General features: G+C 41.2%; 1 long non-coding RNA gene across 2 annotated transcripts; it reads right to left on the bottom strand.

Annotated features, from left to right (window-relative positions):
• Positions 1-16433: 16433 nt before the first annotated feature.
• LOC134947719 (uncharacterized) lies at positions 16434-65850 on the bottom strand. 2 transcript variants are annotated; one of them, XR_010182722.1, is made up of 4 exons: positions 65781-65850; positions 31521-31638; positions 30837-31266; positions 16434-16673 (listed from the first exon to the last, which is right to left on the bottom strand). It is a non-coding gene; the product is annotated as an uncharacterized LOC134947719 (long non-coding RNA). The 2 variants fall into 2 exon arrangements; XR_010182721.1 differs by lacking the exon at positions 16434-16673 and having other exon boundaries at positions 28799-31266.
• Positions 65851-72089: the final 6239 nt, after the last annotated feature.

Genomic DNA, 72089 nt, shown 5'->3' with positions numbered 1-72089 from the left:
GAAATATTTTGCAGTTAATGGTAATTTTTGGGCTGACAGTACCAACACCAGAATGCAAGTGCTGCCCCCAAGCAAGAGCCGCCCCTAGGCATGTGTCTCACATGCCTAATGGAAAATTCACCACTGGTTATATTCTTACACAAACAGGCATCATCTAGACTATGTGTTCTCTACATGTGAATACAAACTAAAGACACTGTCTGCCCAGGAAGGATCAATTTCTTCAGAGGTTCCCTGTTGCAGAGAAACCACCATATAGGAAAGGTGGTTTTTTTTAAGTACACAAAAAGCTATGTATTTTATTAGTGGAATTACTTTAGTAGATTGGAATATCTAGCCCTCCATGCCCCAGTTTGGTACTGCCCCTAATATTTATTTTTGTTCCCCTTTAATTTAACCCCACATACACACTTTGCCATAGCATGCACGTGAGCCGGGCGCATGGCTAAACGCTACACCTCTGACTTCATCCGTACGTTCATATGCCCTGCTCCAGTTTTTTGGCATTTGTGCATCTTTTCTTGCCAGACTTAGGGGGACATTTACTAAGCAGTGAGAAGAGCGGAGAAGTGAGCCAGTGGAGAAGTTGCCCCATCAACCAATCAGCAGCTCTGTATAATTTTATAGTATGCAAATTATAGATGTTACTTCAGTGCTGATTGGTTGCCATGGGCATTTCTCCACTGTCTCTTTTCTCCGCTCTTATCACTGCTTAGTAAATTTACCCCATAGCCTTTATTATAATTTTCTGTACACTATCTATGATTCAGTTAGTGGAAGCATCAGATTTACCCTCATCCCATTTAAAAGTAAGACAGTTCTTGTTATTATTAAAATATATTATTAAAATACTTTCCTATTAGTTAGTGGGTATTTGTGACTAATATGCATCCATCTGTAAGATATATGGAAATATATGGTTAAATGTAGAGCTTCAGAAAAAAAAGGATCCATTCTTTATACAGTATATTTACGGTAATTATCTAATTGACAACCTTCCATGTATTTATACTTGTAAAATTGGATTACAGAGGCTGTATTTGTAAATCAGCTTTAGAAAAGCAAGTACAAAAAAGCTAACAATGTGAAGAAAATTCCTACTGTTTCATTTAATATCTCTAGGATCAGTCCCCTACAGTGATCTGCTTGTCTACTTCGTGTAGGATATTTAATTAGCATATGACAGGAAATTATCCCTTCATTAGCTCTCTTTCTTTTATCTCAAGATGAATTTAGTACAAAAGGGCCTGCACAAATGGATTACAAACATATTTTGTCAGTGGGGTGCCTACAATCTGTTTTTTTTTTTTTTTTTTTTTAGGTAACTACTGTAATTTATCACATTGATATTTTTAACACACAGTCTGCATCCACATTTCCCGTAAGCTTATTTCATGGCTTGTAGCCAGGTGGATAACTAGTAAAACTGAAATGAGACACTAATTCTGACAATAAATTATGTTCTAAAGCTTCTGAGAACTAAAACATAAGATTGTTAATTCCTGCCTAACATGGGCCAATCTAGCCTTTTTGTTCATGTGACAAGCAAATGGTCATTGGTGGCCAAATTGGATGAGACGAGCACAGACTAAGCAGCCACTTGCATCACAAGTGAAAGTGCAGGTGATGGACACTATTGTTATGTGTGTGCAATTGTCTTCTCAATTCAATAGCAAGCATTTCTCACAAGATCATAAGATCATTTTCAATTAGATTTTTATGGAAATCAGGCTTCATTTTTTATCTTTTATATAATTTTCCAATAACCCAGCCCATTGCAGTAAACATAGATTTTTATTATATATAAAGTAAGAGTGTCAATTTCAGCACCAATCCTGGATAACAGTGCACAAACTCCTTTTTACCATGTCTTACTGTACTGAGCAACAGTGACTTAAGGCCCGTATTCACGGGCCGATGTGGGAGAGATGTGTGCTGAGCGTACCGCTCAGCACACATCTCTCCCACCGCTCAGTACAACGCGATGTGTGCAGAGCGTGCGGGGGGAGACGGGGGGGGGGGCTCATTTCACCCAGCCGGTGAAATGAGCGACCTGCTAGATTGGCATGCATGGCAGGCCAATCTAGCACCAGCGATAGCTATGCGTGGGGCTGCGCATCGCTATCACTGTGGGGAGTACACACGGAGCGATCATGCTTAAAATCTAAGCAATCTAGTCAGATTGCTTAGATTATCGCTCCGTGAGTACCCCCCTTTACAGTATGTGTTTTTATCATTCCATCTTGCCAATTACATGATTTAAATATTTAACATGAGACTGCTGCATATTGTAGCATGTGTTTTTTTTAGATTTTAGCTTATAATAATGTACCATATTCAAACTATATCTTCCAAATGCAAGCCCTGGTTTTGTGATTCACATTAATCGGTCAACATAACATCCAAATACAAATAGTACACTGTGATTTTCTCATTCATAGTCTTTTAAAGGGGGGTACTCACGGAGCAATATTCTAAGCAATCTTACTAGATTGCTTAGAATATCAGCATGATCGCTCCGTGTGTAGCCCCCTCAGCGATAGCGATGCGCGGCCCCGCACATCGCTATCGCTGCTGGTAGATTGGCCTGCATGCAGGCCAATCTAGCGGGTCGCTCACTTCACCCGCTGGGTGAAGTGAGCGGCCCCCCCGTCTCCCCCTGCACGCTCAGCACAGATCGCGCTGTGCTGAGCGGCAGGAGAGATGTGTGCTGAGCGGTTCGCTCAGCACACATCTCTCCTTAATCGGCCCGTGGGTACTGGGCTTTAGTTTCCATTCCAACTTGAAAATCTTGTAAACATTAACCTGTGATCACTACATTGTAATAACTTATTGATACTATCTTCAGACTGTATCATCAAATTACAATTCTATATTTCATGGATAAGAAATGTAAGTTTTGGCCTTATAATTCACATTTGTAAACTTTAAAAACATATGTTAGTTCCAAGTCTTTTGAAACCAATATGTTAAACAAAGTTGTGAATGATATAAATAACTGTTTTTCAAAAAGGCCTCCTGGATATTACAAATGCACCACCTGTTACTTGCTGGACGAAACCACTAAATGCATGCTTTGAGTAAGAGAAAGAAAATCTATGAGATAAGTTTCATAACTTGTGACTTGGAATAAGTAACCTATGTTTTACAATGTGGATTCCAGAACAATTACGTATGTAAAACCACGAAATCTTTAAAACTACAAATTATGTAGCATTATACTGTAGAAATATTTTACTTGGAATTCAAGCCCACATTGCATCCAAACACTTTTTAGTCTTGTCAGTAAGATGACCCAAAAGTCTCTGTGTAGTGGAAGTTGCATGCTGGTATATAAACTTGAAACATCAACCATTGTGTAGCATCTAGTATTGCTGAGACATTCAGTGGGCTCATAACACGCAATGACCAAATCTGGAAGACATAACAATGGATATTTCTCCTCGTCCCCAGCTTGCCAGGACCCTTATTAAATGTGAGGCCCTGGAAATTAAGTCTTGGTAGAATCAGGTCAGTCTTAGTCATGGTACCTTTATGGTACCTTCAGGTTACATAGGCAAGTTTTTTTCTTTTTATCTAGTATTCCATCCTACTAACCATCACCTATTATCACTACTCTGATATTAATATTAATTAGTAGGACAAACAAGTACCATAGAACATATTGCATTAAATGGGAATAAGAGTTTCTATAAGCGAAGAACCTTTCAAAATTGTTTGCCTTCTTATGCTACCATGTTATTGCTATGTATTTATTTAAAAATATTTATTACACAGGTCCGCAATGTAAAACTTTTTTTCCCATGGATTTGTGTCTTCTTATTTTAGTAAAAATCCCCCAAAATTCCATCATGTACCCTTTTCCATGAATTTGAATCCCATTTATTACCTTTTCTTAAGTTTCAACTTATTATTTTAATTCAGGCCCCTTTGGATAATACAGATGGTGTAATTGTTAGCATTACTGCCTCACAGCACTGATACCATGAGTCCGATTCCCACCATTGCCCTAACTGCTTGGAGTTTGTATATTCTCCCCATGCTTGTGTGGGTTTCCTCTGGGTACTCTGATTTTACTCCCATAATCCAAAATATTTTTATACAGATGTAGCCATGCTTATATTATTACAATGCAACATGCTGCATGGCGTACCTGGCTGTGATTACTCACATTTGGAATTAATGGAGTGGTCACCAGCTGCGAATAGTTGCAGCTCGGCATACCACTCAGCAAGCTATGTTGCTGCATACTGCATCGCAGTAAAGATGAGCATAGATACATCTGTAGGTTCATTGGCTTCCCAACTACAATAAAATTGCTCTACTGTGTAAGTTTTCACATGCACCAGTGACGTGATGTCCGGGTAGGCAGGGGATGCTCTCATACTCCAGTATACGCCAGAGATTTAATAATAAAAATCATTAGAATAATAGAAAGAAGATATTTATAACTTATAAATATCATCTTTGTATTATTCATATAATTTTTGTATTATAATTATAATAATATTAATTTTTACAGTTAAAAACTCCCCCCCAAATCATAAATGTGTGTTTAAATCTGTCTCTGATACTAGCCAATGACCTCACCGCATGTCACTGGCGGGTACATGTTTTTTAGGCCAGGCTTTATGAGTCAAGTGGTTCTTATATGCAGTCCAAGTCTATGTTTCTTTGTTTATAATATAATATTACAAATGTACTAAAAAATAATTATTTTTGGAAGATAAAGAACACATTGGACTTAAGTGACAATGGTTTGCTGTGCCATGAGGCATCATGAAGAGTACTTTTATGAAAAGTCCAGAAAAAGCTGAACCACATGGATCACAGATCAAAGATAGTATTATTTGGAAATCTCAAAGTACTTTCCATACTCCTTGGACAACAAGTAGCATGCCCCCATAGTGATAAAAACAGGGTGTGGCTTGCATTCATGACTCTTCTCATGCGGCCATACCCCCTAATTTTGGGCAGGCACACCGAGCCTGCCAAAGTTGCGAGGTATGCTACTCAAGATGAGTTCAATTTCCTCTACCCCCTCCACCCTGTCGTCCCGGTTTATCATCACCTTCCTAAAATCCACAAATCCCTGCACGCACCCCCGGGGCGACCTATTATTTCTGGTATTGGGAGTTTGACGTCTAATTTATCCCATTATGTTGATCACTTTTTGCAACCTTGCGCGACATCTCTGAGATCTCACATTAGAGATACCACTGAATTCATTAAACTTGTGGAGGGCCACAATTGGGCCCCCGATTATACTCTAATTACTTGTGATGTACAAGCGTTGTACACTAATATTCCACACTCTAAAGGTGTGCAGTCTGTGGATGATGCACTTATAAAAATTGGAATGGACTCAGAGATGAAGAGCAACTTTATCACTTCTGCTATTTACTTTATTTAAACACATAATCATTTCTTGTTTGATCACTCTCACTACTTACAGATACTCGGTACAGCGATGGGGACCAGGTTCGCACCGAGTTTTGCAAATATCTATATGGGTGACCTCGAGCAGGCCCATATATGGGAGGGCCCATACTCGGCGAACCTGTTCCTCTATTGTCGCTATATTGACGATTTGTTCTTCATTTGGAAGGGCGATAATGTCACTATCACTAATTTTGTTGAATTTTTAAACACTAATGATTATGGTTTGTCCTTCACTTGCACACACCATCCTTCACAAATTATTTTTTGGACGTTACGGTGGAGGTGGTGGAGGAAAAGCTGATGGTGTCAACTTACAAAAAAAACAGTTGATACTTGCAGCTTTATTCCTTATACGAGTAATCACAAAAAAAGCTGGCTAAATAATGTACCGAAAAGTCAATTGTTTAGAATCAGACGGAATTGTACACTAGATTGTACATTTGCCGAACAAGCTGAGGGACTCATTACCTCCTTGAGGGAGCGTGAATATCCTGTGAATATACTGGAAGAGGCCATTGACTACTCACAAACATTAGATAGGGGTATAATTCTTAAAACTAAGGAGACAGTATCAGTTATTGAGGGTGGAGATACGAATGAACATGTAGACCATACATTAATATCTAACACTCTCCCAAAAAAATCAAGCAAAAAATCTGGATATAATACTAATAAAAATAATAATAAGAAAACTTGGAAAACAAATGATTATAATCTGGCATTTAAATCTAAATTCAATGTGAAAGCAAATAAAATTTCTTGTATAATTAAACGCAATTACAAACTATTGATGACTGATCCTATTTTGAGTGCTACTCTCCCTGCAAACCCTACAATTATCTTTAAGAAGGCTAGAAATTTAAGGAATATATTGGCTCCTAGCTTTTTTAGTGGATCAGGTGAAAATATAACTCTGAGTGAACAACAAACACTAGTGGGCCCAAAAGTTTTTTTTTTTTAGATGTAATCATAACAAATGCACAACGTGTAATCATGTAGTTAATAAAATTAAACATATATCTGCACCGGGTTTAAAAACAGAGTTTAAGATCCAATCATTTATTAACTGCAGCTCACATTTTGTGATTTATCTGTTGCGCTGTTCCTGTCACTTATACTATGTGGGACGTACCACTAGGGTATGAAAACTGCGATTCATGGAACATAGGAGAAATATCCTTAAAAGTTACATGAATCACAGTGTCTCACGGCATTATACAGAAGTCCATGCCAGTAACCCTGCATGTTTGCAACTAATCGGTCTCGAACAGATTAAGGTAACCCCAAGAGGAGGGGACCGTTTTAGGACATTATGTCGCCAAGAAGCTGCTTGGATCTGGAGACTGCAATCTCTGAAGCCACATGGGTTAAATGAAACAATAGATCTTGAATTCATTTAACCAATGTTAGATACATGTAGGGTCTCTCTTGTATGTTCTGTCCTTTGCCTCCTTCCTTCCCCTTATCAACAACTTTCTGATGTATAAAAGCTCATCCTTGATCCTAATCCTGGCTCCCTCATATTTCTGTAGTCCCCCCAACTAATTACATCTTTTTAGGGGGGGTGTATTCTCTGGTAAGAAGAGAAATATTGGTTGGCCGGTGCCCACGATTGCGAACAGACCTGACATTTTCTCTATACTGCTAGCGATATGTCGATCCCATAGGTCTGCTCGCGTCCCTGGGCACGGGTCTATATGATTTTTTATACATTTCCTAACTGGGCTGTTTTAGTTGGAGACTGCTTAAACTAATATATGGGAAAGCCCAATATGTGTGCTAGTAAAGATAACGTAGCGACGGAGCTCTCTCATTTGTTTAGATATTGGTAAAGGTATATTGTGAACGCATGTGCAGAGATGTAGAGCTTCATATTCTGCACTGCATTAATATAACAAAATAAATGTAATAATAAAAATAAAAATAAAAATAATTAAATTATGAGATGTTTGTGTAATTTAGAAAGCAACATTAGATAAAGATTATATTACCATGATTTTGCCATTTATCAAATTGAGTAATTATATATTTCTACTACTAGATATTATAATAGTTTGGAGTAATGATATTTATAAACTTAGAGCCTCCAATTCTGTCCGCATCGCAATAAGCATGTAGCTCTATACGAGCAATTTGTATATGTATTAGTATAATATTATTAAGTATTTTTAAATGTTAACTACTGTTGCTATTATCTAAACAGACCACTTTTAGTGATACTCTGAGCTAAACATTGCTATATGAGAGTGCAAATGAGAATGCACCTGTTGAGATCCTACATACACCTGTTCTCACTAATTAGAAAAGACAAGGTATAAAAGAATGAGAAGCAATGTTCAGAGTAGAACACTCTACCTCTTGAAGAAGCCGCCTGGGGTGTGGAGAAACGTGTTGAGGTTACAGAGAGAAGGAGTCATCAATACCCCATTGCCCACAAGAATTAGAGCGTGTCCTCCTAGCAGCTGATTACAACATTTGCCGGCAATTGTTCATCTCCAGCGAGACTGCACCGTTTATTTTCCTGGATCACACCGGGAACACCTTACATCCTGCCCTGGTGAGCACTATTCCACCGGTGCTGGGGGTAGAGAATGGTATACTGGTGCATCCACACTTTGTCGGAGTGGAGAACAGCTTCCCGCTTGCGCCGCAGACGGACTACGCCGCTGACGAGTCCCGCTGCTGACGGATGTCTCACCCGTGCACAGGGTGATAAAGAGTGGCTACAAACAAATTACTGTGGTGCAGCGAGGAAAAGCCGTCCTAGACTGTGAGTAACAGTTATTATACAACTCCCATTTTTTGCACCGCTCATACATCTAGTGGATCTGGAAATTGATGAACATTTTCCAATTGGAATCGAACTTACATTAATTTGAGGACACCCATATGCACGACCGTGCTAAAATTCTTGTGCTTTTACTTTTGGGCGAGTAATTAATTACAGATAAAAGCTATTAGAGAATTATCTCTTATTCAAGGTTATTATGACTGCCTTCCAAGTACTTACAAATAGTTCATACCATTGCTTATTCTAGAGGTCTCCGGAACCTCAGTTTTATATGATTACTGTGTTGTGGTCTTGTCTATTTTAATGTGTTATATGTTATTTGTTCATGTAATAAATTAGTTTATTTTTATATTTTTGTGTCCATCATTGGTATTGAGTGCTCACCTGGTAATTTTTCACAAATGCTACTGTTGGATGCTGTACAAGCCCGTAACCAGTGTATAGAAGAAAAAGTACCAAACAGAGCTTTGCAGGAAAAGGAAAATCTTAGTACAAGGACTTATAAATATAAGAAACACTTTAAAAGGTTTGTACATTCCTTTTTTTGGACATCATTTTTTTTTCTTTTTTGATAATAAAATTTACATTTCATCAGAACACATGTGAATAGGCTATTTTCCTATATCTTCACATCCATTTTATGAAACTTACTTAAGTCTTAGAGAAATCATAGTATTTTTTACATTAGCACACCAAATACTTTTGGAATCAGACAGAAATACACTACAGTATGTAGACAAAAGTGATTGGACACCCCGCGCAAGCAAAATGATTGCCAGGAGAATGTCTGATGCTAGAGTGTACAATACTTACAGCAGTGGTTCTCAAACTCGGTCCTCAGGACCCCACACAGTGCATGTTTTGCAGGTCACCCAGCAGGTGCACAGGTGTATTAATTACTCACTGACACATTTTAAAAGGTCTGCAGGTGGAGTTAATTATTTCACTTGTAATTCTGTGAGGAGACCTGCAAAACATGCACTGTGTGGGGTCCTGAGGACCGAGTTTGAGAACCTGTGACTTACAGTAATGGATGGTGGTAGTGCCGTTATGCTGGGGGCTGTTTCAGCTGGTTTTGCATGGATTCACTAGTTGCTATGCATGGTCACATTAACTCTGAGAAGTATAGAGATGTTCATGATATCTGCACTCCCTACAGTATGTCAGTTCTATGGAAACAACAAATGTTTTGATCAGGACAACAATTCCACATGTCATATGTCCAGGGCGATGCTGGACTGGTATACAGAGAATTTGGAACCCAAATGGACTGGCCAGCTCAGAGTCAGATCTTAATCCCACTGAGAACCTCTGGGACGAATTGGAGCGAAGGGTGCACTCTAGGCCAACTCAACCTTCTTCAGTGTCACAGTTGGTCACTGTACTTAAGACAGAATGGCAGAACATATCGCCTGCTGTTGTCCAGGAACTTGTGGACAGTTTGCCAAGAAGTGTGTCTGCAGTAATCACTTCAGGTGGTGGTCCTATAAAGTACTGACATCAATAAAATCTCATTGACCTATTTGCTGTCAGTGTCCAATCACTATTGTCAACATAGTGTAGAAGAAAATTACCACTGAATGATATTTTGCAGGCCCGTGTTATTAAAACACCATTTATGCCCTATTAATTTTCTCTCTTTGTTTTTTTTCTTTTATTTTGTTCTAATTTCATATCTTTAAAAAAAACTCATATAAATCTGTTTGCATCTGGCGTTTTATAAAAATAATGACTGTATAATAATCTTTTTCTGTGCTGCTCATTGCCATGACAGTACAGTAGTTATAAATACATATTTGTTCTTTTTCAAGTAAACCAAAATCTGTTTAAATCTCTCACATCTGTATATCAATCTCAGAACAGCTCCGAATAACAACAGAAATACCGTAAAATATTTGAGTACCGAGTTGTATTGGGATGAGCTAAAGAAAGACATAAATGACCTGCAGATATATGCTGAGTGATTTGAAGAGCTCTTGCAGGGTCAGTGCAATAACAATCTGTTCAAGATACTGCCCTGAGGATATTTGCATGTGAAGCTACTAAGAATTCTTCTGGTGCATTTTTCTTCCTACTACATAGAGAATCGTTGCATTGCCCAGGAGATCAGCTCCTGGAGTGTGCACCTCTGTTTAATTACAGTAGATCACACAAAATGAACAAGTGTCACCTTTATTGTTAGTATAAATGTTCTTCTGCATTAATAACGTTGGCATCTGCTATGTGGAATGTGTTTTGCTGAAACAGTTTTGTATTCTGTTCTCTTAAATTCTTTCTTGTATGCTACAATTCATCTGTACATCACAATTATCTGAAAAGTGTGGCCAAATTATTATTATTTTTTTCAATACATTAACAGGTATTTTACAGTATAAGAATAACTTAATAATGATGTTAAAGTGAAACCTGATTGCTCTTTGAAAAGAAAAACCTTATGTGTGAAGGTTATGCTTAAAAGCTTGCTCAGTCAAAATTATTTTTTACCATTTAAACATCAAATAATACATATAAAATATGTTGGATCACATCTTTGTATCTCTACATTATTCAAGGTATGCAAGGGCATATCTATAATGAGTGAAGGTAGTACTGTGTACTTGGATGCTGCACCACACAGCATTGTAGGCCCTGGGCAATGCGATGCTCTGCGGCACCTACACACCTACACACCAATACACAGGAATAAATAATACAAAAAAATGATAAATTATAATTCCTGTGGTCCCATTCAGTCTCTTTACAAGTTCCATACAATTAATGGTTGGTTGATAAAACCAGTCATCCACCAATCAGCATGCTGGCAGCTGTCTGGCTGCAGGCTGGGGGACTGAAAGAGATTGTTGCCTGGCTGCTCTGACTGTGTGTAATTCACAATCAGAGCAGCTGGGCAGCATTCTCTACCTGCCTCCCAAGAAGCTCTGGAAGCTCAGCCAGGCTCTGTTCAAAGGACCATAGAATCGTCGGGCCCCCTACAGGTGACCACTGTGCCCACACATTAAGATGAGCTTGCACCAAATACTTAACTTACCTTTTTATCCCTCCATCTGGTTGTGTTGTGTTTCCAGCAGTACTGTACCTTAGAAAATATAGTGCCATATTTCTGCAGAAAATCACCAGAAATATGGTGCCAGTGCCATATTTCTGAAGACCATGCACAAAAGTCCATCACAGTGTCAGGGTCTTTCTGATAGTCAATGCCTGCAACCGGTGTTGGTTTTCTTTCTAGGGTGGTGGAGTCCCACAGACAACAGCACATGGACCCCTTTGAGCCTAAAAACACCCATAAAGGGTTGCAGTTACACAATTACACAAAGTACCTACCTTATACCACTCAATATCCAGACAAAATAAATGCCCAAATGCAAAAACAGGTTTTCTTAGTAAGTACATTCTAAAATGTAGCATAATACTTTCAGATAAAACCAGTGGTCGAAGTGGAAATTTTGAAGTGGGGGTATGCAAAAGTCAAGGACAAAACTAAGTGCTCGCGCTCCAGAAAAGGGGGCGTGGTCACACAAAAGGGGGCGTGGTCACACAAAAGGGGGCATGTCCAGTGTAGTAGAACCCCTTATACTATCTAGTACTGGTGCCCCTTTCACCTTATAGCATACGGTACGAGCTGAAATTCAAATTATAGCACACGTTATGAGCTGAAATTCACATTATAGCACACGGTACAAGCCGAAATTCACATTATAGCACACTGAATGAGCCGAAATTCACATTATAGCACACTGAATGAGCCGAAGTTCACATAATAGGGGGCGCGCATTTATCCATGTTTTTCCCTAGTGGAAAAGGGTCCCCCTGCAAATTCCCGGATCAATTGATCAGGGAATCCTACCCGGGTAGCTTGCCGGGTTGAACACGGCTCCCGTTCACAGTGTATGGGAGAGCGGCGCTGGGAGATCAGTGATCTCCCAGCGCAGCCCCTGCCGCGTCACTAGCAGCGTCACCAACCCCGCAATATGCCGAGTTGTGAGCGCTGTGTGAAAGGGGGCACGGCTGCGACCCGTGCTACACAGTGGAAAAGGGGTATGAATGAGCCGAAATTCACATTGTAGCACACTGTAGTGTTAGGTACAGTATACAAATGCCCCCACAGTGCCAGATCCACAAATGCCCCTACAGTGCAAATGCACCCACAGTGCCAGATACACAAATGCCCCCACAGTGCAAGGTATACAAATGCCCCCACAGTGCCCGGTATACAAATGCCCCCACAGCACCAGGTATACAAATGCCCCCACAGCGCCAGCTCTACAAATGCCCCCACAGCGCCAGCCTGCCAGGACTACAAATGCCCCCACAGTGCCAGCCTGCCAGGAATACAAATGGGATACTTCTGATGAAGCTAGGTGACCTAACCTAGGGAAACGCGTTAAGTGTTGAAGCTGCGACGACCACCACAAGTGTTCCACTTTCAAGACGGATCCAGATATGGACTTTTAAACCTGCCTTTTGGAACTTTGAGGAATTTCATCTGTGCAGCATTGATGGGAGAGACCCAGTTTGTTCCATTGCCGCAGCTTGCTTGCTGAAAAATCTCCAGGCCTCTGGAAGTCTCCATCAACACGGGTAATACCAGCTGTACATATTCCCTCTCACCAGAGAACTTTGCACAAGGCACTTAGTCCGGGATCCTTTTGTGGACACTGAAAGCAGCCACCTTTAAACATTTCTCAGCTCCATATATGCCTCAATTTTTTATCTGATTTATATGTTTAGGATGTTTTTAGTTTGTGATGTATAGGTAATAAATTTTATGTTATTTTTATTGAAATTGATCCACAGTCATTAATTATTATTGGAGAAACACATAAGCGCCAGTTTTCACTTTCTCATTCTAAAACATTTTTCAGGGACTGACAATCCCTTCTGGCAGCTGTGACAGCGCGTCTGGGCCATTCTCTTTGTTCAGGAATACAAATGGCCCCACAGTGCCAGCATGCCAGGTATTAAAATGCCCCCACAGTGCCAGCCTGCCAGGTATTCAAATTCCCCCACAGTGCCAGCCAGGTCTACAAATGCCCCCAGTACCAGCCTGCCAGGTCTATAAATGCCCCCACAGTGCCAGCCTGCCAGGTCTACAAATGTCCCCACAGTGCCAGTCTGCCAGGTCTACAAATGCCCCGACAGTGCCAGCCTGCCAGGTCTACAAATGCCCCCACAGTGCCAGCCTGCCAGGTCTACAAATGCCCCCACATCCACAGTTCCAGCCTGCCAAGTCTACAAATGCCCCACAGGGCCAGCCTGCCAGGAATACAAATACCTCCACAGTGCCAGCCTGCAAGGTATACAAATGCCCCACAGTGCCAGCCTGCCAGGTATACAAATGCCCCACAGTGCCAGCCTGCCAGGTATACAAATGCCCCTGGTCTACAAATGCCCCCACAGTGCCAGCCTGCCAGGTCTACAAATGCCCCCACAGTGCCAGCCTGCCTGTTATAAAAATGCCCCCACAGTGCCAGCCAGCCAGGTCTACAACTGCCCCAGGTCTACAAATGCCCCCAGTGCCAGCCTGCCAGGTCTACAAATGCCCCCCACAGTGCCAGCCTGCCAGCCAAGTCTACAAATGCCCCCACACCCACAGTGCCAGCCTGCCAAGTCTACAAATGCCCCCACAGTGCCAGTCTGCCAGGTCTACAAATGCCCCCACAGTGCCAGCCTGGTCTACAAATGCCCCAACTGCATGGCAGAGGAAAACCACTTACTAGGTTTAATTTAATAAGTTGTGAGGATGGCGGCCGGGCTTCAGCGGTGATGTGGGGTGCGGGCGGACTCCATCAGTGGTCTGGCGGTGGGCTCCAGCGGCGGTCTGGCGGTGCGGCGGCCTCTAGCGGCGGTGTGGGGTGCAGGTGTGATCCAGCGGCGGTCTGGTCGGTGGGCTCCAGCGGCGATCTGGCGTACGGCGGGCTCCAGTGGCGGTGTGGGGTGCGGACGGGCTCCAGCGGCGGTGTGGGCGGCCTCCAGCGATGGTCTGGCCAGTGGGCTCCAGTGGTGATCTGGCGGTGCGGGCGGCTCCAGCGGTGGTGTGGCGGCGGAAAGGCGGCTACACGTGGACGTAAGCTGCTGCTGCACGTCATGGACAGTGACGTAGTAGTAGTGCTGCTGCTACTGCTGATACTAGGCTGGCCACTCCTCCTTACCCTTGCTGCTTCTCCTTGCTTGTTTAGACTGCACGCAAGTACACTGCAGTACAAATTAAAAAAAAAATACTTCCGGGTCTGTGGCGAAGTGGCGGTATACCATACCGCCATATACCGCCCCACTTCGACCACTGGTTATGACTATGGGGGTAATTTAGAGTTCATCACAGCAGTAAATTTGTTAGCAGTTGGGCAAAACTATGTGCACTGCAGGGGTGGCAGATATAACATTTGCAGAGAGAGTTAGATTTGGGTGGGTTATTTTGTTTCTGTGCAGGGTAAATACTGGCTGCTTTATTTTTACACTGCAATTTAGATTTCAGTTTGAACACACCCCACCCAAATCTAACTCTCTCTGCACATGTTATATCTGCCCCCCCTGCAGTGCACATGGGTGGTCATTCCGAGTTGTTCGCTCGCTGCCGTTTTTCGCAGCGGAGCGATCAGGTGAAAAAATGGCATTTATGCGCATGTGCATGGTACGCAATGCGCATGTGCTAAGAATTTTCACACAAAAGTTTGCACTTTTACAGAAGTTTGAGCGTCATTTTTCAGTCGCTCGAGTGTTCGTAGTATGATTGACAGGAAGTGGGTGTTTCTGGGCAGCAACTCAGCGTTTTCAAGGAGTGTGCTAAAAAATGCAGGCGTGCCAGGTAAAAACGCAGGAGTGGCTGGAGAAACGGGGGAGTGGCTGGCCGAACGTAGGGTGTGTTTGTGACGTCAAACCAGGAACTAAACAGACTGCAGTCATCGCAAGATAGGAGTAGGTCTGGAGCTACTCAGAAACGGCATGAAATTTTTCCTGTGCAGTTCTGCTAATTTTTCGTTCGCACTTCTGCTAAGCTAAGATACACTCCCAGAGGGCGGCGGCGGCCTAGCTTAGGGTGTACAGCGCAGCTCAATCATTTCTATGATGATATCATGCAGCATGGTGCATAAACTTACAAAATAAAATAATATAACGCAGCATATAATAAAACTCAAGAAAATCAAAACTGTTCTACATGTCAATGACTTTGCACACTCTACTATAAAACAAAGCAAAATCTCAGTTTGTAACTTCTTATACCATGGGGGTAATTCCAAGTTAAACGCTTCAGGACATTTTTTAGCAGTTGGGCAAAACCATGTGCACTGCAGGGGGGGCAGATATAACATTTGCATAGAGAGTTAGATTTGGGTGGGTTATTTTATTTCTGTGCAGGGTAAATACTGGCTGCTTTATTTTTACACTGCAAATTAGATTGCAGATTAAACACACCACACCCAAATCTAACTCTCTTTGCACATGTTATATCTGCCCCCCCCCCCCCCCTGCAGTGCACATGGTTTTGCCCAATTGCTAACAGAATTCCTGCTGCGATCAACTTGGAATTACCCCCCATGTCTTAAACATTTTCTGAAAAAAGGACCAGAGTACAATTAAAATAAAAAGTGAATAACTGGCACTAAAGGAATATCAATATACAAAACTGTCAGCAGATGAGTGATCACAGTTTGAGGTACACGAGACACTGCAATACCTCAAATCAATTTAAACAATAAACCAAAGCTAAACTTCCACTGCTGACCAAACACTGGAACTGAGAAAAGTAGCACTTAAAGCCCTTATTGCAACAATAAGCCTTTAATATAGATGTATTAAAATATATCCATAAATAGTATGTTAAAATTGTAATCATTATGTTATTACATGACAAGATAAATAGCAGTTATATATCCTAAAATTACCAGTCAAGAATGAAACCTCCAAAAGAACAGATATAATCCACAACATTTTTTTTTTTTAAAGCGTTGCCACACATTACTTTGCTGCTCAGGGACAAATAGATATATAATAAATGTTAAACTAATCTGAAGTTGAATAAGGTACCTGAGTGGTTCCTCTTCCAAATAGCTGATTAGACAAAATAATTATAGTCACACTTGCCCAACAGGAAGAAAATGATATATAGTCAATGGATAAATGCAGATTTTATTCTCTTCATAAACTACTGTATAACAAGTCATGTTCTAGTGCTAGCTGAGACAAATATGAGTCAGTACTTGAACAGCATTATGCTTCATATCTCATAGAAAGAATATGATGTTATTTAAACTAAATAATATTGCTTGACAGAAGTTGATGAAGATGAATGTTGCAGCGAGTACTGTATGCCATTGGCTCATGATACTCCTAAAGTACATTACCAGTTAAAAGTGTTATATTACTTCCAACGGCTCCCACTGCAGTAATTGGACAGACCACCAGGAGAGGGGAGGTAGCGCATTTTGCTTGCAAGTCCATATTACTAATAGAAGAAACAAATAATTGGAGATGAAAAAAAATATAGAATAATTTTGTTTAACAAGATGTAAAATAAATTTCTGATTCATATGGAAGCCACATTTTGCAGATATACTGTAACCACCGAACAGACTTGTGTCCATCAAATATTGTTCAGGAATTTCTTACCAGCACTGATGCAGAATTTCCCCAAAATCTGTTACACTTGTTCTGTAGGTTATTTAGACTTAACTCTTCTGTCAATTTCATCCCAAACCAGGTCACTGGGGATTAAGGGGAAGATGTACTAAGCAGTAAAAATAGTGGAGAAGTGAGTCAGTGGAGAAGTTGCCCATGGCAACCTATCAGCTGCTTTGTATAAATTTATAGTATGCAAATTATAAATAATACTTCAACGCTGATTGGTTGCAATTTGCAATTTCTTCACTAGCTCACTTCTCCACTCTTTCCACTGCTTAGTACATCTCCCACCTAAGTTAGGAAACTGTGCATGCCATTATTTGATCTGAAGTCTACCACTGTTCCAACATATCCTGCGCCAGATAGTATTGCATGGCACTGCAATACCCTTAAAACAGCAAAAGCTTTGACAGCAAAACAGCTGGCGCATAGTAAATATCCTTTCACCTACTCTGTGGTATAATTTAAAAATATTCAGTGGTCTTGAATGCTTAAATTTAAATACAAAGTGGAAAATGGAGGTGTTCTGAAATTTTTCAAAGTTAGGGTATACTTTGATGTTGTTTACAGTATATCCTGATGTGTTTAGTCATTTCAGAATAAAATGCCATGGGTAGGTTGTCACTGAAATTCTAGGAAGTTGGCAGACAGCCTTCGCTAAGTACAGTTACATAGCCTGATACTGCTAACTGACCTTTTGGCACTGGAATACCTCTACAAAGATAGATAGTTTTCTAATAAGTTATTTTTTTATGCCTCTAGAACATGTAGTTAAATGGTTAAAAACTACAAGCTGTCTCTTAACTGAGTGTTATTGTGCATGACTGATGAACCACAATAATATCACATGTCTAAATCATCAGACTTAAATGTTAGGCTCATTAGACTGGAGGTACATGTTGTTTACTTGGCTCTCTAAAATAATCTGCATATGCCAAAGCTTGTTGCTGTGTTATTGGAGCATCACAGTGCTATACCATCTGTACAGTACTTAGCACAGGTGAGATTGATACCTTATCATATTGACTGCTGTATATCTTCTATACCCTGCATTGTTTTATCTTCAAAAAAACCTACTGTTGTTTAGATACAATGTGTAGACTAACCTTGTTACTCACATCTGCTATGCTCCTACCAACTTGTAGGCATCTGGCAATAAATATATCTTAGAAGGGATCATTATGTTAATTGATCTAGGATGATATGATAAGAAAGGCCCATACAGAAAAGTGAGAAATGGACAATGTGGTGGGCTCCTGATGTGGTATGGAACCAGGAAACACTTACCATGGTAACTATACCACAGTAGGTTCAAATTATGGTATTGGGTGGCGGTGGTGGTGTACCTGCACACTGATTTAACAGGGACAAACACAAGTATGCAGAACTAGTAAAAATTATTTAAAAAAAATAAAATTCTACAGTTCTAGTCAGTGAGTAACATTTTTTTTAAGTCATATGTAATTTATTTTGAGTCTGAATTAAGCACTTGATCCCTTTTCAATACCCCGTATTGTAATCCAGTTAGAGTAAAATAAAAAATAAATTAAAAGGAACAACTCAATTCATTTGTCAATTAACTACAGGTTAGGTATCCATTATTCAAAATGCTTGGGACCAGAAGTATTTTGGATATCGTATTTTTCCATATTTTGGAATAATTGCATACCATAATGAGATATCATGACGATGGGACCCAAGTCTAAGCACAGAATGCATCTGTGTTTCATATACACCTTATACACACAGCCTGAAGGTAATTTTAGCCAATATTTTTAATAACTTTGTGCATTAAACAAAGTGTGTATACATTCACACAATTCATTTATGTTTCATATACACCTTGTACACACAGCCTGAAGGTTATTTAATACAATATGTTTAATAACTTTGTGTATTAAACAAAGTTTGTGTACACTGAGTCATCAGAAAACAAAGGTTTCACTATCTCACTCCAAAAATTCTGTGTTTTGGAATATTCCATATCAGTTTCTTTTTTTGTAGTTTTTCACTGCTAAGGCAACTCTGTAAGATAATGTGTATACATAATGTTGTTTTGTGCATATCAAAGAGATAGTCAATTAAATAATCATAAATACAGCCAACTATTCTCCTACACGTGGTGTCTTTATGTTGCATAAAACAAAATACTGGATATCTTTCATTGGATGTGAAATACAGAATTCATGAAATAGCTCTTAATGCAATTTAATAACTGAATAAACTAGCGGTGGTCTGAAAAGTGCCTCTTGATGAATGTGTGTGAACTATGGGCCTAATTCAGAGTTGATTTCAGCAGCAAATTGGTTAGCAGTTGGGCAAAACCATGTGCACTGCAGGTGGGGCAGATATAACATGTGCAGAGAGAGTTAGATTTGGGTGGGGTGTGTTCAAATTGAAATCTAAATTACAGTGTAAAAATAAAGCAGCCAGTATTTACCCTGGACAGAAACAAAATAACCCACCCAAATCTAACTCTCTGCAAATGTTATATCTCCCCCCCCCCCTACTGCAGTGCACATGGTTTTGCCCAACTTATAACAAATTTGCTGCTGTGATCAACTCTGAATTACCCCCTATAACTCCCCAAAAGTATGTAATGCACAATAAAAGATGAAGGGGTTATTTACAAAGAAGTGTGTAAATAAAACTTTATAACTTTGTCATATGAAGCTACTGTGAGATATTTTATTAATGTGCACAATTAGCTATCACAGATTAATAGTTGATTGTTGCAATCCATCTCTCACATGCCACTATTTAATTTTAATTTTGCTAAATTAGGGCAATTTGTAACCTGTCTGTATGAAATTAGAAAATTGCCCTACAGGTGTCTCAAGGTCCAACAATCATTTGTAGCTCAATATGTTCCATCTCTCTTTTCCTTTGAACAGGTTAGATAACACAGGGCTTATTTGTCAGGGACTGCAGACTGATTTACTGTAAGTCACAACTGAGCTTTTTTTTAAATATGTATATGAGTAAAATAATTATGTATCATGCATTTTTTTATGTTCATGATAATTTACTGTTACCAAATTGCTGACATCAGTATCTTCTTTTTTTAAGTCATGCATAAGTGCTTACTTTTTTCTATTGGACAGCATTGTAGTTTTGTTGACCTTGCAGACCTTGACATACTTCTAGGCACCATCTTCATGCAATATCAGGTTCATGGAATGATACTTTAAAACAGGACCAATGTTGACATGGGGAAAAACAAGGCAAGTGAAAAGTGCCTAATTCTCAAGGGGCGGTCTTCAGTTTGCCGGCTGTCGGGGTCCCGGTGCACAGTATACTGGCGCCGGAATACCAACAGCCGGCATACCGACACCGTTTCTCCCTCTTGGGTGTCCACAACCCTCCTGGAGGGAGAATAGATAGCGTGGCACGCGTAGCAGCTCATTTGCGCTCACCACGCTGTTGGTATGCCGCCGGTCAGGATTCCAGCACCGGTATGCTGTGCGCTTGGACCCTGACAGCCGGCATACCATACTACACCCTTCTTAAGGATTCCTAAATATGGCTACACTTTCACATAGTCTTCTCTGAAAACACTACATCATTGTTAGCTCCTGTCACAAATACTGTATTTGTCCAATGTATGATCTTTTCATGAGAGGATTTTGAGGCAGCAGCATAGCATAACAATAATGGGCCCTAGCATAACAATAATGGGACCTGGGCAAGTCCCACCAATATACACATGTGACCTCTCACGAAGAGGGGCTGGGGATGTTGCCGTGCAGCGCTTATGCAGATCTCCAGGCATCCTTAAAGCCAAATGCAGATTCCAATGGTGCAATAGTGTACCCCCTTTGGCACTGCACTCTCAGCATGTCCTGTTTGGAGACCTTTGAAACTCAAATTTCTAGCGTAGAATAGCTGACTACTAATCAAGCATCATTGATGAGAATCTTGTAAATAGGGAATGTGCAGAAAAACTGCACAGTTGAAAAAAGTTCCACATGGTCCTTTTTTGTACTTCCTGTTTGAAATAGATTATTGAATATTGTACATTGACGCATTGTTTCTATGTACTTTACTGTATCTTAAATCTCCTACTATATAGGAATTTCCTTATCAGCTTGGCTGTGTTAGTTCACTTTTTTAAATATCATCCTTTTCAGTAATTTGTCACCTGTATTCTTTCTTACAAAGGTCTTCATCCAAAAAAGTTCAATCATATTGGACTGAATCTATACATAATACCAGAATGTGGTGCATTTGGTTTCCAAATCTTGGATAGCCTGCTGCAACCATTAAGATATTATGTGGTTAATGAAATAGCACTCGTCGTTTCCGGAGTTCACAGGCTATTATATTTTCTCTATACTTTTCTTCTGTTCATAATTCTCAGTTCAAGAGAGTCAATTACAGTAGACCATCAAACACTTCTTTTGTACTAATTTCTCCTCACATGAATACAAGTGTAAAATCTTCAGGGTTTTTTTCTATACATTTATTGTTTTCATCTATCTACAAAAAATTTAATTATCCCTAGTACTCATCTTCAATTTATAATACCTGTTTCCTAACCTGCATGCTTCCGATACCCACTACTGCAGCTCTGGTTACTCAAAGTTTACTCACTAAAACTTGTTTGTTGATTTTTTGGAACATACTGTATATTATTTTATTTAGATCATTTTATTCCTTTTTTCAATCTCTTCCTTTCCTAGGAATTCCTAATATTTATATATCTATTCATAATCAAATGTAATTCTTAAAAGAAATGTACCTTTACTGTAAGTCAATTCTGCTATATTGTCAAAATTAGTTTAAAAACAAACAAATTTGAAATGACACAATTTAGGGGGATATTTATCAAAGCTTGGATAGAGATAAAGTGGAGAAATAAAGTTCCAACCAATCAGCTCCTTACTGACATTTTTCAAACACAGCATCTAAAATGACAGTAAGAAGCTGGTTGGTATGTTACGTCTCTCCACTTCATCTCTTGCCAAACTTTGTAAAGATCCCCTTAATTTTGTGTGTATATAGAATTTGTTTAATTAACTGGAAAATATATGATCTTGGAATGAAAACCTGGGTCTTTAGATATACAGCATATGCCTTCCATCTTGTAAAGGAGTTCAACATTTTTGTGATCAAATATTTACAATTTAAAGTGCTCCAAAGAAAGAAAGAAATAACAAATGTATCTCCAAAGATACAGACTTCTTATGGGATGGCTCCAGTTATGACTTTAGTGACAATGAGCAGGTGTCTTCATCCTCCAGCACTGGACAGCACCATCTTTGGATGTGCAGCCTTATTCAGAGATATTCCCCATTTGAAGTACAATACTATGGCAAAAGAGCAGTAAATAGAGGCACAAGACTCCCATTGATTAGGCCCTCAGGAGTCTGGGTGTGGGCTTAGAAGAAGTGTGAAGCCTTATACTGAGTCCCACGTGCTGCATGGCGCCTGACACATTCAGCGCTGACGATCCCCGGAGGAACCAGTTAGCACATATATTACATACACCAGACCATGTATGTTTATTTGTGCTAAGCCTTCTGCCCCCCCCCCCCCCCACACACACACACACACACACTATGTGGTCAGCGCCTCAGCCAAGGGGCTGCAGCAGCTGCTGCTAACAATACATACATACATATTGTAAGGAGCTCCGATATTGGTGTCTGCTCAGTGCCACTAATAAGGTGTGCATGCACAAGACTGTGCTTGCGCAGATTAAGAAATACACTGGGTATAAATCAGCTATATATATATAAATCAAAAGAAACTTACTTTAGTGATAATAACATGAGATACAGTAATACGAAGAACAGGTAATGACTAGTGCTGAGCGGGTTCGGTTTCTCGGGAACCGAACCCCCCCGAACTTCACCCTTTTTACACGGGTCCGAGCCATACTCGGATTCTCACGTATGGCTCGGTTAACCCGAGTGCGCACGAATATCATCATCCCGCTGTCGGATTCTCGCGAGATTCGGATTCTATATAAGCAGCCGCGCGTCGCCGCCATTTTCACTCGTGCATTGGAAATGTTAGGGAGAGGACGTGGCTGGCGTCCTCTCCGTTATTGTTGAACTTGATTGTGCATTATTGCTTAATTGTGGGGAGGGCTGGGGAGTAGCTGTATAATATAGGAGGAGTACAGTGCAGAGTTTTGCTGATCAGTGACCACCAGTTATCCGTTCTCTGCCTGAAAAAAACGCTCCATATCTGTGCTCAGTGTGCTGCATATATCTGTGCTCACACTGCTTAATTGTGGGGACTGGGGAGCAGCTGTATTATATAGCAGGAGTACAGTGCAGAGTTTTACTGACAGTGACCACCAGTATACGTTGTCTGCCTGAAAAACACTCCATATCTGTGCTCAGTGTGCTGCTTTATTGTGGGGACTGGGGACCACCAGTATAATATTATACAGGAGGAGTACAGTGCAGAGTTTTGATGACCAGTGACCACCAGTATATAATATATAGCATTACGGTACAGTAGGCCACTGCTGTACCTACCTCTGTGTCGTCATTAAGTATACTATCCATCTAGATTCTATACCTGTGGTGCATTTCAGTTGTGCAGTTTGCTGACACAGTGACCACCAGTATACTATATATAGCAGTACGGTACGGAAAGCCACTGCTGTACCTACCTCTGTGTCGTCATTAAGTATACTATCCATCTACATTCTATACCTGTGGTGCATTTTAGTTTTGCAGTTTGCTGACACAGTGACCACCAGTATACTATATATAGCAGCACGGTACGGAAGGCCACTGCTGTACCTACCTCTGTGTCATCATTAAGTATACTATCCATCTACATTCTATACCTGTGGTGCATTTTAGTTTTGCAGTTTGCTGACACAGTGACCACCAGTATACTATATATAGCAGTACGGTACGGAAGGCCACTGCTGTACCTACCTCTGTGTCGTCATTAAGTATACTATCCATCTACATTCTATACCTGTGGTGCATTTTAGTTTTGCAGTTTGCTGACACAGTGACCACCAGTATACTATATATAGCAGTACGGTATGGAAGGCCACTGCTGTACCTACCTCTGTGTCGTCATTAAGTATACTATCCATCTACATTCTATACCTGTGGTGCATTTTAGTTTTGCAGTTTGCTGACACAGTGACCACCAGTATACTATATATAGCAGTACGGTACGGAAGGCCACTGCTGTACCTACCTCTGTGTCGTCATTAAGTATACTATCCATCTACATTCTATACCTGTGGTGCGCCTCTTTTTTTCTTTGCATCATGTGCTGTTTGGGGACAATTTTTTTGAAGTGCCATCCTGTCTGACACTGCAGTGCCACTCCTAGATGGGCCAGGTGTTTGTGTCGGCCACTTGTGTCGCTTAGCTTAGTCACACAGCGACCTTGGTGCGCCTCTTTTTTTCTTTGCATCATGTGCTGTTTGGGGACAATTTTTTTGAAGTGCCATCCTTTCTGACACTGCAGTGCCACTCCTAGATGGGCCAGGTGTTTGTGTCGGCCACTTGTGTCGCTTAGCTTAGTCACACAGCGACCTTGGTGCGCCTCTTTTTTTCTTTGCATCATGTGCTGTTTGGGGACAATTTTTTTGAAGTGCCATCCTGTCTGACACTGCAGTGCCACTCCTAGATGGGCCAGGTGTTTGTGTCGGCCACTTGTGTCGCTTAGCTTAGTCACACAGCGACCTTGGTGCGCCTCTTTTTTTCTTCGCATCATGTGCTGTTTGGGGACAATTTTTTTGAAGTGCCATCCTTTCTGACACTGCAGTGCCACTCCTAGATGGGCCAGGTGTTTGTGTCGGCCACTTGTGTCACTTAGCTTAGTCACACAGCGACCTTGGTGCGCCTCTTTTTTTCTTTGCATCATGTGCTGTTTGGGGACAATTTTTTTGAAGTGCCATCCTGTCTGACACTGCAGTGCCACTCCTAGATGGGCCAGGTGTTTGTGTCAGCCACTTGTGTCGCTTAGCTTAGTCACACAGCGACCTTGGTGCGCCTCTTTTTTTCTTTGCATCATGTGCTGTTTGGGGACAATTTTTTTGAAGTGCCATCCTGTCTGACACTGCAGTGCCACTCCTAGATGGGCCAGGTGTTTGTGTCAGCCACTTGTGTCGCTTAGCTTAGTCACACAGCGACCTTGGTGCGCCTCTTTTTTTCTTTGCATCATGTGCTGTTTGAGGACAATTTTTTTGAAGTGCCATCCTGCCTGACACTGCAGTGCCACTCCTAGATGGGCAGGTGTTTGTGTCGGCCACTTGTGTCGCTTAGCTTAGCCATCCAGCGACCTCGGTGCAAATTTTAGGACTAAAAATAATATTGTGAGGTGTGAGGTGTTCAGAATAGACTGGAAATTAGTGGAAATTATGGTTATTGAGGTTAATAATACTATGGGATCAAAATGACCCCCAAATTCTATGATTTAAGCTGTTTTTTAGGGTTTTTTGAAAAAAACACCCGAATCCAAAACACCCGAATCCGACAAAATATTTTCAGGGAGGTTTTGCCAAAACGCGTCCGAATCCAAAACACGGCCTCGGAACCGAATCCAAAACCAAAACACAAAACCCGAAAAATGTCCGGTGCACATCACTAGTAATGACACATAGCCAGCAATGGACCTTATGTCCCACTTCCAAGCCATGTGCAGCTGTGGGGGTAGGGTTTGTGAAGTGCATGCAGGGAAAGGTTATATAAATCCACCCTCTCACCCAAAACAAACTCTCTTTCCCTGACTCTACATAGAAGGATACAACTTACCTGGATTCTGGAATTCTAATGGACAAAACACTTTCTTTCGAAGGTAGCCATACTTCTGACTATACTATAAGACACTACCTTTACTTACCTTTACTTTAAATAATATATCTTTACCACACTGCTTTCCTCCTTTGTCTGCTTCCATCTCTTCATCTCTATACATATACTGATAAACTTTTAACATACACACAAATACACATATATATATATATATATATAGGAATCGCAGGTCCGGCACTCCATGCTTCAGGCTATAACTGCGGCGGTGCCCTCACAGAGATGGGATATATATTGCAAAGGTGCGGCACTCATACCAAATAACGAACACTTGAAACCGTGATCAGGTTTGCATCATCGACGTTTCAATATTTTCATATTGTCATCAGGATCCTGATGACAATATGAAAATATTGAAACGTTGATGATGCAAACCTGACCACTGTTTCAAGTGTTCATTATTTGGTATGAGTGCCGCACCTTTGCAATTTATATATATATATATATATATATATATATATACACTTGATGTTTTTCAGGTAGATGATCATCCACCATTTACCAGTTAATCCATAGATTAGCCGAGTGCATGTTAAACATTTATCCCCTAACAATAAATGCAATAACACACACACACACACACACACACACACACACACACACACACACACACACACACACGCACATATATGTTATTATCCCCCAATGATACCTGTATCTGACACACACACACACACACACACACACACACACACACACACACACACACACACACACGTTATTATCCCCTAACAATACATGCCACAGACACACACACACAGGGCCGGCTCCAGGCCTACTAGCACCCTGAGCGAGAAAATGTAAAAGCGCCCCCCCTTCCGGAAAAGTGGGTGTGGTCTCTGGAAAAGTGGGCGTGGCCTCAACTTCATATCATCAAACTATAAACATATTTTCACACAATTAGCAGCCTTACACATAGTCATAGTAGTGTTCCTTACACACAATGTCTCCAGTATAGTGCCAGATACACATAATGTGCAGTGCCAGATAGACATGACATGCCCCCCAGCAGTGCCAGCTACACATGACATGCCCCGCAGCAGTGCCAGCTACACATGACATGCCCCGCAGCAGTGCCAGCTACACATGACATGCCCCGCAGCAGTGCCAGCTACACATGACATGCCCCGAAGCAGTGCCAGCTACACTTGACATGCCCCGCAGCAGTGCCAGCTAGCCAGCTACACATGACATGCCCCGCAGCAGTGCCAGCTACACATGACATGCCCCCCAGCAGTGCCAGCTACACATGATAGTGTTCACTTTTTAGGGCATGGTGCTGATCACAGGGAGGGCACATTTTTAAGTTAGGAGGGCAAAATGATGTACATACTGCTTGTTGTTCCCATACCTATATGTCAAAGAATGGACAGTGCGCGCCGAAGGCGCGCAGCAAAAATTAAGGGGAGTTACTTCGTGGGGAAGGTACGTGGCCACATAATAGTGGCAATTTGCATTACACCACACAGTAGTGCAGCTAATACACACTGCACCAGGTAGAACCTCCTATACACTTTGCGTCAGGCACAGCACTGAGACACATTGCACCAGGGAGAGCACTGAGACACATTGCCTAGCCACAGACGCCTAGCGGGAACACTACATGACATGCCCCCCAGCAGTGCCAGCTACACGTGACATGCCCCCCAGCAGTGCCAGCTACATGTGACATGCCCCCCAGCAGTGCCAGCTACACGTGACATGCCCCCCAGCAGTGCCAGCTACACGTGACATGCCCCCCAGCAGTGCCAGCTACATAAATGGCCACACAGTGCCAGATATGCACCCACAGTTCAGATACATAAATGCCCCCAAAGTGCCAGATATATAAATGCCTCCACAGTGCAGATATGCCCCCCACAGTGCCAGATACATAAATGCCCCCACAGTGCCAGATACATAAGTGCCCACACAGTGCCAGATACATAAGTGCCCCCACAGTGCCAGATATAAAAATGCCCACACAGTGCCAGATATGTCCCCACAGTGCCATATATAAAATTGCCCCCACAGTGCCAGATATGCCCCCACAGGGCCAGATACATAAATGCCCCCAGTGCCAGATATATAAATGCCCACATTGCCAGATGCATAAGTGCCCCCACAGTGCCAGATGCATAAGTGCCCCCACAGTGCCAGATAAATGCCCCCACAGTGCCAGAAATGCCCCCCACAGTGCCAGAAATGCCCCCCACAGTGCCAGATATGCCCCCACAGTGCCAGAAATGCCCCCACAGTGCCAGAAATGCCCCCAGTGTGCCAGAAATGCCCCCAGTGTGCCAGAAATGCCCCCACATTGCCAGAAATGCCCCCACATTGCCAGAAATGCCCCCACAGTGCCAGAAATGCCCCCACACAGGGCCAGATAAATGCCCCCACAGAGCCAGATATGCCCCCAGTGTGCCAGATATGCCCCCAGTGTGCCAGAAATGCCCCCAGTGTGCCAGAAATGCCCCCAGTGTTCCAGATATGCCCCCACGGTGCCAGAAATGCCCCCACATTGCCAGAAATGCCCCCACAGTGCCAGAAATGCCCCCACACAGGGCCAGATAAATGCCCCCACAGTGCCAGATATGCCCCCAGTGTGCCAGATATGCCCCCAGTGTGCCAGAAATGCCCCCAGTGTGCCAGAAATGCCCCCAGTGTTCCAGATATGCCCCCACGGTGCCAGAAATGCCCCCACATTGCTAGAAATGCCCCCACAGTGCCAGAAATGCCCCCACAGTGCCAGAAATGCCCCCACACAGGGCCAGATAAATGCCCCCACAGAGCCAGATATGCCCCCAGTGTGCCAGATATGCCCCCAGTGTACCAGATATGCCCCCAGTGTGCCAGAAATGCCCCCAGTGTGCCAGAAATGCCCCCAGTGTTCCAGATATGCCCCCACGGTGCCAGAAATGCCCCCACATTGCCAGAAATGCCCCCACAGTGCCAGAAATGCCCCCACAGTGCCAGAAATGCCCCCACACAGGGCCAGATAAATGCCCCCACAGAGCCAGATATGCCCCCAGTGTGCAAGATATGCCCCCAGTGTGCCAGATATGCCCCCAGTGAGCCAGATATGCCCCCCACAGTGCCAGAAATGCCCCCACAGAGCCAGATATGCCCCCAGTGTGCCAGATATGCCCCCAGTGTGCCAGATAAATGCCCCCACAGTGCGATCCATAAATGTTTGACCCCCCCCACCACCAAATACCTGAGGCGCTGAGTCTGAGAGGAGGAGGAGGAGTGCTGGCGGGAGTGCTGGCGGGTGGGAGAGTGAGGATCCGAGTACGGGTGGGCGGGCGGCCACTTGTGTGCGCTATGCGCGGTGCCGGCGTCTGACGTTAGACACCGGCGCCACGCAGCGCATGCCGCACACACGGACGGCGGGGACAACGCTGCGCTGCACACACACACAGGGCCGGCTCCAGCTTCGAATATGGCGGCGCCAGCGCGCGGCGCCCATTAAGGGTGGCGCCCTGCGCGGCCGCTCTATTCGAACATGCCTAGAGCCGGCTCTGCACACACACACGTTTCTCACCATGCTTTCTGGAACAGCCATCTACACGCATCGTTAAACACATGTACACAGGGAAGAGCACAATCTGATAACACTAGCACATCTTTCTTGCATTCATACATTCACACACACACATATATCTGCACGTACACCAAGATCATATACTAGCAAGGAATACCTAGAATCTGCATTGAAGTTTATTTAGCAACATAATGGGGTAATACATTACTGGGATCAAGTTAGGAATTCACTTCTGAGTTTTTAAACTGTATTGTGTATCTGACCTGGTTATCTATATTGCATTATTTGTAACTATCCACATGTAAGTAATCTATAACATTGCAGTTACTGTTTATGGAGTAAACTATTTTATACTTTATACGGTCTTTGGTTCATTACAACTGAGGGTAATAATGATTTGAATGTTTAAGTCATATGTATAATGCAATATAGCGATATAACGAGGTTTCTTGACGGATTTTGTCAAGGAGTAATATTTGGGTGGTTTTGGCCCAGGCAATAGTGGAGAATTTGCATGTGTAGCTCACATGGGACTCTAGTTGAGACACATAATGCGTATCAGCTGGGACCTTCTGTTTGTGGGATGTTGTGGTATAAGACAAATATATATAATTAGACTGCATGGAATGGCTAGTGAATACTAGTCAGAAGGTCACAGATGAAGTAGTATCACATGTAAGAATATGGAATGGAGAGAAGTATTGTATCATATCCCAATAATTAATTATAACAATTATTACTGGTATAAAGGTTATTTTGTGTGACTATCAGAGCCCCCCAGAGGGAGGAGGGGAGTACAAACAACCACAGCCAATAGATATACCCTTTAACACATACATACATACATACATACAGACTTATTTGTGAAGGATTTGCCTTAAATCCAGAAACAGTTCCTTGTAACAAAGCACACTTATATAGTGACAATTTCACTGAAATCCTACCAGTTATAAGAAATTGGAACCGATAATATAAAACCCATCAATAAGTTTGGTGTTTTCCATTGGCCTTAGCAATCAATCTCAACCCAAAAGAGTCCCTTTGGAATGTGGCAGAATAGGGGATTCAAAGAATGAATGCACAGCATATTAATGTGCAGTAACTGCATGATACTATCATGTCATCATGAACCAGGGTCTCTACAGTATATTTCCAGCACCTTGATGAATCCATGCCTGAAGGAACTTAGGTGTTCTGAGGGAAAAGTAGTGTTCTACCCACCTCCACTAACTCCAACTCACTATACCCATCCTCGACATACACAACCTCAACACACCCAATCACCTTCTGAAACGGAGACAACTACAGAGTCTCCTGTTTACCGTAATTTATCTTAAATGGTTATTGTTTTTAAAAAAAAGTTGGTTTTAAAATCATAGGAGTGTTTTTCCTACACTTTTACTGGTTTGATTTTTATTACTGTAAATATTTCACTACTTTATTTACCAAAGTTTTATACAAATTAAAATTCTAAGGTCTCTGACCTTTTGTTAGTCTTTGGACTTGTCCTATTTTTACTTACAAACAAAATGCTTGATACATCCATTTCAAATTGGATATTGATGTTGTACATTTGTTATCAACACAGTAGCAGAATGTCAACTAAACAGGTCTATTTTTTGTAGCAACAACAATTAACAGAATATACAAACTGAGAAAACTTAACTGAATAATGAGGGAAGGTTGGCCATTATAGCAGACCTCATCTGTTCTGCACTTCCAGAATGGTCGCCCAGATAGACCTCACAATCAAGTGCAGGGCACGCAGTGGAGGCCTGCACTGCCCACTCTGGTAGGAATTCCTCCCTCTGAAATTCACATAGGTTATGCAGAATACAACATGCTGCAACAATGTTAGGGATGATATTAATCTCTACATCATTGCGCTTCATAAGACAGCGCCAACGTCCTTTTAATTGTCCAAAGGCATTTTCGACCACCATTCTTGCCGAGCTCAGGGTGTGCGTATATGTAATTTGATTGGGGCTCAGCTGGACATGTTGGGTGAACCCCTTCATGAGCCATTGTCGTAACGGGTAGGCTGCATCACCAATTATGTGTACCGGGATCTCCACTCCGTCCACAAATTTAGATTTCTAGTAGGAATATAGATAAAAAAATGTACATTAGCAACAAGAAATTGGTATACAAATATGAGCAGACTCCTCCGTGATTGGCAGGCTGGTGGGCACATAGGAAGCATTTTTGAAGGTAACGCCAACTAATTGGTCCCAATGTAAACTAAATTGCATTCATCTATTACCTGCTTGATTCATGAACATTGCATCATTTTAACACATCTTTTCTTGGGCATGTTTTCAAAAGTATTAAAATTATTAAACAAAATCACCTCTCTTGGAAAAAGGTAGTCCCCTTGCTTGTCCTCTGCTAGCCGGTACAGATCAGAGTTAGCAAGCACTCAAGCGTCATGTCACCGTCCCAGCCAACTGATGAATACGTCTGTGAAGCTAATATAAAAATATATATTAAGTTGTAAATTAATTATAAACAATTAGCATTAAGAAAACACACTGACAAGAACATTACCAATACGTATGATCCACTACAGCTTGCAAAACAATGGAATGTCATCCCTTTCTGTTGTAGTAGTCGGCAGGATTATCATAAGGTGCGATTATAGGGATGTGGGTACCATCGATTGCACCTGCACACTACGGATATCCAGACTCCACAAATCCCTTAATTGTTTTATCCAAACGCTGGCCATGCGGAAGAGAAATAAATCTGTGGTATAGGTTGTCCACCAATGCTCTGGTCACCTCATGTACAATGGTGCAAACGGTAGATATCCCCACACCAAACAGGCAAGCAATTGTGCGATATTCACCTGGAGTGGCATACCACCACAATGCTATAGCTAGCCTCCTGCTTGGCTCTATTGGTGACCTGAAGTTTGTGGTCTGTCTGGAGAGTGCTGGGGACATTAAATCCAAAAGGTAGTGGAATGTGTGACGTGACATTCTGAAGTGACACTTCCACTGAACATCCTGAAAGTTCAGCACACTGTGCATAAAAACTTGCCCATGCTGCCGTTCTCTAGACCACAATCTTCGTTGTGTAGAGAGGTTAAGGTTGAGTATGGTGGTCACAGAAGCTGATATAAATGATCTCCTCCTGTGCAGGTATTGTCGGCGACGAATGGCAGTGTCTCTCAAATACTGCAGCCTCCTCCTCCTCATAACATAGCTGCTGAACAAGCTACAGAATGTGAGAAGCTCAAATATCCTCTCACAGGCTGAATCCAAGAGCAGTACAGCTGAGACTATCATAAAGTCTATAAAGACATGTGCTGTGTTGGCCATGATTGCTGCACTACTGAGTACTCCCCAGCCCCTCCTTGTAATACCTTTCAAACCTTATCAATAGGAGACAGAAAAGTCCATTTAAAATGACATCACAAATGTTTTCAAAGGGTGAACCGGGTTCAGTGTGAAAGGCACCAACCCGGGAACAACCCGGTAATAACACGGCTCCAAACTGCGATTCTTTACCGGGTTAGCGATGTGAAAGCGGTATTAGTCTAACATCTGTTGCAGCTCATATCACAATAACTGGTTAAAAAAGAGAGCGTATATATATATATATGTATATATATATATATATATATATATATATATATACACACAGCATACAGACACGTGGCACTCCCGGTGATATATGATGACACTTCACAATTCCAGTCTGATGAACAGCAACGTTTCAGTGGTCTATGCCACTGTCGTCAGGCTTTAGACCACTGAAATGTTGCTGTTCATCAGACTGGAAATGTGAAGTGTCATCATTTATCACCGTGAGTGCCACGTCTGTATGCTGTGGATCCTTTTGTTCACTTAGGCACTGGTGTTGTGGCATACAAAGTGATAGGAGTGCCGTACCTGACGTGGAGTATATATATATTTATATATATATATATATATGTTCTAGTGATAAATCAGTTGCGCCTTCAGTGTTTGTGAATAAAACGTTGCAAATCCTTAAGTGATAGTTAAAAAATGCGTACCAGACATATGCAGAACATTCGCCTTGTTTATGGTGTCTTTGCATCTGGATGTTCCTTACTCGTACTAACTCTCCGTTCCCATCCATCCAGGCATTGGTGTGGAGTTTGTACGTATATGCAAGACAATGTGTTAATATACTGCTCTTAGAAAAGTGACTTGGTGCTATTTTTGTGCAAAGTTAGCAGTAAAGTGAATATGTGCAGAGAAAGTGCTGTAAGTGCTTATTAAAAATATATGAATAAAAATGAATATATTACTGGCAGTGTGCTAGTTCCCTTTTTTTCTTAGGTAATGTGCTTAAATACCATTTCTTAAGGGTGCAACACCATATAGCTCAGTATTCAGAGGAGATCTATAGAGGAGGTATATTTATATGAGGCACTTACATCTAGAGTTGCAATGAATTAAAAAGATGCTGCCGTCATTCCGTCATCAGACTTATATACCTCTCTATTGTATTCCGTATAGAAGTGCTTCTTGCGAGCCAGATAATAAGATGTGAGTGACCGGAGAACCTGGAGCTGTGTGGGTGCGGCTCAGAGACACATACACAAAGCTAAGGGACGGAGGAGGAAGTGTGTGTAGCACAGAACTGCTGCAAGAGGCAGGAGCCTGCCTCTTGCAGCAGTTCTGTGCTACACACACTTCCTCCTCCGTCCCTTAGCTTTGTGTATGTGTCTCTGAGCCGCACCCACACAGCTCCAGGTTCTCCGGTCACTCACATCTTATTATCTGGCTCGCAAGAAGCACTTCTATACGGAATACAATAGAGAGGTATATAAGTCTGATGACGGAATGACGGCAGCATCTTTTTAATTCATTGCAACTCTAGATGTAAGTGCCTCATATAAATATACCTCCTCTATAGATCTCCTCTGAATACTGAGCTATATGGTGTTGCACCCTTAAGAAATGGTATTTAAGCACATTACCTAAGAAAAAAAGGGAACTAGCACACTGCCAGTAATATATTCATTTTTATTCATATATTTTTAATAAGCACTTACAGCACTTTCTCTGCACATATTCACTTTACTGCTAACTTTGCACAAAAATAGCACCAAGTCACTTTTCTAAGAGCAGTATATTGACACATTGTCTTGCATATACGTACAAACTCCACACCAATGCCTGGACGGATGGGAACGGAGAGTTAGTACGAGTAAGGAACATCCAGATGCAAAGACACCATAAACAAGGCGAATGTTCTGCATATGTCTGGTACGCATTTTTTAACTATCACTTAAGGATTTGCAACGTTTTATTCACAAACACTGAAGGCGCAACTGATTTATCACTAGAACAAATTTGAAAACTAAGTTCCCTTGGGAATTGGACATTTTGAAATCTGGTTGCGACACCATTTAATCTGGGAGTGTTCTCTAAATAATTTAATAATTTGCTTTGCACTATTTCATGTGTAACTTATGATCTCCCATCTCAGGGATATCTGGTTATAGAATATTCAGGTTGTAGCGCTATCTGCACTTTTTGTACACAATATATATATATATATATGAATCCAATAAACACGGCACTCAGAGATAATATGAAGAAAAATAGGTATATTCATTAACGTTTCAGGGCAGCAAGCCCCGTCCTCAGAATGAACACAAAAGCATTTTGTGTTCATTCTGAGGACGGGGCTTGCTGCCCCGAAACGTTAAAGAATATACCTATTTTTCTTCATATTATCTCTGAGTGCCGTGTTTATTGGATTCATATCTCTTCACTCATTCTGGCACCGGAGGAAGTTGCTCTTTGATTCAGAGTGCTGGCTGACTTTGGAAATGTATATATGTGTGTGTGTGTGTGTGTGTGTGTGTGTGTGTGTGTGTGTGTGTGTGTGTGTGTGTGTGTGTGTGTGTGTGTGTGTGTGTGAAAAAGGTGAAAAAAACGCTACTACCAAAATAATTCAATATACAATCTTAAACCACCAATAATACAAAGTGTATACTCAATATATACCATGAAAAAAAACACAATAAAAATAGAAAATTCCTTAAAAAGTCTTTCTGTATTTTTACACCCCAAGTAGAGTGGCAGCAAAAAAAGTTTTCAAATGACTTATATTTCTGTAAGTGAAAAGAATAAATGTTCATAGGTGGTAAAACTTTTGCGCCTTCGGTGCTGTTTACAGATGAATAAATTCTTATATGCGTACCAGATTTCCAAGAGATATTTGCCTGTAGTTAGGTCTTTCTTGGAGAGTCTTCCTCTATCCCTTGTAGTTGTATAAATGTGCTCATCAAATGCAGTATTATGCACAAAGGGAGAGGAGGGATGTATCAGTACCGAGTACTATCATATTCAATAAAGTGACTTTGTGCTATCACCAAAAAATAGTGTAAAGTGCAAAGTGCAATCTTATAGTTCCAAATGGCAAAGCAAATCGTGCTCATTGGCTTATTTTCCACAACTGCACGCTGTACAAATGCAATATAAAGGCTCCTGAGGAAGCCTTTGAAGGTGAAACGCATTGAGGACTTTCCTGGTTACCTCCTGATCAAGGCACTCACTGTGGACAGACTCCTGAACTGCCTTAATACGCTGCCTGTTTTTTTGTTCAGATAAGCCTTTAATTTATTTATTTATTTTTCACTATTAGTTTTTTGTGTATCTTTGTTTTACGAAAAATTAAAATATTTTTTCATCAAGCTAGTACTACTCTGGTCTACAAAATGGGAGTGGTGACTAGTGGCGAAGTATAGTATCTTGCCTGGAAAGATTTCTTTTGATACGCCTGAATATTATCTTTGTGGTACGCGCATTACCAACTGATTTATATAAAAACCTAACCACAGTATACTAGTCTGTATTGCACTATGAGGAGTGTATTTTGTGTTTGCTGACTCTAAATTCCATTGCATTTTGAACATTGGATGATAAAGACCCCTGCAATTTGCTGTTATATTTCAGCCTTCCGGTACGCATATTACCCATAGAGGAGACTAATGGTCTTATGCTGAAACAACAATATTGCACTATGAGAGGTGTTCTTTATGTTTACTTGTAGACCCTCTATGCTGTGAGCAACAGATGGAAGATCGAAAATAGCAGTATTTGATGTGCATGATAGAAAACCCCTCAACTGGTACGCAGAATACCCATATGAGTGTTGTAGTGATACAAAACTAAGTTTAAAATTACTGCACCATTAGGTGCTTGTCCTTTACTTTCCTTTTCCATATATATATATATATATATATATATATATAGTACATATATTTTTTCACCTATACAATTTTATGGATTTTCCTCTTATGCCATTATGTTTTTTTGTACAGTGGTCGAAGAGATAAAAAAAAATCAATGTTTATTACATCTTTATATAACGGTTGTACTGAAGTGAAAAATGTTATTATTAACTTAAAAACTAATTATGTTTCAACAATATTCGTGTATAATATACAGCAAATATACCTCATGAGCATGTTTTTATACATGTCTGCAAATGTGTCAGGAACTCATCTACGGATATACGGTCCTGATTATGTAAATCTGAAGTTTATGTAAATCTCCGATGTTTAATGATTTGCACACGTGAAGGATCCACACTGCTCATGTGCACATTTAGTCCTGTGCCATCAGTCTCAGTGCCCACAAAGCCACAGCATGATTGACATGCTGCTGTCATTTAAGGGCATTGACAGTAAGTCATGGGAAGTGTTCCAGAAAATGGGGAAATGTGTGCCCTATATTTTTTGCGTGTCGAATTCAGTGATTACTCAGATGTCTGATGCTCTTGCAGTTAAGCTGATGTGGCATCTTCGGTCACAAAGTGAATCACACAAGAACATAGTAGGTGTCTTTTTACTTAAGATGCCTCCTGTGGCTTTTGCATAATTTCAAGTAAAAAGATATAGCAGATGCGTCGTTAGCGTCCACCTCTTAATCAACCCCATAGTTACAGAATAGACTAGACACATGAATCTCTTTGAAACAAATGCTGCCTTTTCAGTACACTTAAGGCTTAAGCACTTATTCAAGATATGTGTCTTTGTTATGATAGTCTTATGAATTTCTTAGGTAAATTTCCACGTGTGCACTTATATCAGGTATGCATGAACACATTGACTGTAGACCTCATACAAAGGAACCATCTTAAGCTTGCTTTTGAAGTTTTTTCAACTACAGTACAAAAGGGAAAAATTAAAATAGTGGATGATATGGATGGGTAGTAGTATATATGGTGAGGTTCTTGGACTGCACACCATAAACATAACAAGATACAGCCATGTTGAAACTTGTAGACACAGAAAAAAGAGAACATGCAGGTGCACACTTACTAAACACTGCTAATCACAGTAATTGTAACAAACTCATCAATATAACATAGAGTAATTTTGAGGTGCCCACCAACCGTGACCAGGTGGCTTGACCTGGACTTGAACCTTAGGGTTAGGGACTCACCAGATGAGGTCACCTGGTTGCAGTTGGTGGGCCCATATTTTTTACAAAATTATGCTAAGCATCTCAAATTTACTCTGTTATACAGTTACACCACCGATAATCCAGCACCGTTGGATCCAGCACTGTGTCTGATCATCCATTTTGTCGGACTATCGGTGGCACAGTGACAGAGGCATTCCAACAGCTATCACTCCCACTCCTCCATCCACCACCTTAACCTCAAACTCCTGCAGTCTGACTCCGCCCCACAACATAACTGTACCCTGAAGGGTATTTCTACTCCTCCCACAGCCTAACACCCCCCCTGCAGCCTTATGTCTCTGGCCCTCCCACAGCCTAAACTCAGCCCACCCGCAGTCTAACTCCCCCCAAAATTTAACACCCCCAGCAGCCTGATGTGTCCAGATTAATAGAGGTGCCGTATCATCAGGTGCCTTATAATCGGTGAAGTACCTGTATTGCAGAGTTTATTATAATCATTCTGATTAGTGTTTAGTATTTAGAGTGTGTACCTGCATTTCTTTTCCTTCATGTAACGGAAACAGGTTTGGGTTTCGTCACTGCCTTTGTCTTTTGATATTCAAGATGAGCAGCAATCTGGCTGGCCAAGCATGTCTACCAAGCCCAAACCTGTTTTTATGACATGACGTTATCACCGTACACCTCGACAAGTTGAATTTCAGCTGTTGATGTGCCCTTTAGATGCAGAAATCTGATCATGCCATGCACCTCAATATTTGACCATGTTTCCGCCAGCACCACAGTCTTGCAACTGATGTTGGCACACTATCACTGATATGTGGTGCAGTCTAATGGACGTGAATGGAGCAGTGGTCTACCTGCTCTGGCCTGGCAGGAAATTAGAATAAAATAGAGAACTTTTTCTCTTTCTACCATACTTAATATACCACCCTCGTAGATTGGATTTAAATGTGTAACAAAACTGTTTTGCAATATGTTGAGAACAGTTTTAAATAAATATATCAAATTAAAGGGAAGAAAATAGGAATGAATGTGTAAATCACTAGCTACTGTAATTGATGCATTTGTAAACTTCATTTACTTACAGTACTTATGTATACCTTGTTTCTAGTAGATTTCAATTAATCGGGCTTTAGGCTGTACTGTAGGCTGTGGATATATTAAGGACACTGCACAACTTAAGCCTTGGTGAAATATGAAGAACTATTAAAACAGATATCAATTTACTGTAATGGTTTTTTTCTTTTGAAGATGAAGCAGCTGGCATAAGGTTTCAGCCGTCATTTGGATAGATTGTGTGATTAAGCAGATGCTCATGTTGATGCTGTTGACCACTGTTTTTATGATAAAATGGTTAGGAAGTAATGTAAAGATTTTTTGTTCTAATTTAAATGAAAATATATCTGTTCATCTTCGGTCTCATTATACTGTACATCCAAGGGCATCTTGTTAGAGAATATAAAAAATCTATACAAGGTCTGCCTAAAATTACTGGATTTTTAACATTGCATTACCAGAACTTAAATAAAAATGTCTAAGTGTTTTCAATGCATCTGATTTATCATCAAATATGCAATCAGTTAATTAAAGAAAACATATTCTATCAATTGCGATGGATAAACCTAAGAATTATTATTGCAGCTTTTAGAAAGAAGCAGAAATTACGATGAACTCTTTCAAGAAAATGTAGTTTTATTTTGTGGTTCACAGTCTTAATGACTGTGCCATTTGTTTTCATTTCCCAATGTTACTTGGCAAAGTTGCATGGAAAACAACAACAGCCAGCTGGGCTTTTTCTGACATGGAGGGTGATTCAGATATGACCGTAGATGTGCTAATTTTAGCATAATTTTAGCACATCTATGATCAGCTACTTGGAGGGACGCCCAGCACAGGGTTAGTCTGCCCCGCATGCTAAGCACTGCCCCCCCCCCCCCCCTGAAAGGGTGCAAAAGCATTGCATGGCGGCAATGCTTTTGCACCCACGGAGTAGCACCCTGCCTGCGCAGCCTAGCTGCACTGTCAGGCAGCTACCAGCCGCGTCCCGGGTCGCAGCAGCTGCGTGTGACATCACGCAGCCCCTTCAGCCCGCCCCCACAATGGCCTTCATTGTCCGGACCTCGCCCCACCAACAGCATTGGTACGCCCACTTGCACTCTGAGACCACCTCTGCCTTTCAATCAGGTAGAGGCGATCGCAGCCCAGAGATGCTTTTAGCATCTCACTGGGCCTCCTGGGCTGCGCACGCAGTCTGAATTAGGCCCATGGTAACATCCCATGCAACCATGCCTTCCACATCTGTCCCCTGGCCTTGAATGAGGAAATCCGTTTTGCACATGTGCAGAACAGATTTCATCCTCCTGCCCCGGCACCCTGGCAGCAATGTCACGGCCTGTCACCACGAAAATTACTGGTGAAATCACACCACAGAATGTCATGCCCCATAGTGCCATGAGAAAGGCACTCTGGGGCATATGTACCAAAAATAAAAGTGCAAGGGGGGAAAACTTGGTCATCGTCTTCCCCCTAGCACTGTTTGCTTAACTGGGCTCTATTGAATGCAATTGAATCCTGATGAAGCCTGCTTAGACAGGCGAAACTAGTTGATCGCAGAACACCAAACCATGTCTGCTGGCAGACATCCAATGCTCTTCAATATATGGCGCTAAGAAGTACAAGTAAGTCACAGCGACCCTGAACAACAAATTGGTGATCAGCTTTTTGGACAAATTGCATTCAATAGAGCTCAGTTAAGTTCCTTAGAATTTGAGAGGTTTGGATTATAAAAAAATCCTTTTTTTATGGATACAAAGATCCTACAGCACAAGACTTTTAACCCAATTAAAGAGTGCATAATTCGCTTAGGCGTCTCACCCTAAATTTTATGTTACATGTGATGTATGTGTTTTGATTTGTGTTAATGTGTTGTGTTTCAATGTGAGTATACTGGTGTTAGGAACCACCTTATTCTTTTTAAACTGATATTATTGACTTTCCATATGTATAATAGCATGACTGTTTACTGGAATCTTCACTCATTGAGCCATTTCCCCTTTTCTATTCCAATAAAACATTTATTATATATTCTTTTTGTGCAGATTTCTCTTTAAGATAGGAGATATATAGAACATATAGACAATCTGTCATATTACAATTATTAGTGTCAGTACATTACCTAATTAAATTAGCGGTGGGAGGTTTTTTCTGTGTTTCCAATTTATTTACCAAGGGATACATGGATTCCCTTCTTATCCCCCACAGCATCTTATCTGTCAGGTAAAGTGATAAGCACAGTCCTTAAAAATCTGTGTATTCTTAACAGGAAGACAGGTTGGTAGACAGAGATTACTTAGCCTCTTTGTTACATCTGTGGCTGTCGGCATGTGCGATCTCAAGGGTCACACAGTCAGGCGATGGTGCTCCAGATGATCCGATGCTGCATCCTAGGATGCAGCTCAGATGACTAATGCATACAGGAGGCGTGACACATCCTCATGAATTACCATATTAGTGCTATCACTGCAATTTTCATGTATGCAGCTACTCTGTTCACATCTGAATCAGATCAATAGTGCAGCTGCAGGTTCTATTGCCACTTAAGATTGAAAGTTACTATTAAAATGGGACACTGTGGCGCCCCTGCACTGAGGACACCACTGGGACACCTGCACTGCCGACACTGCTGGCACCACTGCAATGAGGACACTGCCGGCACCCATGCACTGAAGACACCACTGGGAAACCCATACTGCTGATACCGTTGGCACCCTGCACTAAGGACACCACTGGGTCACCCGTACTGCTGGCAATGCCAGAACCCCTACACTGAGGACACCACTGTGACACCCACACTGCCAGCAACCCTACAATTAGGACACCATTGGCACCTCTGCAATGAGGACACCACTGGTAAACCCGCACTGACAACACTTCCATCACCCCTACAATGAAGACACCACTGGCACCCCTGCAAAAAGAACACCGCCGGCATCCTCACCTTGCTGACAATGCCCAAAACCTCCACTGCCAACAGCACCAGCATACCCACATTGAGGACACCACTGGCACTCTCACACTGTTAACATTGCCTGCACCCCACAATAAAGACACTGTTGGCACCCCTGCATTGCGGACACTACCAACACCACTGCTGACACTGCCAGAATACCCACATTGAGGACAACGCCGGCACCCTCACACTGTTAACACCACTGGCATCCCTGCATTGAGGACACCTCCACACTGCTGACAGCCCCACACTGAGGAAAACGCTGACACCCCCTGCCACAGTAATTGCACTATTGTTGACCTGCACTGTATCTTGCACTGTATTCGACGCACACTGTATCTGACCGTGCATTGTATCCAACCCACACTGTATCTGACCTTGCACTGTAGCCAACCCACACTGTATCTGACGTGCACTATATCTGACCCACACTTTAAACTGCACTGTATCCAAACCACACTGTATTCCTAACTGTATCCAATGCGCACCGTATCCAACCTGCACTGCAACCTACACTGTATCCAACTCGCACTCTGACCTCTGAACTGTATCCTCCCACTGTATCTAACACTGTATTCAACCTTGCACTGTAGCCAATGTGAATCGTATCCAACCCGCACTATAACCTGCACTGTATTCAACCAATACTGTAACACACACTGTATGTGACCTGCACTAAATACAACCCACAATGTATTCCACCTACACTGAATCCGACCTACCCTGCATCCACCTGCACTGTATCTGACCCACACTATAACTTGCATTGTATCTGACCTACATTGTATCCAACCTGCTCTGTATCCAACATGAAAAAATATAGGGGTAAAGCTCCAGTCTGACTTATTACAATGCCGCAGACTGGGGATATTGGAAGTTGTGCCTTCAGGGCTACTGCGCTGTGCAGTGTCGGACTGGGGCATGAAGGGCCCACTGGGGAAATGCAGTTATAGGGGCCCATGTTTATGGACTGGGCTCCTTGATAAATATATATAATAAATACAGCTAGTGCATGCATGATAATGTACTAGATGAATTCCAGAAATGCACTGTAGAAAATACACTATGTGCAATATAAAGTAACATACTGTATGTATAATTCAAGTGCACAGTTTGGAACCTAATTCCTAGAGGAGAAGCTGGGGGCCCAGATAGTAGGGCCTACCGGGGGTTTCCCTTGTACCCCTGAAGGCCAGTCCAACTCTGGCACTGTGTGCCAGGCACCGCTAGCACACATATAGTTATGGCCCTGCTATTTTTAGTCCCAGTCCAGCCCTGATACCAGCCTACCTTTTTTCATATCCATCACCCTATCTTGCTCTTGCTTTGGGATCTCCTTATCAATAGTCTTTTTTGGGTTTCCCTTTCTTATATCCTTTTGGCTTTCTTCTGTCACTTTCCACCCTGTTTTGTCTGCTCATATTGCTTATTAGGTTTCTTAATGTTTGCACCAGAGTGTGAAGTTGGGCTCCTGCACCTTTATCAACTGTCATTTTGTCTTCTGTCAATACAGTTTATCTAAGGATTCTCTTGGTTTCTATTACAGGCGCTGTGGATCCACCCCCTACAACAATTGTTTTCACAATCCTCTGCTGTACCTGCAAAACAACGATGGCCTTATTTTGAGTCATCTGGCTTTAAACACTGTCAATGCAGTGTTTGTCTAGGGACAGACACAACATTTTGTGGAAATTGATATGCATTCAATAGTGTTCTTGAGGTTTCAATTGTTGGTATCGACACCTGTGCACCATATGTGATGGTGGGCTCCATGCAAAGGGCTGCATCAAAACTTCAGCCTCTGGGACTGGTAGTCATATCAAGCCCAGGAATAGTACTAAGTAAGGCATGTCCCCTAATCAAATACAAGTGTTAGAATGCAGGTTGGACAATATATCTTCATCATTTTTATTAAGAACTGTAGCTTTAAATTTGGTATTCATTTCCAGTTTGAGGAAATGTCATCGTGAATTTTATGAAGTATCACAAATTGTGATTTCCCAGATGATTTTTTGGGCCAAAGTTTAAATCAAGGTAAATCTAGGATACGTGCAGACCTTTCCCTGCCCACCTATTTAAGATCTTTTCATCTGTCCCCTTGCTGTTGTTCCTAAACAAATTCCAGGAAAAGTTATCGGTCATTTGGTGAGAATATCAGTCATTTGGTGAGATTTTGGTTCATGGTTTTGGTGAGGAAGAAATGATGACTAATGCCAATATTGATACAACTTTTTGCCATCTTCCTCTTTACTCAGAATCCTTAGGGTTTATGGGTTATTGTATGCATGGTAGAGATGAGCGGTTCAGATTCCACGGAGTCCGAACAGCTCAGAACATATTCCGGCTCGATGTTTGCGAGCCTGAACATTGCGGCAGGCTCAGTATCCCAGAAGAGGGCGAACGTCATAATCCTGCATCAGATTCTCACGAGATTACGAGTCTATAAAGACTTGGCAGCGCTGCGCAATTTCCCTGCATGCTTCCACGCTGTGCAGAACTCTGCTGTTGTGTGTTGTCAATCTGTCCTTTTAAGGGCAGGCTGTCAGCGTATCCATCGGGACTGTGTCAGAGTGTCCATCAGAGGCTGTCAGAGTGTCCATCAGGGACTGTCAGTCATAGTGTCTAGGACACGTGCAGACCCATCAGGGACTGTCAGTCAGAGTGTCCATCTGGGGCTGTCAGTCAGAGTGTCCATCTGGGGCTGTCAGTCAGAGTGTCCATCTGGGGCTGTCAGTCAGTGTGTCCATCGGGGCTGTCACTCATTGTGTCTAGCACAGCTAGTGGTTTTTTTTTTGGTGTTGTTACTGTCCATCTAAGGGGCTGTGGTGCTGTCACAGTGTCCAGTGACCAGTCCCCTAAGTCCATCACAGTGGTAGTACAGTGAATATGCAGGCCCCACTCTCTGCGTGTGTGAAAGTGGTGTGACTCCACACAGTGTGGGACAAGCTGCATCCCACCCAAAAAAAATAAAACAAATAAAAATAGTTTGTTTGCTCTTCTTTACCTTGTTTGTTGTGATCACCATACACCAGAGTTATATAGTACCATGGGTGAAAGCGGTCTGACTCCACACAGTGTGGAACAATGTGCATCCCCCAAAAAATAAAATAAAATTGCTTGTTGTGTGCCCTACACCCCAGTACACCATAGTTATATAGTACCGTGTGGGAAAGCGGTTGACTCCACGCAGTGTGGGACAAGGTGCGTCCCCAAAAAAATAAAATAAAATAGTTTGTTGTGTGCACTGCACCCCACTACACCATAGTTATATAGTAATGTGTGTGAAAGCGGTCTGACTCCACGCAGTGTGGGACAAGGTGCGTCCCCCCAAGAATAAATTTGTTTGTTGTGTGCACTGCACCCCAGTACACCATAGTTGTATAATATGATGTGTGAAAGCGGTCTGATTCCACGCAGTGTGGGACAGGCTGCCTCGCCAAAAAAAAAAAATCTTTGCTCTTTACATTGTTTGTTGTGTGCACTGCACCCCTAATTTGTGAATTGTGATCTGTGAATTGAAAAATTGATAACAATCAGTTTATAGAACCAAATACTAGTGCTCCAGCTGCAGCAATCAGTCATGATGCTGATTTAATGTCATCTAGTACTAACGCTGATGCTCAAGGGCATAGAGAGTTTACACAACTGGTAAAGAAAAAAGATCTCAAGCAGTAAGAAAAACTTTATTTAGGAAGGACAGAATTGGAAAAATCGGAGGAGGGGTAGCAATGTATGTAAAAAATACCATAAATACTACATTAATACAAAGTATTGAAGAAAAAACTGAGGCCCTTTGGGTGACCATAGAAACAGGGGAAAAGTTGATTATTCGTATTGGCGTGATATACAGGCCACCAGGTCAGGAAGAGGAACTTGACAAGAACCTATTGCAGGACATAACTAAAATGGCATTAAAAGGAGAGGTAATAATCATGGGAGACTTTAATCTTCCTGATGTAAACTGGGAGGTGTCTGTTGCTAGTTCCACTAGAAGTAGGAACATTTTAAATTCCCTTCAGGGAGCATCCCTCCACCAATTGGTGAGGGAGCCCACTCGGAAAGACGCAATATTAGACTTAATACTTACAAATGGAGACAGATTATCGGACGTAAAAGTGGGTGAAAACCTGGGATCCAGTGATCATCAAGCAGTATGGTTCAGCATTAAGACAGAGACTGACTCGTCCCATACAAAAACAAAGGTGTTGGATTTTAGGAAGGCTGATTTTGTAGGGATGGGAAAATGTGTAAGCGATTCTTTGGCAGAGTGGAGGAACTTGGAAACAGTGCAGGAGAGGTGGGAAACATTAAAATGTGCAATATTGAAGGCAACAGACCTTTGTATCAAAACTGTTAGGAAAAACACAAGGAAAATGAAGCCAGTGTGGTTTGCAAAAGAAGTAGCAAATATTGTGAGAGCAAAAAAGATGGCTTTTAGGAAATATAAGCAGACACAAAATAATGAAGACAAAAAGATATATCTTGTTAGACAGAAGGAGACAAAGAAGGTAATCAGATGTGCAAAGGCACAAGCTGAGGAGAAAATGGCCCAGTCAGTGGGTAAAGGAGGCAAAACTTTTTTTAGGTATATAAGCGAAAGGAGAAAAACAAAAGGCGGAATTATAAAACTAAAGACGGACACTGGGAGTCTTGTTGAAAGAGACAATTTAATAGCAGATCATCTTAATGATTATTTTTGCTCAGAATTTACTACTGAAAGAGAGGGGAAGGGGTCACAGTTAAGTTGCAGGGATATTCAGGAAAATTAAACAAGTACATTTACAGAGGAGAAGGTCCTAACAGAACTCTCAAAGCTGAAAGTGGACAAATCTATGGGGCCAGATGGGATACATCCAAGGATACTAAAAGAACTTAAAGAGGTGCTGGTAGCACCATTGACAGAATTATTCAACCAGTCATTAGCTACAGGAGTAATTCCAGGGGACTGGAAAAGAGCAAACGTAGTCCCACTGCACAAAAGTGGAAGCAAGGAAGAGGCAAACAACTACAGACCAGTGAGTCTTACATCAGTAGTAGGGAAATTGATGGAAACACTCTTAAAAGAAAGAGTTGTAGATTATCTCAAATCCGGCAATTTACTGGATCCCAAACAGCATGGATTCACTGGGGGGAGATCATGTCAAACAAATCTTATTGACTTTTTTGATTGTGTGACTAAAGTGATGGATAAAGGTGGAGCCATGGATATAGCTTATCTAGACTTTAGTAAGGCTTTTGACACAGTTCCACATCGCAGACTGCTAAATAAACTTGAAAGTTTGGGATTGGATATTAGGATTATTGAATGGATTAGATCTTGGTTGAAGGATAGAAAACAGAGAGTTGTGGTAAATGGAGTGCATTCACAGGAGGGAAATGTTACCAGTGGAGTACCCCTGGGATCTGTACTTGGACCAGTGCTTTTTAATATCTTTATTGGTGACATTGCAAATGGCATTAAAGGGAAAGTATGCCTTTTTGCAGATGACACAAAGGTATGCAACAGGGTAGACACACCAGGTGGGGTAAAACAAATGATTGAGGATCTAGGTAGACTAGAGGAATGGTCAAGAGTCTGGCAATTACAGTTTAATGCCAAAAAATGCAAAATCATGCACTTGGGTCTCAAAAATCCTAAAGCTAAATACAGTATTAATGGCACTATACTGGAAACTACTGAGGAGGAAAGGGATCTAGGAGTCACTATTTCAGATGACTTAAAGGCAGGTAAGCAATGTAACAAGGCAATGAGGAAGGCTAGTCAGATGCTTGGCTGCATTGGGAGAGGAATCAGCAGCAGAAAGAAAGAAGTAATAATGCCACTGCATAGGTCATTGGTACGGCCTCATCTAGAATACTGTATTCAGTTCTGGAGGCCATATCTTCAAAAGGATATTAATACATTAGAAACTGTACAAAGGAGGGCAACTAAAATGGTGCATGGCCTACATCACAAAACATACCCAGAAAGACTAAGAAATCTCAATATGTATAGTTTGGAGCAGAGAAGGGAAAGGGGGGACATGATAGAAACTTTCAAATATATCAAGGGTTTTAACAAAGTCCAGGAGGGAAACATTCTCCAAATGAAGAGAAGCAATAGGACACGAGGACATGCACTGAGACTGGAGGGGGGGAGGTTCAGGGGAAATTTGCGGAAAAATTATTTCACAGAAAGGGTAGTGGACAAGTGTAATAGCCTCCCATCAGAGGTGGTAGAGGCTAAGACAGTAGAGCAATTTAAACATGCATGGGATAGACATAAGGATATCCTTACAAAGAAATAAGGATCAAATAAGGTTAGAGATAAAAATAATATTAAAAAAAAAAGGGGGCAGACTAGATGGGCCAAGTGGTTCTTATCTGCCGACAAATTCTATAAAAAGAAAGTTGGTTTCTGCAGATAAAATTAAAATTGCCAACATGCCATATACACATCTCACAGTGGCAAGGAAAGACTCGGGGCTTGGCCTATATTTATAGCTGGTGATTCTGCAACTGTTAGTGAGGCATCTTCTGGCTCTCATGACAATGATAGATCGTGACACTCAAACTTTAGAGGTGTAAAAAAACTGAAAACCACTAAGGCAGCAAACTGTGTATGTCCTGTTTAATATCCAACATAAGGTTGGGTGGGAGTGTACAAGGACAATTCCATCTTGCATCACCGTTCATTTAACCCACTGCTGTGTGGCAGTGTTTCATAGATATGCTACAAACTGCCGTCTGTTTGTGCTGCTGCTCTGTCGCCTAGTAGTAAGTAACCAGCCAGCTCACTGCACACTTTGACCTAAAGTGGATGAAAACAACATTGTGAGCTATAAGGTGGTCAAAATTGTTTGCAAATGACTGGAAATTAATGTTATTGTGGTTAATAATACTCTAGGGACAAAAAAAATACAAAAAATACAGTATGTGATTTTGTCGTTTTTTGACAATTTCTGAAAAAATCTAAATCCAAAACCCATCATGGCTGTTTGGCAAATCCAAATCCCACAGACTAATCCAAATCCAAATCATCGGGTCCAGAGCACTTCTCTAATTCAGGGTAATTATTTTGTTGAGAAATGATGTGCCATCTATTGTGCATGTTTTGAAATTTTTTTGCTCATTCTTGCATTGGTGTATTTCAGCAGCTAATGGAAACCATGAATTAGCTCATTACCTTGATAACTTCCTTATTGTTGGTCCCAAGAGCAGTTCACTTTGTGCTGATGTCCATTTTTTGGTTCAGGTGTAATTTTTTTTATATTGGGTGTACCAGTGGTCAAGGAGAAAACTGAAGGCCTTATAGCCTACTTTTCTTATTTATTTATTTATTGGAACTGCTATTATTTAACAATGCTGCTATTAACTGCTAGATAAAAAAACTTTACTAGCTAGTAATTCCTTTGGTTAATGTATTTTGCTCTTAGCTTAAAAGAGTGATGGCATGTGGTCTACTTTTCTTGCAGATTTTAATGTAGTTCACATTTGGCCTGCTTCAACAGTTCACTGTACTATTCTGCAACTTTTTATAGATGCAGCGAAGTTAATACGTTTTGCGGCTTACTTGAACAGCAGGTATTTACAATGCAGCATGGCCCTCATTCCGAGTTGTTCGCTCGGTAAAAATCTTCGCATCGCAGCGATTTTCCGCTTAATGCGCATGCGCAATGTCCGCACTGCGACTGCGCCAAGTAAATTTGCTATGCACTTAGTAATTTTACTCACGGCTTTTTCATCGGTCTGGCGATCGTAATGTGATTGACAGGAAATGGGTGTTACTGGGCGGAAACAGGCCGTTTTATGGGCGTGTGGAAAAAATGCTACCGTTTCCGGAAAAAACGCAGGAGTGGCCGGAGAAACGGAGGAGTGTCTGGGCGAACGCTGGGTGTGTTTGTGACGTCAAACCAGGAACGACAAGCACTGAACTGATCGCAGATGCCGAGTAAGTCTGAAGCTACTCAGAAACTGCTACGAGGTGTGTAATCGCAATATTGCGATTACTTCGTTCGCAATTTTAAGATGCTAAGATTCACTCCCAGTAGGCGGCGGCTTAGCGTGAGCAACTCTGCTAAAATCGCCTTGCGAGCGAACAACTCGGAATGACCTCCCATGTGTACTTCCTCTTGTCAGATTTTACATTATTAACACTAATTTCAATACAACTTTGTTTAATTTGTACTTTCAAATATATGATTGTACACCAACCAATGTGTTCGTACTGGTTGTGGTGTTGAAAAAACATGCTGTGTTTGATAAAATGATAGTTAACAGTTAATTGATTGGTAATTTATCTCTCACAGTTTTATCTATCTCCAAGCTTTGATAAATAACCCCCTTAGTATTCCCATTAAAACAATTTTTCCTCTTACTATTTTTGGCATGAACTAAGAATTACTGTTACATTGCTACTTTTGAACGCCCTACAGGAATAAATGCAGCTGTTACTTAATTGAACACAGATTAGCAGGTGCTCCTAATTTATTTTGCAATTATATTTGAACCTTTTTATGGCTGGATCATCAATATACTGTAATGTGCACACAGTTTATTTAAATTTAGGAATACAGATATGTGACAAATATATAATTATCTTTATTATGTTGTTTCTGAAAAATATCAGTAAATGAGACCTCTTATTGCATACCTCTCAACATTGGGGGTAATTCAGAGTTGATCTCAGCAGCAACTTTGTTAGCAGTTTGGCAAAACCATGGGGGTAATTCCAAGTTGATCGCAGCAGGAATTTAGTTAGCAATTGGGCAAAACCATGTGCACTGCAGGGGAGGCAGATTTAACATGTGCAGAGAGAGTTAGATTTGGGTGGGTTATTTTATTTCTGTGCAGGGTAAATCCTGGCTGCTTTATTTTTACACTGCAAATTAGATTGCAGATTGAACACACGCCACCCAAATCTAACTCTCTCTGCACATATTAAATCTGCCTCCCCTGCAGTGCACCAATATAGGTCTTAACGAGGATAGGATTGTGGTCATCAACTGTGGGCTTTCACAACCCATAAAATACCCACTTTGGGAATAATTCTACATCGAATTGAATAGCAGGGTATGACTTTTGCTGCAAAAATTATTTGTATACACAATCTCTGATATTTTAGACATACCTAATAAAAGTTATATTTTAATAATAACAGTACTCTTCATATACAGGTGTACTATTATTAAGAGTGCCCCCAAGAAAGAGTCTTCTTTTCTTTCTATAACAATGTGCTATTTCTGACTCTGGGTTGCACCACCAACCATTGAAATTTATTGGAAAGATACTCTTTTCTAATCTAAATAATAAGGTAGTTGGTTATATATATACATATATATATATATATATATATATATATATATATCATCAGTCTCCTGCTGAAATACACCTCCTCTCTTAGGAGGTCTTCTGTAGAGACGGGAGCGATCTAGTGCGGTTTGTCTCGCCACCTTTTATCCCTTGACCACCAGATAGAGACAGCTGGGTAGTGGGGCAGAAACTTAAGGCCAGGTGATGATCCCGTTACACGGTTACAGCTCCCTGAGTCCCCCTCCCCCTTCCTCCTTGTCGCCCAGCAGAATTCTGCTCCTCTCCTCATTATGGCCAGCAGCACAGTGGCAAGGGGTATATAATGAGTCAATATGACTCATTATAATACCAGTAGCTGTGGGACCCTTGATAGCGGTGGGCCTCGGTACAATGCACTGGATGCATCACAGCAAGTTCCGCCACTGAATGGTGATATATGCTAAATTTGAAATAGCATGCACACAATATAAAGGTGACTAAGTTACAAATTATACATTGATGCTGTCAAAATTTATTCTGATATCTGTTGATCTTTCTTTTGGTTTCATGTTTACCTAATACTATGTTTTTCTTCTTCTGCAATCTATCGGTTGTTTGTATCTATAACCTATTACTGTATTATTTTATAAATTAAAATATTTTATATTTTTAAGGCTTTTATCTTTCATTTTCCAGCTTTGCTTTTGTACAGTAACTTTTATTTTGAAACATCTCCATGGTAATGTTAAGTAGTTTAAATGAAAATAAATATAATGGCATATCATGAATGTTAATTTGTTTGAAATGTCATATATCTACATAGAAAATTAGAACAGCTCACTGGCATTTTTTGTCTCTAATAGGACCAGAATGTATTTCACAATAATTTCTGAAATGTCTGAAATAAAGAAACACATTTCTTTAATGTGTTATTTTAAAGTCTCAAAGACTATAGGGTAAATATAGATACAGCGCAAACCCCTATGGAGTAAATGTCCGTGATCTAAGATGCTGTCTGTAATGGCCTATTTACAATGGCCCAGTTGTAGTCAGAAAGTCCATATGAAAATGTCTTTTATCACCAACTTTAGCCCAGAAATTCTTCTATATCCTTCAACACAACCGACTGTAACACTCTCTCCTCCCTCTGTTTCACTCTGGGACTGGGTATCTGTGATTTGGTAGTATTCATGCACTGCACAAACTCTATTATTGGTTGCACTTGTTTGGTGCCCACTGGGTCTTCCTCCAATTTGTACACCTCTATCCCTTAGGTACAAAACTGTTAATTTTTGGTTTTCATCTCTGTTATATCTGTGAAGTAACTACTATAGCAGAACACTGTCCCATCAAAAGAGTTTTTCAAGGTTACATAGAGCGCCGGATCCAAAACACAAACAACACAGACTCTGGAAACTAGGTGGAAAGGTCCTAAGAATCCAAGCTGCATAATCTTAAGGCTTTTATCTTTCATTTTCCAGCTTTGCTTTTGTACAGTAACTTTTATTTTGAAACATCTCCATGGTAATGTTAAGTAGTTTAAATGAAAAGAAATATAATGGCATATCATGACATGTTCATTTGTTTGAAATGTCAGATATCTACATAGAAAATTAGAACAGCGCTTTGGCATTTTTTGTCTCTAATAGGACCAGAATGTATTTCACAATCATTTCTGAAATGTCTGAAATAAAGAAACACATTTCTTAAATGTGTTATTTTAAAGTCTCAAAGACTATGGCCGGGATGTAATGTTAGCTGATAATGCCACCAGGGAAATTAATGCACTACATTAGACATTATAAATGTGCATCTATTTCCCAGAACTCGGGCGATGTAATGGTGTGCGTCAATTTCCCCGCTACAGAGTCTCGGATCCGAGGTGACACAGTATTTAGACTAGAAAATGTCCAATAGTTACGGACCAACCAGAATGCATGTTAAATGTATGTGCATCATTTTTTGACCTACTGGAATGCATTTTTTAGTGTAGGAGATTCACAGTGTGAGAGAAAGTCACCCATTGGCCCCCAAAAGTCACATGATTGAAGCATCACACACCCTATATTAACCCCACACCCTCCGTTTAGTTGTTTGAAAAGTTGTAGGCATTTTGGAAAGAGCAGGTGGTTTAAGAGTGGGGAGGTTGCAGTGTTTGGTGTTTTCTGAATAGGCATGGCATCCAGGCAAGTGGATAGAGAGAGGAGGCTGTTAAAGGAGAAGGAGGACTCCATGTCCCAACAGCAGCCTGTGTCTGACATAGAGGCAGGAGGGGGGGAGGAGGTGCAGGAGACTGCTGTGGAGGACATTGAAGAGGAGGATGAAGAGGTTGGGACATCAGCACATGGCAGGACCAGGGCTGTGCACAGTGTGAGGTATTCATTTGAAAAGAGCTACGCTGTAGTCCTTGCCAAGGTGCAGGTGTACCCACAACATATGCTGGGTACCCAGGCATACAGGACCCCTGCTTCCTGGAAGTAGGCCATGTGGAGGTCAATCTAGGATGCAGTCAATGCAGTCACCTCCAGCCTTCGGGGCCTGAAATATGTGAAGAAGAGATATGGAGACATCAAGAGGTTTCTGAAGGCCAAGATGGACAAGCCCCACCGGTCCACTACAAGGTCTTCGAGGAGGAGTACAGACCAATCATCCCTCCATAGGTCATCCCAGGAGTGCACATGGGGGGTCATTCCTAGTTGATCGTAGCTGTGCTAAATTTAGCACAGCTACGATCATCTTCCCTGACATGTGGGGGGACGCCCAGCACAGGGCTAGTCCGCCCCGCATGTCAGTCCGCCCCCCCCCCCCCCGCAGAAGTGCACAGGCATCACACAGCGATGATGCCTTTGCACTTCAAGAGTAGCTCCAGGCCAGTGCAGCTTTAGCGTGCTGGCTGGGAGCTACTAATCGCTCCCCAGCCCGCAACGGTTGTGTGTGATGCCACGCAGCTGCTGTGGCCCACCCCCCATTCGGTCCAGCCACACCTACGTTGGCCGGACCTCACCCACAAAACGTCGGCCAAACGCCGCCGTTCCGCACCCTCCTGCCCAGCGATCGCCTCTGCCTGTCAATCAGGCAGAGGCTATCGCATCCCTGCTATGGCCTTCAGACATCTGCCATGCACTGGCGCACTACGGCGAAGGCGCATGCGCAGTAGGGACCCGTTCGCTCTGCTGTGTTAAAAAGCATCGAGCGAACGGGTCAGAATGACCCCCATAGTGCACACGGAGCCCCCAGCTTCCCCACCTCATCCTCATAAGTTAACAGAAACTGTTGTTTATCATAGGAATACCTTTCACGCTTGATTAAATATTTTTTTCCCTCCACAGCTGCTGTACGACAGCTTAGAGCTCCACCGAAAAGACTGCTGCAAGATACGGATACAGATGAGGCTGGTAAGCGTCTTTGGAAAAAAACACACACACATTACACTTATTACATGGTTCTGCGGCCATATGTAAGGAAAGTGGATGCCCAGTTACCACTCTTTAAAATACAATTGTGGCATATTTGGGCCTGCATGATGTGGATACAAACACATCAGGGTTTAAGAGACTGTATCCTACCTTAAACTTATATGTGAAGTAGTGTTTTTGTTAAAAAAGGGTCCCTGAAAAGAGATTTCACAATTCGTGTATACAAGTTAATGTTATGCAATCAGCTAGCATGGTTTTTTAAGCGTGTGCATTGATATGCATTTCAGATAAATGTAGGTTGTTCTTAGTCCCCATTACAAGTGAATTAATTTAATCTTTTTGATTCCTTTGCAGGATCTTCTCATGTGCTCCTAGCACCGCTGCTTCCTCCATCACCAGCTGCTCTAGGCCTGCCACTTCCAGGGCTGGTGGCTTATTCACTGGGAGAAGACAAGGAGGAGGACAATAACACCACTATCATCCTCACTCCTGTGGAGCATACGCCTTATGTGCCACCACCAGAGCAGCTGCAATCACCACTGCCCAGGCCACAGCCCAACATTCCCAATGTGGAGGAGATCGTCATCTTCCTCCACCAATTGTGCGAACACCACATGGCATTTATGACCAACTAATTTTTTTGAGAGGTTTAGAGCTATTTTGTGTCCAACTTGCAATATAGTACTCCATTACATCGGCTGAGTTGTAAACTTAACATGGCCATAACATCTGGATCTGACTTTTTATCGGGCTCTCTACTTTACAGCCAAAAGCATCTAAAAAAGATGCTTTGCAGCCGCTAATGCATTAGCCGCAAACATTGGACATTTTGCCATTATCGGCTCCAACTACATCCCGGCCTATATCTTCATTAACACATTTAACTAAGTTTAAGGCATCAGTGTACTTTTGATGCACATTACATAGATACCACAAAGAAATTATTTCCGCCAACAAAGTTTAGTATGAAATTAGTTAGAAACAAGTATTTTGTGTAAATGTTAATTCTTTTTTCTCTTTACTAAAATTAAAGCACATAAGTCGACCTATGCTGAGAAATCATTACTTACTGCATTAGGCCTAAGAGCTCAGTAGCAGTGACGTAACTACAGAGGGTGCAGAGGCTACATCTGCTATTGGGCCCGGCCACTTTGGGGGGGGGGGTCAAAGGCCAGGCAAACATCCACACTGCACCATTTTTTTTTTTTTTCATATTCTTTTTACAAGTGGTAGTGTGCTGGATTCGGGTCCCAGCTGTTATCTTCCTGGTAGGAGGAGGGAGGGGGAAGCTGCATTGCATGTCTCCACCTCAGCACTTCCCTCCTATCATCATCGCTGATACCTCTCCCTACCAACATCTTCACTGGGTGCCTGAGCTCCCCTCTGTCTCCCTTCCTGTGCGTGTACCCGACTTTATATCCCAACCTTTCCACCCTGCATCAATCTATCCCCTCCCTATGACTCTGCACCTCCCTATCCTCTCCTTAACTCCCTGCATCTCTCTATTCCCTCCTCACCGCCCTCTGTTTCCATATCCCCTCCCTTCTGTCCTGTGTCTCTCTATTCCCTCTAGCAGGTAATAACTTGTACCGCACTGCAGTAGGGTGCTGAGGGGGTGGGCCTACAGTGCAGGGTATGTTTTTTTCATGTGGGGAGCCAATTTTTTATGGAGGGGCCCTTTTAAGATTTTGCTATGGCGCCCACAAAGTTCTAGTTACACCTCTGCGCTGTAGCAAAGGTTTTACCCCTCTATAATATTAACAGCAGTAACTCTTTGTAATTGAATGCACTGTTAGAAAAGATGACCCTTGAAGTACGAATTTGCTATAAGATTATGTGTTATTTTATTGGTTCATTGAATTAAATTAATTTACATCAATTAATTGAATTATAAACAATTTTTGCTTATTTACACATTCTGCATACAGATAACAAGAATTAATATTACACTTGGCAAATCATGTTGCCATTACTAAAATGCACTGTGGCACTTTGTGAAAATATATTACATTGTCAATGTTTCGATTTTCAATTACATTTTTTACATGCATAGGTATTCCATTTATTAATATTATGGTGAAGTCATTCATTAATAAAACTCAAGAAGGGGGCAGATGTATTAAGCATGGAGAAGGCATAAAGAAGTAATAAATTAATGATAAGTGCAAGGTAATAACGCACCAGCCAGTCAGCTCCTTACTGTCATTTTTCAAATCCTTAATGATTGGCTGGTGCGTTATCACCTTGCACTTATCACTGCTTTATAACTTCTGTATGCCTTCTCCAGGCTTAATATATCTACCCCAATATTTGAAAACTGACACCTACAGATGGATCCTCCATTATCTTTGCTAGCTGAGGCGTTAGTCATGATCAGGCATACCAAGCGTGCCTGGGTGCAAGGAGGCTTGCCTAGTCATAGGGAGGCGCTCAGAGCATTTGGTGTTACCTTTGACTGTAATCCCTGCGATCATCCACCAGATGTCGCTTTTTAAACTCACCATTGCGCATGCGTGTGGTCTCCATTAAAATACAATACTGAACTACAGTGTAAGAACTACTTTACTTGTGCATCTCATTATACTACAATATGCTACAGTTTGTCATACAGTATATAACAGTATATACAGTACAGATGCAAACACTACAGCATATACAGATGCAAACGAAAGTGTTACAGGTACAGTATGGTCTATTGATGTTAGGGATATGTGAGCATCCAAATCCTGTAGTATTAAGTATAATGGGGAGAGATAAAAGATCCTCCCTAAGTTCATGGATGCCAAATCACGGGGCTTAGCATCTCTGTTCAGTATTTATCATTTGAGTACTAAAGAGTCCTAACGTCTTGTAATGTACAGTATTCTACTGTAAATGCTACAGTGGCAAGTGTTATATTTATAAATATAATGGGGAGAGATAAATGCTCCTCCCTAAGTTCCTGGATGCCAAATCACTGTTCTTAGTATCTCTGTACAGTATTTTCTATTTGAGTACTAAATAGCACAAACATCCTTGTAATGTACAGCGCCAAGTGTTATCTTTCCAAGTATAATGGGGAGAGATAAAAGCTCCTCCCTAAGTTCCTGGATGCCAAATCACTGTGCTTAGAATCTCTGTACTGTATTTTGCAATTGAGTACTGATACGCATGAACAGCTTATACGTTCAGTGGCAAGTGTTATCTTTCTAAGTATAATGGGGAGAGATAAAAGCTCCTCCATAAGTTCCTGGATGCCAAATCACCATCCTTAGTATCTCTGTACAGTATTTTGCATTTAAGTACTAAATAGCACGAACAGCTTGTAACGTACTCTGCTGTAAAGGCTACAGCAGCAAGTGTTATCTTTATAAGTATAATGGGGAGAGATAAAAGCTCCTCCCTAAGTTCCTGGATGCCAAATCACCATGCTTAGTATCTAGGTACAGTATTTTGCATTTAAGTACTGAATAGCATGAACAGCTTGTAACATACAGAGGCAAGTGTTATCTTTCTAAGTATAATGGGGAAAGATAAAAGCTCCTCCCTAAGTTCCTGGATGCCAAATCACTCTATATAGAGTCTCTGTACAGTATTTTGTATTTGAGTACTAAATAGCTCAACTCGTAATGTACTCTGCTTTAAAGGTTACAGCAGCAAGTGTTATCTTTCTAAGTATATCGGGGAAAGATAAAAGCTTCACCCTAAGTTCCTGGATGCCAAATCACTGTGTTTAGCATCTTTGTAAAGTATTTTGTATTTCAGTACTAAATAGCACATACAACTTGTAACGTACTCTGCTGTAAAGGCTACAGCGCCAAGTGTTATCTTTCTAAGTATAATGGGGAGAGATAAAAGCTCCTCCCTAAGTTCCTGGATGCCAAATTACCGTGCTTAGCATCTCTGTACAGTATTTTGTATTTGAATAATAAATAGCATGAAGAGCTTGTAATGTACTCTGCTGTAATGGCTAGAAGTGTGCACACTTCTATTGAATGTGAAGGTATATAACAATAGAATAAAAATAATAATAATAATAATAATAATAATAATGAGTGAGTGTCAGAAAAAAAAATACAGTTGCACGTTGGGAATCAAATTTGTGACTCTCAGTATGGGAGGCAGAAGACTTCACTGCTTGCCCACGCTGCTTCATGGAAGATACACAAGCTCATGTGTAAAAGTACTGTAAGCAGTGATTCCTTCCCATTGGTGTTTGTTTATGCCGTAAAGGACTTGGACGCTCATATCGCAAAACACGGTATTTAGCCACCACCGCTCCATACCCCTATCCCACTTCTCACTTCCCCCCTGGGAGCATGCACAGTTCATACAGTAGACAGGGAGGGAGGTCAGGTTACAATAAATGTACAACACAATACTGTACTGTATATGAAAATCAGTTAGAGAACTGCAGTCGCTTTGATACAGTAGATCTGTAAATGGTACAGTAGCAGTCATCCATTCTCATAAAGTACAAAACAGATTATCTAACGCAGATGTTCTACAGTACTGTGTTGCTCAAACAGTTGCGTCAGAATACACTAATTTATATTAGTTGGGATTGTCTAAGGGTCCTCATTGCTGCTGTGTATTAATAGTGCAGTAGTTCTTAAAAACATAACATAACGCATTTCAGACCGTGGTGGTCCTTCATCAGAAGTATGCTTCTGATGAAGGACCATCACAGTCTCAAATGCGTTAAGCAGGACTGTTTTTCGGTGTGACTCCAGGTGAAAAACGGACATCAGGAGATCCTGTTCCAGGAGGTGAAATTCTGGACTTCACCCCCTCTTTTCCCCCATCTGGTTTCATTTGGGAAGGTGACAGAAGTCTTGTTCTTGTCTGCTGTTTTGCCACGAATGGAGTATTTTATCATGCTGTTGTTTTATTTCCTATTGTAAGTGCAATTGGTATTAAACCCTGTTATGTTTTTAAGAACTACTGCACAATTATATTTTATTACCTCTTAAACTCTGGTATACTTGGTAGTGTCCAGGGATTAGAGGTTTATATCCTCCTAGGTCTGTGTTTGTCTCAGATACAAGAAGCAGGAGGAGAACATCAACTGGGAGCAGTTTGCCTATTTGATGATACTATATATGCCCACATGTGTTGTCCAGACCATTCCCACCTAACTCTGCATCGCCCGTGCCCGCCATTGTCAATCAATATGCAATCGTAATATAAAAGTGTGTGCTGTGTGGCGCAGTGCATGCGCATACTGCATGTGAAGCAGAATGTGGCTTTACATATCCCTCTTTCCTCTCCTCCTATAGTCTTTTTGACGTTGAGCTCAAGAAATATTGGAGGTATTAACTCTCACATATAATTTGAAGCGTCTTCACCTATCTCCATAAATTGAATATTTATCTAATGTAGCCTTAAAGGAGGCACACCTTCCAGATGCAGAAACAGCTAAACTGAAAAGAAAAAGGTCATTGTAAGGGCTTGTATTTTAAAGTGCTGCTTGGATTTGTAAGTTTATGTGAGTTGGTAACAGCAAAAGCAGGAGCTGGAAGCCGAGTGAAAAGGAGGTGCAGTGAGCTTGAACAACTGCAACTGCTAAGTGGAGTATCGGTGCCACAGGAGAGAGTACTACGGCTGCATAAAAGTGAAGGACCAAGAACCGCACAAAGATAGAAAAGTATAAGCCAGCTTAATTATTGTATAAGTGAGATTGTTGGTCTTCTACTTTTTCTTTTTGCTGGTTTTTCTTTAAGAGTAACAGGGGTTTAGACCTTACAAACAATTTGGGAGGGGCTGTGATTGGGGACCTCACTCAGTGTATGTCGTGCAAGATGTATGCACACATGGAGCTACCGGCCCAGTGTGATTACATATGCACGAGGTGTGTGCGAACAGTTGCCCTGGAAGCCCAGGTAACTGATCTAGAGCAAACCATTACGCGACTGAGGAAGATTCACAATCTCGAGCGAAGTTTAGACAGAACAGTGGAGGAGTTGCGAGAGGGGTCACTGGTAGAAGAGGATGATGATCAGGTAGCCAGCTGGGTAAGAGTTAGAAGGAAGAAAAAGAGGGGGAGGCTCGACATCTCCGAACTATCAAACCCGAACAAATTTGCCCGACTGAATGAGGAATCGGCGGATGATAGTGAAGAAATGACGGTGCCGGAGGAGACTGCTCCCTCTAGCATCCAGAGGAACGGTCCCTCTGGCGTGGTTGGGATAAAAGATAGTGAGGTACCTAGTCAGATTGTGGTGGTAGGGGATTCTATCATCAGGAAGGCAGATAGGGCAATCTGCTACCGGGACCGTGATCGCCGTACAGTCTGTTGTCTCCCGGGTGCTCGGGTACGGCACATCGTGGACTGGGTAGATAGATTGTTGGGAGGGGCTGGGAAAGACCCAGTGGTCTTGGTGCACGTTGGCACCAATGACAAAGTTAGCGGAAGGTGGGATGTCCTTAAGAAAGACTATAGGGACTTAGGAAAGAAACTTAAGGCAAGGACATCTAAGGTAATATTCTCAGAATTATTACCCGTGCCATGCGCTAGTCCAGGGAGGCAGAGGGAGATTAGGGAGGTAAATGTGTGGCGTAGGGATTGGAGCAGGAAAGAGGGGTTTGTGTTGCTGTAACACTGGGCGGACTTCTCAGTCAGGCGCCATCTCTTTTGTCATGACGGATTGCACCTGACTGAGGAGGGGGCAGCTGTGCTGGGGGGAAGGATGGTTAGAAGGTTGGAGGAGATTTTAAACTAGGAGCCTGGGGGGAGGGTTTAGCTAGAAACTACGGGTCATGCAGTGAGAATAGTGGGGATGGCGGTAGTAAATGAAATGGGGGAGAAGTTGCGGGGAGGATAAGAGCAGGCGTTAAGGTTACTAACATGGATACTAAAAGAGATTTTACCAAAGCACTAACCAATGATGATTAAAGGTCATCATTGCTACATAAGGTGAAAGATGACCCTAACGCAAGGGAAAATACTTATCTTAGTTGTATGTATGTAAACGCTAGAAACATTACTGGTAAAAAGGGTGAACTAGAAATACTTGCAGCAAGCAAACAGTATGATATAGGCATTACTGAAACTTGGTGGGACGAATCTCATGATTGGACAGTCAATCTAGAGGGCTATACACTGTTTAGGAGAGACAGACTAAATAAAATGGGTGGAGGGGTGTGTCTTTACGTAAAGCCATTTTTAAAACCTGATATACGGGAAGATATTCAGGATGGGAATGGAGACACTGTCGAGACATTATGGGTAGAAATTGCATGCGGGGGAAAAAGGAATAAAAAAGTTAGTATTGGGTGTATGCTATAGGCCGCCTGGTATCAACGTATCTGATGAGGAATTGTTACTAAAGCAAATTGAAAGAGCAGCAGGAGTAGGAGACATAGTAGTGATGGGAGATTTTAACTATCCAGAGATAAACTGGAAAAACGATTCATGTGATACTGCTAGGGGCAATATGTTTTTAAACACACTTCGTGATAACTACTTAGTTCAACTAATTGAGGAACCCTCTAGGTACAATGCAATCTTAGACCTGGTATTAACAAACAATGGGGATTTGGTATCAGGTATTATAGTAGGGGAACCCATAGGAAACAGCGACCACAATATGGTCACATTCAATATCACTTTTCATAAACAGCCTTTACTGGCTCAACTAGGACTCTAAACTTTAGCAAAGCGAATTTTGAAAAGATGAGGGTATTTTTCAGGGATATTGAATGGAAAGGTTTGTTTTTAGGAAAAATACTACGGAGAAATGGGAGGTACTAAAATTCCTGCTAGCTAAAAATACACTCAAATTTATTCCTACGAGCAACAAAAAAAGGAATAAAAATCATAAACCGATGTGGCTTAACAAAAAGATAAAGGAACTTATGGGCAAGAAAAGGCGAGCATTTAAAAAAATACAAATCTGACGGGGAAGCAGAGTCACTTCAGCACTATAAGCAATGTTACAAAATATGCAAAAAGGAAATAAGAGCAGCTAAAGTAGAAACTGAAAAACTAGTAGCAAAGGAAAGCAAAGCGAATTCCAAAAAATTCTTTAAATACATTAATAGCAAGAGATTAAAGAAGGAGAGTATACGCCCTTTAAAAGACAAGTTGGGAGTCTTAAGCAAAAATGATAATGACATAGCGGACACACTAAATGAGTTTTTTTCAACAGTATTTACTAGAGAGGACCCAATTCAGGGACTAACACATAATCTCAATAATGAGAATATCCCACTGATAGGTACTTATTTAAGCGAGGAAGTAGTCTTTGACTGATTAAAACATTTAAAGATTAATAAATCACCAGGTCCCGATGGTATTCACCCAAGGGTTCTAATGGAGCTTCACTCTGAACTGGCAAAACCGCTATTTTTGATCTTTAAGGATTCAGTAATATCAGGTATGGTTCCCAAAGACTGGTGTATAGCGGAAGTAGTGCCTATATTCAAAAAGGGAAGTAAAGCTGAACCAGGTAATTATAGACCAGTTAGTCTTACATCTATAGTGGGGAAAGTATTGGAAGGTATTCTAAGAGATAGTATTCAGAAGTTCCTTGAAGTCAATAAGGTCATTAAAAGGAATCAACATGGGTTTATGAAGGACAGATCCTGTCAAACCAACTTACTTGGCTTTTATGAAACAGTAAGCGCAAACCTAGATCAGGGTAAAGAGGTGGATGTAATCTTTTTAGATTTTGCCAAAGCATTCGACACTGTACCACACATGAGACTTATCTACAAGCTACAAGAATCAGGACTAGAGAGCACAATATGCACTTGGGTCAAAAACTGGTTAGATAATGGGGAGCAGCGCGTTGTGGTTAATGGATCTTTTTCAACTTGGACTGAAGTACTAAGTGGTGTGCCGCAAGGCTCAGTATTAGGACCGCTATTGTTCAATATTTTCATTAACGACCTAACAGAAGGTCCAGAGAGCATGGTGTCAATTTTTGCAGATGATACCAAATTGTGTAAAGTTATAAATGCGGAGGGGGATGCTGAGTCGCTTTAGAATGACTTAGTTAAATTAGAAGCTTGGGCAGCGAAATGGAGAATGCGCTTCAATACAGACAAGTGTAAGGTAATGCACTGTGGTAACAAGAACAAAAATAACACCTACCTACTAAATGGGGTAAATTAGGGGATTCTGTATTGGAAAAGGACTCAGGTGTCCTCATAGATAGCAAACTAAGCAGTAGTACCCAAAGTAGGACTGCAGCAAAGAAGGCTAATAAGATATTAGCATGCATAAAACGGGGAATTGATGCTAAGGACAAGAGTATTATACTCCCGTTTTATAAATCACTTGTGAGGCCACACCTTTAATACTGTGTACAATTCTGGGCACCTTACTACAAAAAGGATATCCTGGAGCTAGAAAAGGTTCAAAGGCGGGCGACCAAACTAATTAAGGGAGACGCTGGAATACGAGGAAAGGCTTGCAAGACTAGGCATGTTTACACTGGAAAAGAGGAGATTAAGAGGGGACATGATCAACATTTACAAATATGTAAGGGGACAATATACAGATCTTGCGCAGGACCTGTTTTTGGTTAGATCAACACAGAGAACTCATGGACACTCGCTCAGGTTAGAGGAGAGGAGATTCCGCACAATACGGTGTAATTTTTTTTTACGGTAAGGACGATACGTGTTTGGAATTCCCTGCCTGAGGGAGTTGTAATGGCCGACTCAGTCAACACCTTTAAGAATGGGTTAGGTAAATTCATAATGGATAAGGATATCCAGGGTTATGAGGCATAGTCACGCACTATGGTTATTATAAAAAAGAGGGGTAAACGTAACGGCAGTCATCAACTTCAGTCAAAATTTTATACAAAATAATCGTGCATAGTAGACCACAAATAGGATGAACTCGATGGACAATTGTCTTTTTTCAACCTTAGATACTATGTTACTATGTTACTATGTTTCAAAGAAAGGTTATTGCTTCCACCACATATACCTCTAAAGCTCAGGAAGTTCTCATACTATTGAATAAGCACTATTCATTAATGTATTTTGGATCATGGAGGCCAATTTGCTATTGTTAATATCATTATACATATTGCTAGATATACTATATGTATAATGTTCCTAATGTACAGTATATAAAAAGTACTTGCTAAATTATATTAACACATTGTTTTGATTGTTGGAGGCAATTTAAACTTCATTTCTTTGGCTGTCTTAGTTAGGCAAGGTACACGTACAGATGTGTTCACATACCCTTATCCCCAATTTACCCTTAGGGCTAAATTAGCCATTCAATTTAATCTGCAATTTTGCCATGCCATTGTTAGTTGATGTTTCCTTTTTAGCATGACAGTTGGGCCTGAAAGATACATGGAGACCATACCACCCTTTTGATTAGTAGTTTGTCTGCCTGTCTACTGCGCATGAATCTCTTTCTAGAATAGATTACCTCCCTTGCATGTCCCATTGTTTATTTCCAAGTTCTGCAACCAAAAATCACAGTTGTATATCATATCATGCTTTAGTATGGGTTTATATTTCTGACAATGTTGATAAAAGTTCTTTTCATCAATGGTGATTTCCAAGACATGTGGCTAATTCATTGGAATTTTGATCAATGCATGAATCTACTTGGCATGCTTATTTATTAAATAATTTAGAGAATTCCCAGCAAGACCCTCTTCTGTTCTGGTAGGACTCCAAAATGGTGTTTAGAGGGGAGATCATGTCTTACGTTAAACAATACAATAAGAACTATTATTTGTGTAACATGGTTATAGATTATTTTCTTTGTTATAAACACATGATTCGTAATATGCTTATAAAATGTTTAAGAAACGTTAAAATATATACAGTATTATTGTATTGATGCACATAATGTGTGCATGTGTGCCAAATGTATATATATATATATATATATATATATATAGAGGAAAGGTGTTATATTATGTATTGAGTATAAGGGAGGGAGCAGCATAGAGCAGCACAGTGTGAGAGATGGGAGTGCTGGGTAGGAGTATAGGTAGCTGTTGCTGTAATTTCCTCTTGCTGATTCAAAGGCTGTGCATAGAAATAGGGAGACAGCCTACGCATGATGGTACTCATTGAGCTGAGTGCAAAGGGATCCCCATGCACCGGTAATAAATGTGACCGTGTGCAGAGGGGTCCCTGCGCGCTTGTAAATGTGGATGCCATGTGCAAGGAAGGGGTCCCCGTGCCAGTGGAGTAAAGCATATAAAAGACGCTCCCCGCCGGCGACGAGTCAGCCTGCTGATCCCCATGTTGGTGCTGATCACCTGGAGTCTCTCTGCTGCCGGAGCTGAAAGCGCTGTAAACAGCGGCGGCAGAGGCTTAGCTGGTGCAGCCCCCACAGGGCAGGCTAGCCGGAACTAGTCCAAAGAGCAGAGGGCGCATAGGAGTTAATGGATGCACTAACACCAGAGACCCACCACCACCTAGAGCTGTAAGCGCTGTAAACATACAGCGGCGGTGAGGTCTTTGGCAGCATTGTTTTGTGCTAGAAGCAGAGCAATAGGCGCCACTGACAGACAGCTGTCAACACTCACTTTAAGAGGCTCCCTGAGGCGGTCCCGGAGAGTGAGCTGAATGGGCACTGTATGGAGGCTCATAGCGTTCAAGCAGGAAGAGGCAGAGATGAATGCGAGATAGACAGGCAAGCCAGCCAATGATCCTTTGAGGGAGGAGTTGGGGGGAGCGCTGTCCAGATTGCTATTCTGACTGAAGCTACAGGTGTAAGTGAAACTAAAATGCAATACACCTGCAGTTAACTCCTCTGACACCGTTGATTTTAATTAATAGAAAGCAGAACTATAGACTAAGAACTGATATAGCTATATATATATATATATATATATATATATATATATAGGGCCACTAGGTCTCAGGATAAATTAAGCCAATTATCCAGTATAAGAAAAAAGCTGGGGCTTCAATTAAAGACTTAGGAAGTTTCCTGTTATCAGGACTACTTGGAACCTTCTGTATAAGAATATTACTAGAGACTTTTATACAGTTAAAAGCTAGAGAAGTTAGCGTGACTCATTACTAAGCACAATGTTAAATTCCACAATGGAAATGTGAATGAGATAGTATGCATAGCTTGCACAGCAGCCGTTATGTGGACAGAGAAGTTGCAGGACATAATAGGCAATTTATATAAGCGGTGCAAAACCTCATATAATAAGGAAATTGAGAGTATAATTGTGTATATACTGTATATATATATATATATATATACACAGTTGCAATGAGACTGCATCAACAGCTGAGCAGGATTGAATATCTCTTTCATTAATTTAGACTCCTACAAATAAGATATATATATATATATATATATATATATATATATATATATACAATTAAAAAAGTGTAATTGGAGCACTGCCACATCTGTTACAAAGTTTATGCAAGTTTTTTTGCAGGGAGCAGTCTATTAACAAAACCAGCATCTATATTGCAAAAGGAAAATTCCTAGTATGAGTTGCAGAACTATTACTGATGGATTAGGAAAATTGCAAGATTTGTAGAGACTTTGTAATCTACAGTATAAAAGAAAAAGTAACAAATGATAGTGAAAAGCTGAATATAACTCAAGGAATCAGTTTAAGTAGCTCTTTCAGTGTACTGGAAACAAAGTAATATCTTCCTGCTTACTTGCAAAGTACTGTATCCGTTTGCTAGTTAATGTTTAAAATAGAAAGGAGGATTACCTATTCAACCTCTGTAAACAGGAATAATCAGCTATAGACTTTCACACAGGAAATTCTTCACCTATTTAAATTGGATGACAGTTTTTATCTATGCACTCATTGAGCCCCAACTGTGCAATGTTGTAGCTAAGAGTACCCGGGTCACTCACTATAGAATACAGATTTTTGTTTTTTTGTATTGCATGCAGATTTATATGTATAGGTAAATAGGTGATGTAATGTACACATAGCAAAAAATATAGAAAATGTAAAATTATTTAGTCATGTTTGGATTATAATAAGTAATTGGTCATGTGGTTAAAGTAAAAGTATATTAAAATTGCTATACTTACCATAAAAGTGTTGTGTTCACATCGGTGGATCCTGAAACGAGAAGAAGAACAGGTATTTGTTATATTAAGGTGATGATGACATTAAATGTATGATTAATAAATAAATTATACATTTTAGACAGAGCTTAACAAGGCAAGCCTAATTATAAATTAGCTTGGGTGGAGGCACAAATATATATTAGTAACTTACATTTAGAGGTAAGGTATGGTTACATTTTGGAGGCACTTGCCGCGATAGTAAGAATTCAGGGTGTAAAAGAATGGATAGTTTGACAGGAGAATATTTATACACTTGGTGTATACAGAGAGGAACACATTTAAAGAAGTGTATAGGAGTAGGGGGGAATTTCTCTGACATCCATGATGATGTGGTATTAGGGACCCTAGACAAATTGTATGGAGTGAGTAAACCCCGGATCGTAGACAAATGGAGGGAGGATTCAGGGAGAGTTGTGGCTATGTTAATAGAGGCAGAGAAAGAGTTAAATGCCCGATTAATTCCTATGGTGACTGTAGCTGGGGAAGAGATTGGAAGACTATGGCATATTATATGGCCTAAAAGTAGTGATGAATAAACCTCTAGTGCTCGCATCTAAGCCTCTGCTGAAAACTCTGAAAGGGCTGATATGAATAGTAATACCCAGGGGAGTGGTGCCAATGTAAATGGAGGGCAGTTTGAGACCATGGTAGATAGGGGTGTAGTATGGCTGACCGGCGGTCTCCTGACCGCCGGTCAGCTTACCGACGCCGGGATCCCGGCAGCATACCGATGCCGGGATCCCGGCGGGGAGAGGCGAGTACAGCAAGCCCCTTGCGGGCTCGGTGGCGACCTACGGTCGCCACGGGTTCTATTCCCACTCTATGGGTGTCGTGGACACCCACGAGTGGAAATAGTCCCTGTTGGTCGGCAGGCCGACCATCGGGATAGTAGGTGTCGGGAAGCTGCAGGAGGTCATGTGACCATCGGTCTCCCGACCGTCAGTCACATGAATACCACCCGGTAAATAGAGTGTTCACTCAGAGAGATGGCACTATGAGGGAAGTTACAGAAGATTGAGAATATTTTCAGGGAAAGTGCCTGTGCCACTTGGTGAGGAAACATATGAAGCATCGAAGGAAGCTGCTGTTCAGCAAGCTGAGGAGTAGCAATGCCCAGATCAAATAAAAAGGCAAAGGGCAGTAGAGAGCCTGAGGGGGCCAGCTATGGGAATTATTCAAGCAGCTAGGAGAAGCAACCCACAAGCCACACTTGAAACTTACTTTGAAGCATTGGATTATGCATATGGCACCTTAGAGGATGTATGAGATCTAACCTCTTGATTACATCATACATTCCAGGAACCTGGGGAAAAAATAAGTGTTTAGTTAATAAGACTAGACAAGCTACTGTATAAAATAGTAGACAAGGGTGATATTTCTAGAGAGGTGGTGGATAGAAGCAGGATGAAACAGCTTCTCAGAGGAGCACTGACTACTGATTCTGTAGCACAAAAATTAAGGTGTTCGGGAATAAGAGACCCCCCTCCTACTTTTAATGAATTACTGAAGGAGGCAAAGCAGGAGGAAGTATTAATTGAAATGAGAGAGAAAACCATATAAAAGGTTAAGACAGTATAACCTTCAGTGGAAGTAAATCCGTTTGAAGAAAAAATACTTACAATAATAGAAGAATAAAATAAGAAATTAGAACAATTCATGGTTTCTCAAAGTAACAATAATTCTGAAACCTCCTCTTCTAGAACTAGTAATAGTGTATCTAAGAGGGGAGTAGGAAGTGGTAGTAATTATAGTAATAGGGGTCGAGGATGTTTTAAGTGTGGTAGACAAGGGCATAGGGCTTATGAATGTAATGTCACTACTAATGAATATTCACAGAGGGTTTCTAATATTAATTCAAGTGTGAATAGTAATAGCTCTTTGGGGCAGAGAAACGGATGGGGGAGGACTGTGAACCCCTCACAGTCTCCCTAGAAGTCAGCTACTGCGCTATGGGGAATTCCTCGTGGAATGGAAGAATTCCAGAGGGTCTGATGGGTCCTGCGCCAATAGTCTCAGGAGCCATTAATGGGAACAAGTGTAAAGTATTGTTAGACAGTGGTTCCCAGGTGTACATCATTTTTGAAACCTGGTATAATGAAAATATACCATATGTGCAAATACAACCTGTTAGTGGGTTAGTAATTTGGGGATGAAGTGTAGATAAATATTTCTATTTAGGTTACGTACAGGTCACTCTTGAATTCAATAGAGAGACCCCTGAAGAACCACTGCAAGTCCCTTTCATTGCTCTAATTTGTCCTGAAATGCAAGGAGGAAAGAATGAACTTCCTGTGATTGTGGGTACAAATACTCAGTTGTACTATGAGTTGTCTAATTGGTGTCAGAAGAAAAATGGACAGATATCTGATGCTTGATGCACATTGATAGTACAGCCCCAGGTTAATGTAGATGTGGATAAGGGTAAATTTGCTTCTAGAAAAGCTATCTTTTAGAAGAGGACAAAACTTCTTTAATAAGGGAAATAAATCTCAGTAGGAAAGCTTTCTTATCTGATGAGTGGGACCTAGGAGAGGCAAAAGAGGTAGAACATAATATAAAGCTTACTGACACAAGTCCCTTTCGTGAACGCTCTCGCAGGATTGCTCCTGCAGATTTTGAGGACATTTGGATGCATTTGAAGGGATTATTAGAAAACCAAATTATTATAGAATCTCGTAGCCCATATGCATCCCCTATTGTAATCGCTAAAAAGATAAATGGAAAAATTTGTATGTGTGTAGACTATCGGACTCTTAATGCAAGGACTGTACCAGACCAGTACACTATTCCTAGAATTGACAAAGCATTAGATTGCTTACAGGGAAGTGTATGGTTTTGGTATTGGACTTACGGAATGGATTCTACCAGATCCCCATGTGCCCCGAAGATAGAGATAAAACTGCACTTATTTGCCCATTGAGATTCTTTGAATTCTTAAAAATGCCCCAGGGAATTAAGGGGTCCCCAGCTACATTTCAAAGGTCAATGGACAAAGTCATCGGGGGATATGAATTATAGAGAGGTCATTGTCTATTTAGATGACATCATTGTTTTTGGAAGTTCCCTTCGGGAGCATAATACCCGTCTTATCAAAGTTTTATATAGGTTGATTGAAGGGGGATTGAAATTGTCAATTGATAAGTGCCAGTTATGTAGGTCCTCTGTAAAATATTTAGGACAGATTGTGAGTAGAGAGGGAGTAGCCACTGACCCTGCAAAGGTTGAAGCTGTAATAAATTGGCCTAGGCCTAATAAATTAAAAGAACTCAGATCTTTTTTAGGTTTTTGTGGGTATTACCGCAGATTTATGCTTAATTAATCTAAAATATCAAAATCCCTTACTGATTTGACCAAAGGATATCCACCTACTAATAGGAGGAAAGAAGCACATGTAGCATCTAAGTGTTGGTTTAGACCTAGTGAACCTTTTGGGGAATGGTGGACTCATGAATGTGAAATGGCATTTCAGAATTTTAAAGTAAAGTTAACTGGGGCTCCAGTTTTAGCATATGCAAACCCTTCACTTCCATATGTACTTCATATAGATGCTTCGCAAGAATGCATAGGGGGAGTACTTTATCAAAAACATCAAGAGGATTTGAAGCCTGTGTCCTTTACTAGTAGAGGTTATCTGTTAGTGAAAAAAATTACCCCACACATAAATTAGAGTTTTTAGCTTTAAAATGGTGTGTAGTGGAGAAATTTCATGACTATTTGTATGGAATGACCTTTGAGGTTCACACGGATAACAATCCGTTAACATACAGTCATACTACTGCAAAATTACATGCAACAGGATACAGATGGCTTGCTGCTTTGGCACTATATCATTTCTCTTTGAAATATTTGCCAGGAATTAATAATATTGATGCTGACTCTTTATCCCGAATACCTAATCAAGGTAGTTATATTACTACTGATAATTGGATTGAAGTACCAGCTGGCAAAGTGAAGGGGATGTGCCATCATATTCAAATTAAAGAAATGACTCCAAGAGAGTTATTGAGTCCTCTAGGTGCCACTGAAAAAGCTCTGCCTTTGTCCTACTATTGGTTGAGCCATTTAGAATTAGAGGGATTGCCAAAGCATAGGAAAAGTCAGAAACAGGGAGATCAAAGGAAAGATTCAGATATAGGTTGTATCATATCCAAAATAAAAATAAAAAAATTGGGCTCCTACCATATTCAATACTTCTGATGAAGTTAGGTTATTAGAAAGGCAAAATAAGCACTTATTAATAATTGATGGATTATTATATTGTGTAATTGGAAAGCAAGGGGAAAGAAAGAAACATCAATTAGTGTTGCCAAATATGTATCGATCTATGGTAATGAAAGCTTCACCTGATGACCATGGTCATCTAGGATATGATAAAACCTTAAATTTGATATGTGATAGGTTTTATTGGCCAGGCATGAGGAAAGAAAAAGAGGCATATTGCCAAAATTGTGGAAATTGCATAGTACATAAGACTGTAAGTAACCAGTTTGCCCCGTTAGAACATTTTAGAAGTAGTGGTCCAATGGATTTAGTTTGCATGGATTTTTTATCATTAGAAGTAGAACCGAGAAAAAAATGCCACATATTAATAATTACAGATCACTTCACACGATATGCCCAAGCATATGTTACTCCAAACCAAAAAGCACATGCAGTAGCCATTACTCTATGGGACAAATTGTTTGTCCATTACGGTCTGCCTAACCGATTACACTCAGACCAAGGGAGAGAGTTTGAGAGTAGGTTGATAAAGGAAGTCTGTGCAATTTCGGGG

Source organism: Pseudophryne corroboree, chromosome 8 (assembly GCF_028390025.1).
Source record: "Pseudophryne corroboree isolate aPseCor3 chromosome 8, aPseCor3.hap2, whole genome shotgun sequence".
Taxonomy (NCBI): Eukaryota; Metazoa; Chordata; class Amphibia; order Anura; family Myobatrachidae; genus Pseudophryne; species Pseudophryne corroboree.
This window is presented reverse-complemented; position numbering and strand designations above follow the sequence as displayed.